Here is a 70,645-nt window from a genome sequence, read left to right as displayed (position 1 = left end):
CATTCCTATGGCCATTCTCAACTGCATGTTATTTTGCATTAAAAGAATGTTGAAATGTGATGAGCTGTTATTTCTGTTTCTGCTTCCGTTGGTTGAGATACCGTTTTAAATCTTCAGATCCTAATAGTTCTCAGATTATGCCGGTTTAATTCTTGTGTGGATAAAATCCTGTAACCCCAAAAGAAATTCCACTCTAAAATTTCATCTTCTATCCAAGCTATGGTTTTCCCAGTAAATATGCTAAATCTGTTCAGTATAAGAATATAGCATGTAAAAGTGGCTTGTATCTAAATCTTCGCCTTTATCTTCTGTCTTTTATAACACTTATAACAGCTGTAAGCAAGTTATTAATAAATGTAAACTAAATTTTGAAAAGGCTAAAAGTAGAAAACTTGTTTTTGTTCATATGGTAATTGAGCTTTTTAGTTCCTTGCCAAAACTATTGACTACAACTTCTCTTCACCTATCTTACTGCTTTTGTAATGCTATCTTAGTTTTGTTGCATCCTCATCTAAAGATAAAGCTCACTTATTAACATCTCACTTTTTCTTTTAACTTTTGCATTGATGATCTTGGCACCAAATGAATGAAATACCAAATGCATTCCATTCATGGAATGCATGGAGTCCACCTGTCAGATGTCTACATCTGACAGGTGGACTTCAGAAGAGTCCTGAACAACCTTGATGCCAAGAAATCTCTATGCTCTGGCATTTTGTGACTTGTTCTCAAAACACAAAACAGAATTATACCCAAAGGCTTACTTCTGTTTTGTGTTGCTTTTTATGTTGTCTTATTCCACTTCTGTTTTTTAGGAAGTAGTAGTAGTGGCATGTGATGCAAGAAAGCAAGTGTATGAGCTTATGCAGCATCAGCCAAAAAAAAAAAAAAAAATCACACCATTCCCTCCAAAGCCTGTCCAGTTCCTCCTTAAATTTATTTAACCTATCAACTTCCACAATGACAGATGGAAGTTTGTACCAGCAATTAACCACCCGCTGGCTAAAGGCAAATTTCGCACATCTATTCTACATCTGTCCTTTCTTAATTTGAATTTATGCCCCCTTAGGTTCGTAATCTGAACAACTGGAAGGATCCCATCAGAATTCAGCGTGCTCAACCCATTCAAGGCCTTAATCACCTCAATCAGATCACCGCGCAGGTGCCTAGTCTCCAGCCACTGCGATTTGCAGAACTTAAGCCTCTCTTGGTAAGCGGATCCCTTCATTCCCCTCACAAATCTTGTTGCCCTTCTCTGTACACGCTCAAGCAAATCTACATCCTTCCTAAAATGAGGCCTCCAGACCTGTACGCAGTACTCAAGGCATGGCCCGACCATTGCCTTATACAGAGGGACAATCACCTCCTTTTCCCTGCTAGCAAAATTCCTATATATCATTGACAAAACCCCATGACCTGCCCTGGCAGCCTGTCTGCATTGCTCAGAAAACTTCTTATCTGACTGCACAATTACTCCAGGTCTTTTTCATTTTCTACCACCTTAAGTGTAGTACCACATAGTTGGTACATTTCTCTGGAGTTACTTCTACCCATATGCAGTACTTTGCATTTGACAAGGTTAAACTTCAGTTGCCACTTCTTAGCCCATCTGCCCAAATTATCTAGATCCTGTTGCAGTAGCACACTGCCATTGCTGTCATTAACAACCCTGCCAACCTTTGTATCATCTGCAAACTTCAACATTAAGCCTGATATACCTTCATCAATATCATTGATAAATATACAAAACAACAGTGGACCCAACACCGAACCCTGTGGCACTCCACTAATAACATTAGTCCACCCATTGATTACCACCCTCTGTCTTCTCCCACTTAACCATCCTTTTATCCATTGTAGCAACTTACCCTTAATACCATTCTGCTCCAATTTTTACAATAGTCTTCCATGCCCAACAGTGTCAAAAGCTTTCCTGAAATCCAAATATATGATAACAAAATTATTTTTTGCATCCAGTTCCTTTGTAACCACATCATAATATCCTATCAAATTTGTCAGACAAGACTTTCCCTTAACAAACCCATGCTGTGTCTGAATTATTCCTGCAGTCTTGTCTAGATGATCCTGCAATGCATCTTTAACCAGTGACTCTATTATTTTACTCGGAACAGAAGTTAAACTAACTGGTCTGTAATTACTCATGTCACCCTTCGATCCCCCTTTGTGAATTGGGGATACATTTGCACATCTCCAGTCCGTGGGAACCTCCCCTGAGTCCAAGGATGCTCTCATAATTATGGCTAAGGGTTTGCTTAGTTGCTTTGCCGCCTCCTTTAATATAACTGGATAGATCCCATCCACCCCAGGTGCTTTTCTTATGTTTAACGTCAACAATTTCTCCTCCACTTTGCTCTCAGTTATTACAAAATCATTAAGTATCCTGCTACGATTTGATAACCTTCTGCCATTTTCAAACCTTAATAATTCCTCATGTGTGAATGTAGATGCAAAATACGAATTCAGTTTGTTTACTATCTGAGCAGGATCATCAACAGTTGAACCATCGATGTCAAGTGGACCAATCAGATTCATCCCATTCCTTTTAGAGTTTAGATAAGTAAAGAAATCCTTGTTGTTTTTCTTAGCATCTTTTGCCAAGGATTTCTCGTAATCTGCCTTCGCCTGCCTAACTTCCTTTGTGACCTGATTACAGACCAGCTTATATCTGCCATAGGCTTCTGAGTCGCTTGATAATTTATATGCATCCCATGCATTTTTCTTCTCTGTTACGAGTCTCATTAATTCATTTGATAATCAATTAGGCCTAAACCCTGAACAGTATTTCTTAATAGGTATGAAACTTCTAGTAGCATCCACAATTAATTCCTTGAATGCTTCCCACTTAGAATTTACTGTTGGTAACATCATCAGTTAATCCCACTGTACAGAATTTAAAAACTTTCTGAGACCACTGTATTCACCTTTACGGAAGCAAAAACCCTTTCCTTTACCCCTGATGGTAATTAAATCTTTAAGTAAATCCCACACCAGTACACTGTGATCACTGCCACCTAGTGGTTCCTTTATCTGCAAATTCTTAATACACGAATGATCACTGCTGATAACCAGATCAAGAGTATTACTCTCTCTGGTTGCCTCTCGAACATGCTGCTGCAGAAAACAATCATCCAATAATCCACAAAAGTCTTACTAATGTGTGAGTGACAACCCACAAGTTCCAGTCAATATCTGGGAAGTTAAAATCCCCCATTATAAGACATTCTTATTTACTAGCCCACTCTATTTCTCTGTACAATTGTTCTTTGTACTCATTGGAGTCATTAGGCCTATAACACACTCATACTCTTATTTTTGCTTTCGCAGTGCTTATGTCACACCAAACTGACTCAACAGTGCACTGTTCATCTATATCAACTGGGTGCACTTCTTTTGATTTTATGTTTTTCTTAATTAACAGCCAAATATCTCCTCCCTTTCTATCCTGTCTATCCTTTCTGTACACATTGTACTCCCCAAATTCCAGTTCTGCATCCCTTATATCTGTGTGACACTACATCTCTGCTATCCCAACAATATCTGCCTTTGATGTCTTGACCAACACTTCAAATTCATCAAATTTATTTATTATACTTCTAGCATTGGTATACATGCAAGCATACATGCTCCTATTCCTATTCCTATTCCTAGTCACCCTAACACATCCCATATACCCACCTATTTCACGATGACTGCCATCCGTCTCTGAAACCCCCAACACTCCTCGCTTCAGGTCACTACTTATTCTAATAGAAGTTGTGCAAGAATCACCTTCACCTCTGCCTGTGACTACTGTTAAACTATTAGTTCTTGTTCCCCCCCCCCCCCAAGCTAGAAGTTTTCCAACCCACCTAACACTGCCTCGATAGCATCAGCAAATATTCTTTCACCCTTCTTATTTATGTGTATCCCATCCCTGTAGAAGCAGTCTCTCCTGTTAACAAGTACAGACCAGGCTGAAAAAAATTCTATCCCTTGAGCCTTGCACGATCTTTCCAGGGCTGAATTGATCGACAAAGCTCTCATCATATACTCCCTTCTATCGTGTCTGGGCAGAATTGCAGACACTTTCAAATTCAACCCTAATTCACGGCTTTTTTTCAACAGTGACCTGTACTTGTTAAGTAATTCTGCCGGTCTCCTACTCTTAATATCATTAGTCCCAACATGTACAACTATATCACCTTTTGTGCCCTTAAAAGATGATATCCACTCTACAATGTCATCAACCTTTGCCACTGGCAGACATACCCTGGTCCTGTTCCACATCTCCTTTTTACAAAGCATGTTCCCCGTTTCCCTGACAATAGAGTCACCAACAACTACTAGTTCCTTTGGGACCAGCGCATTCTGCCTTGGGGGTTGCTGCTGTGTTGCGTGATGACCAAGTGCAAGCTCTGGCGTTGATGTGGGAAGCTGAGAGCTTGATGGGCCCCTCAATTTAGATCCTTCAAGGGCATCCACCCTGTCCTTCAAGCTCTCATATAGGCCCATAACAACGCTGAGTTGTCGCCTGATTTCCTCACACTCCTTACATCGCACACACACAAAGACATCCCCCGTGACAATATCACGTTCCGTTCCAGAGAGTTCGGCAAACATTTCACAAGCTGCACATTTTTTTAGGCTGTGATGCGTTGGAGAATCGACCCCCTCAGTTCTCCCCCCGAGTCACAGCACTCCTGCCACTTTGTGCTCGTTGCTTTGCTGTTCTAGTTTGGGGCATGATATTTTAAATTAATAAGATCAATAAATTAAATTAATTAAATGTCAATACTATGCTAACTAATAGAAACAGTGAAGCATATTACACTATATAAGAATATTAGAACTACCTAGTTACCTCAATTAAAAATTTGAATTCCCTACCACTATATACAAAAACAATGGCTGCAAGATTCGAATGAAATAACGGTTTTACGTATATTAAGTAGTAATCTACAAAAACTCTTTATCTAAATTAAAAATAAAAATAACCAGCGTAACTATAACTATAAGACTACGTATAAAATACAATATAAAATAACAATTATGTAAATAAAAAGGCAAACACTTATTGCTTTTTCGGAGCCTGTAATTCTGTTATAGTTCAGACACAGCATGGGTTTGTTATCATTAGCATTAGCATTAGTAGAGGCATATGATGCAAGAAAGCAAGCTTATGCAGCATCAGCCGAAAAAAAAAAAAAAAAAAAAACTTCCACTTCACCCCTCCGTTCGTTCGAAATACCTGTCCAGCTGAGCCTTAAATTTATTTAGGCTGTCAACCTCCACAACAAGGGATGGAAGTCTGTTCCACCAACCAAGTACCCGCTGGCTAAGTCTTGTCTGATGGTTACTATGATATGGTCACAAAGAACTGGATGCAAAGATCAATTTTGATATCATATACTTGGATCTTAGAAAGGCTTTTTGTACCATTGCACATAGAAAACTGCTGTAAAAATTGGAGCAATGTAGCATTGGGGATAAATTGTTGCTGTGGATAAAGGTTGAGTGGGAGAAGACAGAGAGTGGTAATCAATGTACACTGCTCTTTGTGGACTAATGTTATTAGTGAAGGCCCCCCGCTTCTTGATTAGACCGGGGTTCGAGCCTGTCACCACCAAATACGGAGGATGCAGAAAGGTCAGGGAATGACCACCGCATATTCCCTGAGCAATATGGCCTTAGTTGCTAATGCTCCTAAAAACCAAAACAACAAACAACAGTGAAGGCCCCCAGGGTTCAGTGTTGGGTCCCTTGTTTTCTGTAATTATTAATGATATTGATGAAGGTTTATCAGGCTTAATGTCTTAGTTTTCAGATGATACAAAAGTTGGCAGGGTTGTTAATAACACTAATAACAGTATACTACTGCAACAGGATCTAGAAAAGTTGAGCAGATGTGCTGAGAGGTGGGAACTGAAGTTTAACATTGACAAATGTTAGAGTACTGCACATGTGTACTGCACTTGAGTACTGCACATGTGTAGTAGTAACCCCAGAGTAATGTATCAACTGTGTGGTACTGCACTCAGGGTGGTAAAAAATGAAATGGACCTGGGGGTAATTGTGCTGTCAGATATGAAGTTTCTGAGCAGTGCAGACTGTCTGCAAGAGGAGCTTGTGGTGTCTTGTCAATGATATACAGGAATTTTACTAGTATGGAAAAGGAGGTGATTATCCCTTTGTATAAGGCAATGGTCAGGCCACACCTTGAGTTCTGTACGCAGGTCTTGAGGCCTCATTTTAGAAAGGCTGCGTGTACAGAGAAGGTTGCTGAGTGGAACAAAGGGGTTCTCTTACCAAGAAAGGCTTAAGTTCTGCAAGTTGCAGTATCTGGAGACCAGCCACCAGTGAGGTGATCTGATTGAAGTGTATAAGGCCTTGAATGGTTTTAGAAAGCTCAAAGCTGATGGGATTTCTACTCTTGCCCAGATTAGTTATATGAAGAGGGACATAAATTCAAATTGAGGAAAGACAGTTGTAGAATAGATGTGCGGAAATTTTCCTTTAGCCAGCGGGTGGTTAATTCTTGAACAAACTTCCATCTGTTATTGTAGAAGTGGACAGCTTAAATAAATTCAAGGCAGAACTAGACAAACATTTGGAACGAATGGATAGATAAAATGGGAAAGATTTTTTTTGGCCAATGCTGTATAAGTTTGCTTTCTGGCATCATATGCCTCTGCTAATGCTAAAGTTTATTATAAAATAAAAGATTAAAAAATATTTACAGTTAAAACTCATTCAGTTAAATGGAATATATATTAATTAAAAACAATTAAAATACACTGGGTAAAAACTCTAAAAATACATGTAAGAAAACTAAAAACGTAATAAATAAGTACACACTAGCTTTTATTAATAGGGATTGCAGTATACACATACACCTAATTTTTTAGCCCTTGTTGTTATGTGAGATAAGAAGATTCTTCAGCATCACCCCACCTGTTTTCTCCTCTTTCTTTACCTACCACATAGACCTGCTCTCCATTCTAGTTCATCACATTGCTTCTTCCTTCCTTCCTTCCTTCCTTCCCTTCATGAATTCATGAACACATGATCAACTATAGTCAGTGTGGTATTGAGCCACTACTAACCACTTTTCCTTAAGTGATAAAGACTGCTTTGTAAGAGTTGGGATTAAAAAATCCCAACTCTTACAAAGAAAGCATTTGAATAAACTGTCACCTTTTTTGAGTCTATTTTCAAAACACCAGTTGTCTTATGAGATTGTCATGTGTTTCTGTCTCCCCACCCAACCTTAATAACATTTGCAATTTTATTAAAGCTAAAATATTAAAGCTAATATTTTATCACAGACAAACTCCCATAGGAGTTCTTAAATAAACCAGTTGGAGGTGATTTTATTCACCATTTTTAAGTAAGATGGCCACCATTTGATTTAAGCATCACCTGTTTATAACTCATTTGTTTTGAAATCTAGTTGAAACCATTTTTTTTTTTTTTTTTTTTGGCTGGTGCAGCATAAGCCTGAGGCTTCCTTGCACCATGTAGCTAATAATAATAATATTAATAATAATCACTTTTATCATGTAAGATGCTGTAGAAATTCCCTGCTCTTTACACTGATCCTTCATTCCATTTTCCCACATGATTTTAGCAAATGATGCACCATCTTCATGGCACTTGATAATATCATTTTTTTTAAAATGTAAGTCCTAGTAGCTCCACCGCTTTTATTAATTTTCTTTTTTTTGACTCATCATTTCATATTTAAAGGCGTAAAAAATAAATTGTTAATGGAAAAGTTTGAAAAGCTATCACGTCTTCTTGTCAGGATGGAATTAAGAATACTGAACACTGTTGCACATTGCTTCTGATTGCCTAAGGGGAGTTATTGGCACATGTGCATGTGAGACAATAGAGTTCAATATGGCCTTAGACACCACCGCATATACATAAAGTATGTGTCTAAGCTATTGAATGAGTTTTAATATGTACAGTAAATTTTCAACTTTTAATTGAAAACCGTGTTATAGTGAAACCCGTGCTGTTTGAAGCCATGCTAAGCAAGGTATAGTTGTACTTCCATTTGATTTGTCATCTTAAAACAAGATGGCCATCACTCCAAATAGGTCCAATATGTTTGAAACTATTCTGTTTGTAGACTGTTCTGCAAATCCAGTTCTGGATTTGCAGAACAAAATTGCCTAGTTGCAGTAAAGTAAAATCATCCTCATCATCTTTGAAGACAAAGATAATACTAGTGAAACAGTATTATTTAATAAATTGGAAATATCTGCTGACCTAGAACCTGATTCATTAGAGAAATTTAAATTTCTAAGTTTGCTCTTATCTGCCAGTTTTCATTATTAAAATCACTATTGAATGGGTCAGTGCCTTTGCACCATGTTTTGTTTGTAGTGAACTGTCCAAGTCGATAATTGGCATTTTAATTGTATCGTATTGGCATTTTAATTGTATCTCATATTGTGAATACCTTCACAATGAGTTACCAAGGTATTGCACTGCTTTGAGTAAGTACCGCTTTGCCAGTGGAAAAGACTAATGTTACTTATTCTCGGCAGATACCAACTCCCAGACAGCACTGTTCTGAAGCTGATTGGCTTCTCATCAGTGGGTGGGCAGGTACCCTGGTCTTTAAATAGTAACAACCCAGTTATGAAGAGTGAGTTCACAATATGAGAGATGCTTGATGATGTGTAATAGTAGAAACTAAGCATAATGAGATACAATTAAAACAATGCCAATTATCAACTTGGGCAGTTCACTACAAACAAAACATGGTGCAAAAGCACTGACCAGTTCAATAGTGAACCTTAAGCGTAGTCCTATGCTTCATGGAAAATAATCTCCTCAGTTTATGCTATTACACACCATCAGGCATCTCTCATATTGTGGACTCATACTTCATAACTGGGTTGTCACTATTGCAACACCAGGGTACCTGCCCACCCACTGAGGAGAAGCCAATCAGCTTCAAAATGGTGCCGTCTGGGTGGTGGTGGTATCCGCTGAGAATAAGTAACATTAGTCTTCTCTACTGGTGAAGTGGTACTTATTCAATGCAGTGAAATATCTTTGCCACTCATTGTGAAGGTATGCATAATATGAGATACAATTAAAACGATGCTAATTATCTACTTGTACAGTTCACTACAAACAAAAAATGTCGCAAAAGCAATGATCCGTTCAATAGTGAATCTTAAGTAGTCCCATGCTTCATGCAAAATAATCGCTTTAGTTTATATTATTAAAATCACTGTAAAATAAAAATAATTATGATATCTACTGTCAGAAGAAAAGCTTAAAAATTATTTTTCTTTATATTTGGCAATCATAAAATGGCAAAAGCAAACATCCCATGCTAGTCAAAAAAATCTTGACCTCTCCACTCACTTGGAAAAGTAATGCACCTATTAATAATAATTAACTTTTGAAAGTACATCCAGCTAGTACAGTAGCCAAATTATGAACATAGAAAAAATGATGTTTTTCAGAAAAATCACATACTGCCTGTTGCCCTAATGGTAGTCTCCAGAGGTAAGTTCCGGTCAACCCTTCCCCATCTCTTCCATCAAGCAGTATGACTGATGACTTTTGAGGTTATGATGAACATCATGGTGAGATCTAATCTTCCTTACATTTCGAAGGAACAGATCTAAAACAGTGTTCGCAGGCCAGCCGCTAGTTAGTACACCGGACCGAACCTATTGGTAACTCTTTAGGAGGCTTCCGGATCAGCTAGTGTATAAACTTGCTACCTCTACTCTGCCATATAGTGACTGGAGGGAGTCTGAGTAGTGTGTATGCAGGAGGCATCGTCGAGGCCACGTTATGTCAAGGATCTGGATATATTCTTACTATGTCTATGCCATATACAAAAATTTCATTATTTCATACAGCATGTGCCCCCACTTTTTCTTACTATTGAATACACCATGAATTGTCAAACTAATAGAGTAAGCTTATCTGCGAAAAGATCTAAAGCTCCCAAACACTTCCTAGTTCATTTCACAAACATACGTGGTCTCAATTCTAATCTCGGCGACATCCATTTCCACTTGCAGTCTGCCAAACCCCGTGTACTTTTTTCTGATAGAATCTCAGTTATCGGTTTATTCAGTCACTGCTCATCTCAGTTGCCCAAATTATTCGCTGTATGATTCCTTTCGCCTCAAAGGTGGTACTTGTGCATATGTCCATTCCGATATTCCCTGTCATAGACTTGGTAATTTGCAATCTCCTCTTTTCGATCTTCTCTGACTTAAAATCTCTCTACCTCATTGGGTCAAATTCATCTGTTGTCTCTACCATTCTGCCAACTCCACTAATCACTTGGTCTCTTTAACTCCCTCTCTTTGCAACTTGACTTTCTCCAGTCCAGCTTTCCTAACAGTGAGGTAATTTTCCTTGGTGAGTGATTTTAATGTTCACAACTACAGCTGGCATCCATTTTCTAGTCATACCGACCCAGATGCCGAGATGTCGAGGCTTTTGCAATTGCTAATGACCTTGCACAGATTGTTCATTTACCTACAAGAATACCAGACTATCCTAACCATACAGCCAACACGCTTGATCTTTTTCTCCCAAACAACCCTTCTAAGTATACAGTCAGAGTGAGTAGTCCTTTAGGCACCTCAGATCACAACTTGGTGATTGTCTCTTCTCCAATGGAGCCTTTATCTCTTGGCTATTCCCAACTTCATATTGTTTGGCATTACAAGAATGCAAAATGGGATGACCTGCGATATTTCTTTTCTTCTTTTCCTTGTTTGTATTACTGTTTCAAAACTTCTGATGTTAACGTTTGCTCAGATCATGTCGGTGAAATTATTCTTGTAGGAATGGAATCCTTTATTCCAAACTCCACTTTAAAATCTCGTTCTTTATCAAAGCCTCGGTTTTCCAATAAATGTGCTAAAGCTATTCAAAAGAAGAACGTTGCATATCATAATTGGCTTGTTTCCAATTCTTCAGTTTCATTTTCTGCCTACACCAAGGCTCGCACCAATTGTAAAGCAGTTATTAATCAGTCCAAACTAGATTTTGAACAGGCTAAGAATAGAAAACTTGCTTCTTGCCCTAATGATAGTCTAGCATTCTGGTCCCTTGCCAAAGCTGTTGGTGCAGCTTTTTCCCATCTTGAACTGAGATGGTTCTGTTGTCACTGTGGCCAAGGATAAAGCTGACCTGCTAGCATCCCATTTTTCTTCCAACTCATGTATTAATGATCTTGGTAAAACACATCCCACCATTCCATCAATGCCTCCTGTGGTCATCTGTCAAAAGGATGTCAGAAGGATTTTGACAAATCTTGATGCTAAGAAAGCTCCAGGTTCTGATAGTATTTCTCCACTTGTTCTCAAAACCTGTGCTCCTGAACTTACTCCTGTTCTTTGCCCCCTTTTTTCACTTTCTTATTCCGAAGGTGTTTTTCCTTCTGCTTGGAAATTTGCTCATATCCAACCAGTTCCTAAAAAGGGTGACAAATCCCTCCCATCCAATTATCGTCCCATTGCAATTACTTCTACTCTTTCTAAAGTAATGGAGAAATCAATTAGCCGCCAACTCTTAAACTACCTAGAAACATTCTTTCTGATCAATGATCGCCAGTATGGATTCTGTCAGTGTCGATCCACTGGTAATAATCTGGCTTATGTTACTCATTTATGGACAAATTCAATGAAAAAGTTTGGTGAAACACAAGCAGTTGTTCTTCACATCTCAGAGTCTTTCGATCGTGTTTGGCATAAAGGTCTTCTAAACAAGCTTCCATCTTATGGTTTGCCAACAGTTTTTTGTAATTGGTTATCCAGTTTTCTGTCTGATTTTCTGTCTCACTGAGGGTGATGGTAGATGGCTTTCTGTCTTCTAATTTCTACACTAATGCTGGTGTCCCCCAAGGTTCAGTTCTTTCTCCCACTCTTTTCCTCTTGTATATTAATCACCTTCTTCCATTGACTGGAAATCCTATCCATACTTTTGCTGATGATGGCACATTGCATTCCACTTTCCATTTTGAGAAACCTTGCCCTGCTCATTCAGCTGCAACTTCTCGAATATCCTCTACCAATTCCTTAAATGCCGATCTCCAGGTAATTCTCCAGTGGGGCAAAGACAACTTAGTTGATTTCAATCCTTCTAAAACTCAGTCTTGTCTTATATCTCGCAAAAAGGATTCTCTGCTCCTATGCTTATCTTTGGTGACATTCCAGTTTCTAGGCAAAATGATATATCTCTTTTGGGGATTACACTGACTTCTAATCTCTCTTGGCACAAGCACATTACAAGTATTGCTTCCTCTGCATCTAAAAAACTTGGTTTTCTCTTTTGCTCTCGACATTACTTTTCTTCCAAACAGCTGTTCACTCTGTATAAATCACAAATCCGCCCTACCATGGAATATTGTTTCCACATCTGGGGCGGTGCACCCAAAACCTCTCTCAGGCTTCTAGATTCCATTCAGAAGAGGCAGTTAGGTTAATTAATGATTCATCTCTAACAGAGTCTCTCCTCTCGCTTTCTCATAGACGTACTGTTTCTGCTGCATGCCTCTTCTACAGATACTTCCATGGGCAATGTTCTCCTGAATTGGCTTCTATAATTCCCATTCTCTCTCTTTCAAAACAGTCCGAATACATGTCGCCAACATCCATTTACTGTCCAACTTCAAACTCACAGGACCAACTTTTCATCTTCCTTCTTTATTCATTCAACTGCCATTTTCTGGAACAACCTTTCTTCATACGTATTTCTTGAAAATTACAGTCTACAGAAGTTCAAGTCTAATGTCAACAAATATCTTCTTTCATCTTCTCAACCTCCAACCCGAGCATGGTACTAAGTATTATAGGTTCTAATACCTCTGGTGTTTGGGGGTTTCATAAAAAAAAAATTCACTAAATGATAATTTAACCAATATGCCCAGTTAGAATTTACATGTTTCAGGTTTATCCAGTAAAGTCACATATCTTTTGCTCATGCCTTGAGATCACTGAGCATATTTATACAAATATGCTCAGTGATCATTCCAAGTCAATCACCATTCATGCAAACTAAGTCTTAATTTGTTAGAGTAAAACTTTACACAAAAGCTATGAGTGATATAAGTTCTGGTTTCACCAATGTTGTTCAGATTGCACCAGTTCAGGTTAAAATACTTTATTTGCACATGTATCTATGTGGGGCTTCATGAAGTAAAAACATGCACAACAACAAATCTGTGAAAAAGCAGGTATGAACTCTGATGTGTCAAATTTATATGCTTGCTGATTATCTCTGAAGGATGAGTAAGTTTAATTACATTACAAGACCTTTGCAAAAACAGAACCATGTCTTTCTCATAAAAGCAGTTAACTTCATGCAAATTGTTTCAAACTTTTTCATGCAAGTTAATATTGATGTGAATGTTAGCTTGCATTACAGTGCCTAACTTTTCTTTATTATGTGGTGACTTTCTTGGAAATTAACTAATGCCATTAAAACAAAAGCTATCATTTAAACTTTGCCTCTTTCACAGTGAGTGCTTTAAAAAACGTGTTCTCTCAACCAACATATGGAAGAAGTGTGCAAGATAAAAGAGTGGAGAAATTCTGCATTAACCACTTGCATAAGTTGCTTGTATATAATGCATTGATCAAAAATTGATTTGCTATTACGTTTTTTTTTTTTTTTTATGAAATCCCCAAACATGAGAGGTATTAGAACCTATAGTACTTAGTACTGTACTTGGGTTGGAGGTTGAGAAGACGAGAGAAGATATTTGTTGACATTAGACTTGAACTTCTATAGACTGTAATTTTCAGGAAATACGTATGAAGGAAGGTTGTTCCAGGAAACAACAGTAGAATGAATAAACGAGGAAGATGAAAAGTTGGTTCTGTGAGTTTGAAGTTGGACAGTAAATGGACGTTGGCTGGTGGCGGCACGTTTTCAGAAGAACCAATTTTTCAGAAGAAGCCAATTCAGAAGAACAGTTCCCATGGAAGTATCTGTAGAACAGGCATGCAGCAGAAACAGTATGTCTATGAGACAGCGAGTGGAGAGACTCTGTTAGAGAAGAGTCATTAATTAACCTAACTGCCCTCTTCTAAATGGAATCTAGAAGCTTGAGAGAGGTTTTGGGGGGCACCACCCCAGATGTAGAAACAATATTCCATGGTAGGGCAGATTTGCGATTTGTACAGAGTGAACAGCTGTTTGGACGAAAAGTAACACAGAGAGTGAAAGCGAAAACCAAGTTTTTTAGATGCAGAGGAAGCAATATTTGTAATGTGCTTGTGTCAAGAGAGAGATTAGAAGTCAGTGTAATTCCCAAAAGAGATATATCAACTTGCCTAGAAATCGGAGTGTCACCAAAGATAAGCATAGGAGCAGAAGAATCCTTTTTGCAAGATATAAGACAAGACTGAGTTTTAGAAGAATTAAATCATCCCATTTTGCATTCTTGTAATGCCAAACAACACAAGGTTGGGAATAGCATGAGTTGTTGTTGCCCCACTGGAGAATTACCTGGAGATCAGCATTTAAGGAATTGGTAGCGGTTATTCAAGAAGTTGAAGCTGATTGAGCAGGGCAAGGTTTCTAAAAATAGAAATTGGAATGCAATGTGTTATCATCAGCAAAACTATGGATAGGATTTCCAGTCGATGGAAGAAGGTCATTAATATACAAGAGGAAAAGAGTGGGAGAAAAAACAACCTTGGGGGACACCAGCATTAGTGGAGAAGTTAGAAGACAGAAAGCCATCTACCATCACCCTCAGTGAGCGATCAGAGAAAAAACTGGATAACCAATTACAAAAAACTGTTGGCAAACCATAAGATGGAAGCTCATTTAGAAGACCTTTATGCCAAACCTGATCGAATGCCTTTGAGATGTTAAGAGCAACTGCTTGTGTTTCACTGAACTTTTCCATTGAATTTGTCCATAAGTGGGTAACATAAGCAAGAATATCATCACAGGTTTGAAACTGACGGAATCCATACTGGCGATCGTTGATCAGACGGGAAATTTCTAGGTAGTTTAAGAGTTGGCATTTAATTGATTTTGCCATTACTTTAGAAAGAGTAGAATTAATTGCAATGGGACGATAATTGGATGGGAGAGATTTGTCACCCTTTTAAGGAACTGCCCGGATATGAGCAAGTTTCCAAGCAGAAGGAAAAACACCTTTGGAATAAGTATGTGAAAAAAGGCAGCAAAGAACATGAGTATGTTCAGGAGCACAGGTTTTGAGAACAAGTGGAGAAATACCTGGAGCTTTCTCAGGACATCAGGACCTGGAGCTTCCTTAGCATCAAGATTCATCAAAATCCTTCTGACATCGTTTTGACAGATGACTACAGGAGGCATTGAATGGTGCATGTTGGGAATGGTAGGAGGTGTTTTACCAAGATCGTTAATACATGAGTTGGAAGAAAAATGGGATGCTAGCAGTTCAACTTTATCCTTGGCTGAAATGACAACAGAACCATCTGGTTTTGACAGAGGTGGGAGCAGAGAGGCAAAAGTTGCAGCTAATAGCTTTGGCAAGAGACCAGAATGCTAGGCTACCATTAGGGCAAGAAGCAAGTTTTCTACTCTTAGCCTGTTCAAAATCTAGTTTGGACTGATTAATAACTGCTTTACAATTGTTGCAAGCTTTGGTATAGGCAGAAAATTAAACTGAAGAATTGGAAACAAGCCAATTATGATATGCAACAGTCTTCTTTCGAACAGCCTTAACACATTTATTGGAAAACCAAGGTTTAGATAAAGGACGAGATTTTAAATTGGATTGTGGGATAAAGGATTCCATTCCTGCAAGAATAATTTCACTGACACGATGTGAGCAAACGTTTACATCATAAGTTATGATACAGTAATCTGACCAAGGAAAAGAAGAAAAGAAATCTCGTAGGTCATCCCATTTTGCATTCTTGTAATGCCAAACAACACAAGGTTGGGAATAGCCATGAGATAAAGGCTCCATTGGAGAAGAGACAATCACCAAGTTGTGATCTGAGGTGGCTAAAGGACCTCTCACTTCGACTATGTACTTAGAAGGGTTGTTTGGGAGAAAAAGATCAAGCATGTTGGCTGTATGGTTAGAATTGTTGAACACCGTTTTAGAGCTGTACCCTCAAAATGTAAGGAAGATTAGATCTCGCCATGATGTCCATCATAATCTCAAAAGTCAACAGTCATACTGCATGATGGAAGAGATGGGGAAGGGTTGACAGGAACTTAGCTCTGGAGACTAAACATGGGTTTCACCACTTCAAGCCTCCAATAAGCAAAGTGGTGGTATTGCACCCATTGATAAGTCTCCCACCTAGTATTGCCTGGTAACACAAAGGGTCGGCATTTTTCCATGTGGTGTGGTTGCCACATCTCGATCCCTATTTGCATTGGTTCACACCTGGGTGGTCACCCACAGTGTACTTGTGCATGGGGGTTATACCCAGGATTACTAACAGTCCCACCATTGTGAAGGTGCAAGCATAGGATTTGACTGTCACAGACCATCCGAACTTCGCCGAAATTGGGTCCACTTGACTTGACTTGAGTGTCACCCAAATGTCAGTTCCATCAATGTTTTAGATTCCCAGGTAGCAAGTACAGCTTGTCTGGCATATCTGAGAGAATGTCTCTGACAACCTCAGGTGTTTGAATGTTCCAGCAATCAATTACTCCCTGAATGAAAACAAATTTTTCACATCTCTCCTGCAGTCATCATAATTCATTTTAAATTTATGTCTTTTGGTGTATGTCATCCAAGAAACAGTTGGGATGTCACTGATATTTAGTTAACTCATTCCATTTAAGCTTTAACACGTTAATCGGGTTCCTTGCAGGTACTAATTTCCAAATGCTGCAATTTGCAGAACAAGTCTTTCTTCAGTGGTATACTTTTTTTGTGTCCCTAACTAACCTTATTGCTCTTCCCTGTATCTGTTCCAACAGATCCACATCCATCTAAAATGAGACTTCCAGACCTGTATGCAGTGCTCAAGGTGTGGCCTAATCATTGGCTTATATAATAGGACAATTACCTTCATGGTCCTGCATATCATTGACAGAGTCCTTATGAGCTGTCTTAGCTGCCTGTCTGCACTTTGTATCAGACTCTACAATTATGCCAGGTCTTTTTCTTTCTCCATTATCTTGAGGTGATACCACCCCCAATGTTTTTCTGGGATTACTGCTTTCTGTGTGCACTACCTTGCATTTTTCAGTGTTAAACTTTAGTTGCCATTTCTCAGCCTAATTTTTGTAGTTCTTGTTTTGTCATACACTAATTTCTGTCAATAACTATCCTGCCAACCTTTGTATTATGTAAGCTCATTTAGAAGACCTTTATGCCAAACACGATCGAATGCCTTTGAGATGTTAAGAGCAACTGCTTGTGTTTCACAGAACTTTTCCATTGATGATGATACATATTCATGTATCATCATCAGTATCATAATAAATATTGAAAACAATAGTGCCCAGCACTGAACCCTAAGGGACTCCACTAATAATGTGTCTAAGAAACAGTGCCTATTAATAAACACTCTCTGCCTTCTGCCACTCAATCATCCCTTTATTCATAGCAGTAACTTGCCCCTAATTTACTTTTTTATTGTTTCTTTACCTTCTGAAAGTATTGGAAAATTTGAGAAATGCCCAAATCCTATGAAAGAAAATCCCAGTTGCACCTCTCTGGAAGCTCTGCAAGGTGACTAATTCCTGTTCCATTGCATTTTTATTTCTAGCAATAAACTATAATTCTTTTGATATAGTTCTTTAGGTAAGTTATTTTGATTTTTACTATTAATAAATCAAAATTCCATAAACATTTAATTTTTAGCATGATCAAAGAAAAAAAAATGAATCTCCATAGGAAGAACACACTAACACCAAGATTGAACCTGCTGCCATTATGTATAAACCAAATGCAGCATCACTTTTGGAATTTATGCCTTTCCATTATTATATCTAACTGAAGTGAACAAAAGTGTAATTGGTTCAACCGTTCTTTATAACCCATTCCGGATCTTTCTTTTATAGACGGCAACCTAGGAAAAAGTGGTGCACTTCTTCCTCAGGATATGGTTTTTATATAGTTTAAATTCTTTTCACATTTCACTTCCTATGAATTTCAAATTTTAATCACAGATTTTGAGGTGAGTGCTGAAATAATAAGCCATTGCTGAACTAACTAACAAAAGTGTAATATTAAATGTGGTGTGTTGATATTTATGTGTGTCAGATATACATAACCACATAGTATTTATCTAGATTCCTTTTTTTTTTTTTTTTTTTTAATTTATGTTTTGTAGCTAGTTAGGATTTTTTATCTCTCTGAATCAGATTTTTGTCTTTTCTCCCCAGAAGCCTCATATTTTCCAAATTTTTTGACTCTGCTGAAAATATTGCTTTTTCATATTCTAATTGCCAGTCTTCTTTCAAACTAGTCCTGTATAGAAAACAACTATTACCTTTTTCTTTAAAGATACATGTGACCTATCTGTTTAAGATCCCTGGCATAACTATTCTAAGACATTATGTAGGCACCATCTATGCATTGTATTTCTGTTATAATTGTGTATATATATATATATATATCTAACAATAATTTTTCTTTATCTTATTATTATTATGATTATATACAACATCAATAAGTGTTGTTTGTTGTATTTGTATTATTATTAGTAGTAGTAGTAGTGCTGAAAACAAATTTGTTTCTAACTTCATTTCAGTTTTGCCGTCGAGAGGAACAGAACTTTATTTCTCAACATGAGATTGATAACATGGCTCTGATAATGCCAGCAGCTGGTCGTGGAAGAAGCAGTGTTTCTAATGTCCAGCAAACTACTTCACATTCTAAAAAAGCAAGTTGTTTATTTTTCAGAATGTTGATACATTTTATAATAAAACTTGAAACAATTTTTGATAGAATTAAAATGAAATCTTTTACTCCTTGATCTGAGGGCTCTGAAATAATACAAATCTTGATATCATATACATATTGTCATTTACAAGATTTATAAGATATAAATTCAAAAGAATAAAATAAATAAACTCAAGATAATTAAATAGATATAGTTACAGGTTTTCTGGTTCTCATTTTGATTAATATCAACGAAATTTATTTTATTCTAATCAAGAATAAGCTATGTCAAATAAATTCACTGACATATAATGTGTAGCTGAACTAGAGACCTACTGTTATCATAGTTAATAATGAAATTTGTTAGGCATTGTTTCTAATTAATTAATTAGCATTAGCATTAGTAGAGGCATTTGATGCAAGAAAGCAAGCTTATGCAGCATCAGCCAAAAAAAAATAAAGTAAAAAAAATAAATAAAAAATAACCACTTCCACTTCACCCCTCTGTTCGTTCGAAATACCTGTACAGCTGAGCCTTAAACTTATTTAGGCTATCAACTTCCACAACAAGGAATGGAAGTCTGTTCCACCTACCAACCACCCGCTGGCTAAAGGCAAATTTCCGCACATCTATCCTACATCTGTCTTTCCTCAATTTGAACTTATGCCCTCTCAGGTTATTATTCTGAGCAAGAGGAAGAATCCCATCAGCATTGAGCATGCTCAAACCATTCAAGGCTTTGTACACCTCTATCAGATCACCTCACCAGTGCCTAGTCTCCAGACACTGTAATTTGCAAAACTTAAGCCTTTCTTCGTAAGAGCACCCCTTTGTTCCAATCACTAACCTTCTTGCCCTTCTCTGTACTCGTTCCAGCAGCTCTACATCCTTCTTGAAATGAGGCCTCCAGGCCTGTATACAGTACTCTAGGTGTGGCCTGACCATTGCCTTATACAAGGGAATAATCACCTCCTTATCCCTGCAAGAAAAATTCCTATATATCATTGACAATACACCATGAGCTACTCTTGCAGCCCGTCTGCACTGCTCAGAGAACTTCATATCTGCCTGCACAATTACCCCCAGGTCCTTCTCATTCTCTACCACTGCCAGTGTAGTACCACAGAGTTGATACGTTGCTCTGGGGTTGCTGTTTCCCATATGTAGTACTTTACATTTGTCAATGTTAAACTTCATTTGCCACCTCTCAGCCCATCTGCTCAACCTTTCCAGATCCTGTTGCAGCAGCATAGTGTCAGTAGTGTCCTTGACAACCCTGCCAACCTTTGTATCGTCTGCAAACTTGGACATTAAGCTTGATATACCATCATCAATATCATTTATAAATACAGAGAACAATAAAGGACCCAATACTGAACCCTGAGGGACTCCACTAATAACATTAGTCCACGATGAGCAGTGTCCATTGATTACCACTCTCTGTCTTCTCCCCCTCAACCACTCCTTTATCCACAGCAGCAATTTGCCTCCAATGCCACACTGCTCCAGTTTGTGCAGCAGTCTTCCATGTGCAACAGTATCAAAAGCCTTTCTAAGATCCAAGTATATAATATCAAAGTTATTCCCTGCATCCAGTTCCTTTGTGACTGCATCATAGAATCCAATCAAATTGGTCAGGCAAGACTTCCCCTTAACAAAACCATGCTGTGTCCGAGCTATAGCTGAAGTCTTGTCTAAATGATCCTGCAGTGCTTCTTTAACTAGTGCCTCCATTAATTTTCCTGGAACAGAAGTTAAACTCACAGGTCTATAATTACTTGTGTCAGCCTTTGATCCTCCTTTGTGAATTGGGGTGACATTTGTACATCTCCAGTCTGTGGGTACCTCCCCTGAGTCCAAGGAAGCTCTCATAATTATGGCTAAGGGTTTGCTTACTTCCTTTGCTGCCTCCTTTAATATAACTGGATCGATCCCATCCACCCCAGGTGCCTTTCTTGTGTTTATCTTCAACAATTTCTCCTCCACTTTACTCTCAGTTATTACAACATTCTCTAGCTTACTGCTAGAGTTGAATACACCTCTGGCATTCCCCTCGCTAAATAACTCCTCATGTATGAATGTCGATGCAAAATATTCATTTAGTTTGTTAGCTACCTGAGCAGGGTCATCAACAGTTGACCCATCGATATCAAGTGGACCAATCTGATTCATCCCCTTCCTTCTAGAGTTTGCATAAGTAAAGAACTCTTTGCTGTTTTTCTTTGCATCCCTTGCCAAAGATTTCTCGTAATCTGCCTTCGCCTGCCTAACCTCCTTTGTAACTTGGTTACAGATCAACTTATATCTATCATAGGCTTCTGTGTCACGTGTTAATTTATATGTATCCCATGCATTTTTCTTCTCTGCCATATGCCTCATTAGTTCATCTGACATCCATTTAGGCCTAAACCTTGAACAATATTTCTTAGTTGGTATGTAAAGCCTAGTAGCTTGCAAGATAAGTTCTTTGAATGCTTCCCATTTTGAATTTGCTGTTGGTAACATCATCAGTTGATCCCACTGTAATTAAACATTTAGAATCAGTAAAAAGTTTTGATTGTAAACCTACCGTACAATTTCATAAATCTGGCAGTCTTGTGATCTACAGATTTCAAAAATTTGGTTCCCTGCCAAATTTTTTAAAATTTCAGATTTTTTAACTAATACTATAGAGAATTGTTGGTAGTAAAGTGCACAGTTGTCAAAAAAAAATTTTTTTTTTTGACAAAGCAGTAAAGCATCTTTACCACTATAACACTTATAGTATTTCATTTTTTAATGGCATGCCATTGATATCTGTTTCACAATAGCAATCCAGGATCTTGAACCCTTATGAATGCTATAGAGTATGCTACTGGTTTACTGATAATGGCTATAAAGATCCTCTATCACTGTATATTTACTGTGTATATCAACCATAAAGCTCTGCTATCAGTATGCATTTAGTACATATGGTAGCCATGAGGCACCAGTATGTATATACACTGTTGTCTGTTGTGGCCATTGTAAATTATATTACAACCACAGGAAACTGCTGTAGCTTTCCAAAGCCACTGTTTTCACAATATCAAACTCATTTTATGATGTCATTGGACAGTTAGTTAATAATCAAGCTCAATCATGTATATCTCTTGTTGATTATTCCTATTTATATCTGACAAATGCAGTCATCCAGACTGTATATTATATAAATTTTAAAGTGAGTGAGATATGGCTTGGAATGTAATCACATGTAATTTACAATAACCAATACAACACAACACTTGATGAAGCTTTTTTTTTTCTTTTTATGATATAAAATTTTAAGAAAATTACAGATTTATGAAATCTTACTATATTTTAATAAATATAGTTGAATGAACTTAATAAAAATGAATGAAGAATATTTATTCTGTTTACAGGTCAAAAAGAAAAGAGATGGCAAAAGAGATAAGGATAAAGAATTAGCAGCTAGTCTAATGGTAGCATGCTTAAAACGTCTCCTTCCTATTGGGCTAAATCTTTTTGCTGGCAGGGAACAAGAATTAGTACAACATGCAAAGGAAAAATATCTAAAAGTTAGTACTTTATTACAATTAGCGGTGAAACAATTTATTCATATTGAAACGCACATGGGAATTTTTCCACACATTGTACCACATTGAGGAATCAAAGGCAAAAAAAAACTTATTTTGTATGTTAAATCTGATGTAATGTAGTTTGTAACATTTTTATCAATTAATGATTTTTTAACAAAATTGGATGCTATTATACCACATTAGAGAAATTGTTGCAAACTGTGACAGCTAATGCTGAAGAGGTACCAACCTCCACCTTCAAGTAAAAATTTAAAAAAAGTCAAACTATCAAATAAAATGAATGAATTAATTGCAAATTCTGTATTTTTAATTAATTCATAAGCAGTGGCCCACACTATCCAGTTATAGTCTCCTGCTTAAAATAATGGTGCAACTATTGCTGGAAACAAGCAAGGAAATTCCTCCCCAATGGGTGAATACAGACATCCACTTAAGAAGAAAAACACAGGAAAGTTTAAGGGGGGGGGGGAAGCCAAAGTGAGTACTTCTAGGATGCATCAGCCCTGTGGAAATTCCTGAAACATTAGCATTTCTCATCTGTTAGTAGCAAAAGAACCATAAATGGTTCATCAGTATTTAAATGGTGTTTGAAATGATCAGCTCCACATATTTTTGATACCCAAAAATATGTGGAGCTGATCATTTCAAACACCACAGTTTACTGCCTCAAGACCTTGTTCTGAACCCTCAGCTAAAAGTCAAAGACAATTCAGTACTATGAGGTTAATTCAGTCAACCACAGAACTCAGATAATATGAACTGGAAAATGACTCCTTACCATGATACTGATAAAAATAAATGTGGTATTGCTCCAGCCATCTCACAACAAATCAACTGCACAGAAAATGTTTGGGACCTTATCAGTTGTCAAGAGGGGGATGCATGATCAAGTCTGATCACGGGACTACCGTGGGCGTAACTCAGGCATTTTTTTTTTTTTTTTGGCTGGTGTAGCAAAAGCCTCAGGCTTCCTTGCACCATGTAGCTAATGATAATAAATAATAATAACTCTAACCAGGACAACTGTAGAGCCACAACTCCCCTGTTTTGAATGAATTCTCTACAATAAACTTTAGAACAAAAAACGATGTTTGTCCAAGTCACTCCAGGTAATTCATCCTGAACCTTCTGACCATCATAGCAAAAAAGGCAAGATACCCTCCATCTTACATAGAAAGGCTCATATGGGAAAAAATGGCTGCTAGATCACCTGTAAAGTTCTTCAAGCTAGATTTATCTGGAGACAAAAATGAAAGTATTGATGAAACCACCAGCATCAAAACAAAAATACTGTTAAATAACAGGAACCTCAACCACCTCAAAGCTACAAGCTGTAGAAAAAGCTCACATTAGGGATTTCAGTATTTTTGTATATAAGCTTGAATCCCATACAATGCTTGGTGTATGGGGTTCACACTTAGATTATTGGGTGAAATTTGTAATCTATGATGAAGTAGCTCTCTAAATTACATGCGATTGCATACATACTATTCAATCATCTGTCAGAAGCAAAGAATATGCATTATTTAAGATAACTTGCATACCATACGATTATCAACAAATCAGCTAATTTTGATTATGTTCCATTGGTACCATAATTAGACCCTTTTATGAATTGCCACTGCTTATAAAAAGGAAATTAAACCCATCACTAACTAGAAACCCGCATGACAGTTGATGTACATCAATTAGTATCTTTCTTTTTATTCATTTTTTTAAAATTTATTATTATTATTTTTTTTTCTCATAAATTATCCTCTATACCAAAATACAATTATTCTATTGCTGATTAATTTTGTTTACTGGCAAGGTGTAATTGTTGTAAGGTGTAATCATATAATTGTTGGGACATTTTAGTTTATCATATTTAGATCCATTGTTTGAATTGAATTCAGTTAAAATGTGCATGAGTGTGATGTTAAATCACACTCATGCACATCATCACACTTTTATCTAATTTAAAGATATTCTCTCCTTTGTAATTGTTATTATTATCCATATAAGCAAAAGCAAAGCAAAAGGCTCAAGCTAATGGGAGTGCTTGGCTCAGAGAAGAACTGAGGGGGGCAGTTTCCCTCTGAATCACAGCCTTTTAAAATGCACTGCTTGCATGATGTTTGTGAAGCAATCGGGTACGGAACATGATATTTTTATGGGGGATGCCTTTGTGTGTGTGTGCGCGATGCAAGGAGTGTAATGAAATCAGGCGACAACTCAGCATTGTTATGGGCCTATATGAGAGCTTGAAGGACAGGGTGGATGCCCACGAAGGATTTAAAGTGAGGAGCCCATCAAGCTCTCAGCTGCCCACATCAATGCCAGAGCTTGGTCATTACGCAACACAGTGGCAACCCCCAAGGCAGAATGCACTGGTCCCACAGGAACTAGTAGTTGTTGGTGACTCTATTGTCAGGGAAACGGGGAACATGCTTTGTAAAAAGGATAGGTGGAACAGGACCAGGGTATGTCTGCCAGGGGCCAAGATTGATGACATTGTAGAGTGGATATCATCTTTTAAGGGCACAAAAGGTGATATAGTTGTACACGTTGGCACTAATGATTTAAGAGTAGGAGACCGGCAGAATTACTTAACAAGTACAGGTCACTGTTGAAAAAAAGCCGTGAATTAGTAGTAGTAGTAGTAGTAGTAGTAGTAGTGGCACTTGATGCAAGAAAGCAAGTGTAGGAGCTTATGCAGCATCAGCCAAAAAAAAAAAAAAAAAAAATCACACCATACCCTCCAAATGCCTGTCCAGTTCCTCCTTAAATTTATTTAACCTATCAACTTCCACAACGACAGATGGAAGTTTGTTCCAGCAATTAACCACCCGCTGGCTAAAGGAAAATTTCCGCACATCTATTCTACATCTATCCTTTCTTAATTTGAACTTATGTCCCTGTAGGTTCGTATTCTGAACAAGTGGGAGGATCCCATCAGAATTCAGCGTGCTCAACCCATTCAAGGCCTTATAGACCTCAATCAGATCACCGCGCAGGTGCCTAGTCTCCAGCCACTGCAATTTGCAGAACTTAAGCCTCTCTTGGTAAGAGGATCCCTTCATTCCCCTCACCAATCGTGTTGCTCTTCTCTGTACACGCTCAAGCAAATCTACATCCTTCCTAAAATGAGGCCTCCAGACCTGTACGCAGTACTCAAGGCATGGCCTGACCATTGCCTTATACAGAGGGACAATCACCTCCTTTTCCCTGCTAGCAAAATTCCTATATATCATTGACAAAACCCCATGACCTGCCCTAGCAGCCTGTCTACATTGCTCAGAAAACTTCATATCTGACTGCACTATTACTCCCAGGTCTTTTTCATTTTCTACCACCTTAAGTGTAGTACCACACAGTTGGTACGTTTCTCTGGGGTTACTTCTACCCATATGCAGTACTTTGCATTTGTCAAGGTTAAACTTCAGTTGCCACTTCTTAGCCCATCTGCCCAAATTATCTAGATCCTGTTGCAGTAGCACACTGCCATTACTGTCATTAACAACCCTGCCAACCTTCGTGTCATCTGCAAACTTCGACATTAAGCCTGATATACCTTCATCAATATCATTGATAAATATACAAAACAACAGTGGACCCAACACCGAACCCTGTGGGACTCCACTAATAACATTAGTCCACGAAGAGCAGCACCCATTGATTACCACCCTCTGTCTTCTCCCACTTAACCATCCTTTTATCCATTGTAGCAACTTACCCTTAATACCATTCTGCTCCAATTTGTACAGTAGTCTTCCATGCGCAACAGTGTCAAAAGCTTTCCTGAAATCCAAGTATATGATAACAAAATTATTTTTTGCATCCATTTCCTTTGTGACCACATCATAATAACCAATCAAATTTGTCAGACAAGACTTTCCCTTAACAAACCCATGCTGTGTCTGAATTATTCCTGCAGTCTTGTCTAGATGATCCTGCAATGCATCTTTAACCAGTGACTCCATTATTTTACCCGGAACAGAAGTTAAACTAACTGGTCTGTAATTACTCGTGTCACCCTTCGAACCTCCTTTGTGAATTGGGGATACATTTGCACATCTCCAGTCCGTGGGAACCTCCCCTGAATCCAAGGATGCTCTCATAATTATGGCTAAGGGTTTGCTTAGTTGCTTTGCCGCCTCCTTTAATATAACTGGATAGATCCCATCCACCCCAGGTGGCTTTCTTATGTTTAACTTCAACAATTTCTCCTCCACTTTGCTCTCAGTTATTACAAAATCATTAAGCACACTGCTACAATTTGATAACCTTCTGCCATTTTCAAACCTTAATAATTCCTCACTTGTGAATGTAGATGCAAAATACTCATTCAGTTTGTTTGCTATCTGAGCAGGATCATCAACAGTCGAACCATCGATGTCAAGTGGACCAATCATATTCATCCCCTTCCTTTTAGAGTTTATATAAGTAAAGAAATCCTTGCTGTTTTTCTTAGCATCTTTTGCCAAAGATTTCTCGTAATCCGCCTTTGCCTGCCGAACCTCCTTTGTGACCTGATTACAGACTAGCTTATATCTGCTACAGGCTTCTGCGTCGCCTGATAATTTATATGCATCCCATGCATTTTTCTTCTCTGTCACGAGTCTCATTAGTTCATTTGATAACCATTTAGGCCTAAACCTTGAACAATATTTCTTCATTGGTATGAAAAGTCTAGTAGCTTCCACGATTAATTCCTTGAATGCTTCCCACTTAGAATTTACTGTTTGTAACATCGTCAGTTGATCCCACTGTACAGAATTTAAAAACTGTCTGAGACCACTGTACTCACCTTTACGGAAGCAAAAACCCTTTCCTTTACCCCTGACGGTAGTTACCTCTTTGAGTAAATCCCACTTCAGCACACTGTGATCACTGCCACCTAGTGGTTCCTTTATCTGCAAATTCTTAATACACGAATGATCACTGCTGATAACCAGATCAAGAGTATTACTTTCTCTGGTTGCCTCTCGAACATGCTGCTGCAGAAAACAATCATCCAATAAATCCACAAAAGTCTGACTAGTGTGTGAGTGACCAACCCACAAGTTCCAGTCAATATCTGGGAAGTTAAAATCCCCCATTATAAGACATTCTGATTTACTGGCCCACTCTATTTCTCTGTACAATTGTTCATTGTACTCATTCGAGTCATTAGGCCTATAACACACTCCTACTCTTATTTTTGCTTTCGCAGTGCTTATGTCACACCAAACTGACTCAACAGTGCACTGTCCATCTATATCAACTGGATGCACTTCTTTTGATTTTATGTTTTTCTTAATTAACAGCATAACACCTCCTCCCTTTCTGTCCTGTCTATCCTTTCTGTACACATTGTACTCCCCAAATTCCAATTCTGCATTCCTTATATCTTTGTGACACCACGTCTCTGCTATCCCAATAATATCCGCCTTTGATGTCTTGACCAACACTTCAAATTCATCAAATTTATTTACTATACTTCTAGCATTGGTATACATGCAAGCATACATGCTCCTATGCCTATTCCTTGTTACCCTAACACATCCCATATACCCAACTATTCCAGGATGACTGCCATCCGTCCCTGAAACCCCCAACACCCCTCGCTCCAGGTCGCTTCTTATTCTAATAGAAGTTGTGCAAGAATCACCTTCACCTCTGCCTGCGGTTACTGTTAAACTATTAGTCTTTGTATCCCCCCAAGCTAGCAGTTTTCCGACCCCCCTAACACTGCCTCGATAGCATCAGCAAATATTCTTGCACCCTTTCTATTTAAGTGTATCCCATCCCTGTAGAAGCAATCTCTCCTGTTAACAAGTACAGTCCAGGCTGAAAAAAATTCTACCCCTTGAGCCTTGCACAATCTTTCCAGGGCCGAATTGATCGACAAGGCTCTCATCATATACTCCCTCCTATCGTGTCTGGGCAGAATTGCAGACACTTTCAAATTCAACCCTAATTCTCGGCTTTTTTTCAACAGTGACCTGTACTTGTTGAGTAATTCTGCCGGTCTCCTACTCTTAATATCATTAGTGCCAACGTGTACAACTATATCACCTTTTGTGCCCTTGAGCATTAGGGTTGAATTTGAAAGTGTCTGCAATTCTGCCCAGACACGATAGGAGGGAGTATATGATGAGAGCCCTGTCGATCAATTCGGCCCTGGAAAGATTGTGCAAGGCTCAAGGGGTAGAATTTTTTTCAGCCTGGTCTGTACTTGTTAACAGAAGGGACTGCTTCTACAGGGATGGGATACACTTAAATAGAAAGGGTGCAAGGATATTTGCTGATGCTATCGAGGCAGTGTTAGGTGGGTCAGAAAACTGCTAGCTTGGGGGGATACAAGGACTAATAGATTAACAGTAGCCACTGGCAGAGGTGAAAGTGATTCTTGCACTACTTCTATTGGAATGAGCAGAAGCCTGGAAAACAAGATGCAGGATATTTCAGAGACTGCTGGGAGTCATTGCAGTACAAGTAAACACATGGGTTGTTAGAGTAGCTAAGAAAAGAACAGGTGCATGTATACTTGCGTGTACACCAGTGCTAGGAGTTTGGTAAATAAATTTGATGAATTTGAGGTATTGCTCAAAGCATCAAAGGCGGATATTGTTGGGATATCAGAGACTTGGGGTCACACAGATATAAGGAATGCAGAACTGGAATTTAGGGAGTACAACGTCTACAGAAAGGATAGACAGGATAGGAAGGGAGGAGGGGTTATGCTATTAGTTAAGAAACACATAAAATCCAATGAAGTGAAGCCAGTTGACATCGCTGGACAGTGCAGTGTCGAGTCAGTTTGGTGTGACATAAGCACTGGGAGATCAAAATTCAGAGTAGGAGTGTGCTATAGGCCTAACAACTCTGATGAGTATAATAAGAAAGTGTACAGGGAAATAGAGTGGGCCAGTAAATCAGACCCTCTTATAATGGGGATTTTAATTTCCCAGATATTGACTGGAATTTGTGGGTTGGTCACTCACACACTAGCAAGGCTTTTGTGGATTTATTGGATGATTGTTTTCTACATCAGCATGTTCGGGAGGCAACTAGAGGGAGTAATACTCTTTATTTGATTATCAGTAGTGATTCTTCATGCATTAAGAATCTGCAGATAGAGGAACCACTAGGTGGTAGTGATCACAGTGTGCTGAAGTGGGATTTACTCAAAGAGGTAACTACCATCAGGGGTAAAGGGAAGGGTTATTGCTTTCGTAAAGGCGACTACGATGGTCTGAGACAGTATTTAAATTCTATACAGTGGGACCAACTGATAATGTTACCAACAGCAAATTCAAAAAGGGAAGCATTAAAAGAACTTATCTTGGAAGCTACCAGGCTTTACATACCAACTAAGAAATATTATTCAAAGTTTAGACCGAAATGGATGTCAGATAAACTAATGAGACATATGGAAGAGAAGAAAAACACTTGGATACATATAAATTAACACGTGACACAGAAGCCTATGATAGATATAAGTTGATCTGTAACCAAGTTACAAAGGAGGTTAGGCAGGCGAAGGCAGATTACGAGAAATCTTTGGCAAGGGATGCAAAGAAAAACAGCAAAGAGTTCTTTACTTATGTAAACTCTAGAAGGAACGGGATGAATCAGATTTAATCCACATGATATCGATGGTTCAACTGTTGATGATCCTGCTCAGGTAGCTAACAAACTAAATGAATATTTTGCATCGACATTCAAACATGAGGAGTTATTCAGGGAGGGGAATGCCAGAGGTGTATTCAACTCTGGCAGTAAGCTAGATAATCTTGTAATAACTGAGAGTAAAGTGGAGGAGAAATTGTTGAAGATAAACACAAGAAAGCACCTGGGGTGGATGGGATCTATCCAGTTATATTAAAGGAGACAGCAAAGGAAGTAAGCAAACTCTTAGCCATAATTATGAGAGCTTCCTTGGACTCAGGGGAGGTACCCATAGACTGGAGATGTGCAAATATGACCCCAATTCACAAAGGAGGATCAAAGGCTGACACAAGTAATTATAGACCTGTGAGTTTAACTTCTGTTCCAGGAAAATTAATGGAGGCACTGGTTAAAGAAACACTGCAGGATCATCTAGACCAGACTTCAGATATAGCTAGGACACAGCATGGTTTTGTTAAGGGGAAGTCTTGCCTGACCAATTTGATTGGATACTATGATGCAGTCACAATAGAACTGGATGCAGGGAATAACTTTGATATTATATACTTGGATCTTAGAAAGGCTTTTGATACTGTTGTACATGGAAGACTGCTGCACAAATTGGAGCAGTGTGGCATTGTAGGCAAATTGCTGCTATGGATAAAGGGGTGGTTGAGGGGGAGAAGACAGAGAGTGGTAATCAATGGACACTGCTCATCGTGGACTAATGTTATCAGTGGAGTCCCTCAGGGTTCAGTGTTGGGTCCATTATTGTTTCCTGTATTTATAAATAATATTGATGATGGTATATCAAGCTTAATGTCCAAGTTTGCAGACAGTACAAAAGTTGGCAGGGTTGTTAAGGACACTACTGATGCTATGCTGCTGCAACAGGATCTGGAAAGGTTGAGCAGATGGGCTGAGAGGTGGCAAATGAAGTTTAACATTGACAAATGTAAAGTACAGTAATACCCCAACTTACGCTACCCCGACTTACGCGAACTCGGAGTTACGCGGTTCTTGATTTTTTCGTTTGGCAACGCTGCCGCCCACTATCTTCAAGGTCGTTTTTCATATGTTATCGATATACGGTGCGACGGCGGAGAATGAGAGCGAAAGATGAACAAAATTCAACTTTGCTGCTTTTATGTTTTTTTATATCAGTGAAGGGGAAACACATTTCACCATAATAACGTAAAAACCAACACAATTCTAGCTATCGGTATAATCGCAAATGCAATTAGATCGAGTTTACTACCAGTTTATAACAGATTTCACTAGCAGAAACGCAACTGGATTTTTATTGTTTTATGGTAGTAACCCCTAGAAATGTGAGGTGTTAATAGTGTATCTCTGCCTTTATGGTGTTGTTTATTCAGTTGCTACATGTGCGCAGCTTTGTTTATGCGTATCAAGCGTGCCTCCTCGTTTTGTAATTGTGCTTTATTCCCTAAAAATGAGTAAAATACTTAATTAAAAAGGTGTGAAAAGGAAGCGTCCTGGTGAAGACACTGCAGATTCAGAGAGAAAAATAAAAGCAATTATCGATAAACAGAGGCGGACTGTTCAAAAATTCTTACCCGGGAAAATTTATAGTGGCCTCATACTATGGTTTATAGCCAAAATCACACTGGCCCACCGGGGTTTCCCCGGTAAGGCTTATGGCCAGTCCGCCTCTGTCGATAGAGAAAAAATATGAAATTGTGAAACGCTTTGAGCGAAATGAAAGACCATGTGATATTGCACGTGCTACAGGCCTAAATGAAGCAACGGCGAAAAGCACATGACAATTGCAAACTTGACAGGTTGAAAATTGAAAAGGGCTCAATTTTGTAAAGGGCTTAAAAATTTTAGAAAACATAGACTCCAACGAAGAACGCGTTATAGCTACAAAGCAAGGAATAAAAAAATTATTAGCTTGCTACGAAGAAATTCTGCGTGAAAAAAAGAACGCGCTGTGTCGTCAGACGAATTTGTTAGATTTTATGAAGCCATCGACATCGAAATAACTTTTTTATGTAAGTCATTTGTTTTTTTAATACATATTTTGTATTAATATGTATAAAGAACTGCAATTTTATTAATATTTTTCTTCTAAACTAGTGTTTTTGTTAGTCCTTGGTCCCAATTAAGCAAAATTTATATGTATTTATATGCAAAGTTGTACCCCGACTTACGCGAATTCGACTTACGCGATTTTCGTCGGACCCACCTATCGCGTAACTTCGGGGTATTACTGTACTACATATGGGAAACAGCAACCCCAGAGCAACGTATCAACTCTGTGGTACTGCACTGACAGTAGTAGAGAATGAAAAGGACCTGGGGGTGATTGTGCAGGCAGATATGAAGTTCTCTGAGCTGTGCAAACGGGCTGCAAGAGTAGCTCATGGTGTCTTATCAATGATATACAGCAATTTTTCTAGCAGGGATAAGGAGGTGATTATTCCTTGTACTCAAGGTGTGGCAATGGTCAGGCGACACCTTGAGTACTGTATACTGGTCTGGAGGCCTCATTTCAAGAAGGATGTAGAGCTGCTGGAACGAGTACAGAGAAGGGCAAGAAGGTTAGTGAATGGAACAAAGGGTTGCTCTTACGAAGAAAGGCTTAAGTTTTGCAAATTACAGTGTCTGGAGACTAGGCACCGGCGAAGTGATCTGATAGAGGTGTATAAAGCCTTGAATGGTTTGAGCATGCTCAATGTTAATGGGATTCTGCCTCTTGCTCAGGATAATCACCTGAGAGGGCATAAATTGAAATTGAGGAAAGACAGATGTAGGATAGATGTCCGGAAATTTGCCTTTATCCAGAAAGTAGTTGGTTGGTGGAACAGACTTGCATCCCTTGTTGTGGAAGTTGATAGCCTAAATAAATTTAAGGCTCAGCTGGACAGGTATTTCGAATGAACGGAGGGGTGAAGTGGAAGTTTTTTTTTTTTTTTTCTGGCTGATGCTACATAAGCGTGCTTTCTTGCATCATATGCCGCTAATAATGCTAATACTAATGCTAATATGATGGAAGGAAGCTTGAGGCTTATGTTGCACCAGCCAAAAAAATTTCCTGAGTTACCCTGAGAGAGAGAGAGAGAGAGAGAGAGAGAGAGAGTGCAAGCAAGAGTCAGAAGTAGAAAGGAATCACCAAGAAAGAGTAGGATGATGATATCCAGCTCAAGACCCTGGGTTTGCATTGCTTAAATAATACTGAATTGAATGAACAGATGACTAATTGTTTATCCCACACACACACACAAAATAAATCATTATTTTATCATATAATTGTTGGGGCATTTTAGTTTATCATATTTAGCTTTATTGTTTGAATTGAATTCAGTTAAAAATTAAATGTTAAAATTCATGCCAGCTTCCTGGAATACTCATAATTGCTTTTTTGTGGATGTATTCTCAAATGATATTCTCCAACTTTTGTTGGATTTTCAAGTTGAATTTTAAGAGGAAGCATTCAAAATATGACTCACAAGTCCATTCTAGCACTTCATTATAATTCATTTGGCTTACAAAGATCCTGCATCCCATAATGAATTTACCTACTATGACACATTTTTATGAAATTCAGAAGCAAAACGCTTGCAGTATTTCTTACTGTAATTTTCTATATCATGATGGTGCCAACCAACTGTTCCCTGGATGCTGTGTATAAAATATATATACGTAAAACCTGTATTCGCACCTGAATCAACTTATAGAAAAGAAAAGCAGCAACAGGTAGTTCAGGTCTTTATCATAATTTAAAACTTTTGTCATTAGCCAGACTTACTTCTAATTCATTTTATGCAGTAATTTTGAATAAATCTGTGTTCTAATATTTACTATGAAAGTTTTGCTCATCAGACGTCACACATTAAATATTTGTGTTTATTAATGAATTTTTTTGATTTTTATTTACAGAAAACACCAGAATCCGATATTTTTGAATATATCAAGCTTCAGCTCACCCTGCCAGATAAAGTAGGCCAAACTTAATTTTTTTTATTACTTTTTGATATATTGTAGAAATATTATACAATTAATATAACAATTTTCAGTGCTTGTTCTATTTTATGTATAATGCTAGATAGGATGCAAATATGTAAATATCTGATAATATTCATGATCATCAGTTACTTGCATGTATACCAATTCTAGAAGTATAGTAAATAAATTTGATGAATTTGAAGTGTTGGTCAAGACATCAAAGGCGGATATTGTTGGGATATCAGAGACGTGGTGTCACACAGCTATAAGGAATGCCGAACTGGAATTTGGGGAGTACAATGTGTACAGAAAGGATAGACAGGATAGGAAGGGAGGAGGTGTTATGCTGTTAATAAAGAAAAACATAAAATCAAAAGAAGTGCATCCAGTTGATATAGATGAACAGTGCACTGTTGAGTCAGTTTGGTGTGACATAAGCACTGCGAAAGCAAAATAGAGTAGGAGTGTGTTATAGGCCTAATGACTCGAATGAGTACAATGAACAATTCTACAGAGAAATAGAGTGGGCTAGTAAATCGGAATGTCTTATAATGGGGGATTTTAACTTCCCAGATATTGACTGGAACTTGTGGGTTGGACACTCACACACTAGTCAGATTTTGTGGATTTATTGGATGATTGTTTTCTGCAGCAGCATGTTCGAGAGGCAACCAGAGAAAGTAATACTCTTGATCTGGTTATCAGCAGTGATCATTCATGTATTAGGAATTTGCAGATAAAAGAACCACTAGGTGGCAGTGATCACAGTGTACTGATGTGGAATTTACTTAAAGATTTAATTACCATCAGGGGTAAAGGAAAGGGTTTTTTTCTTCTGTAAAGGCGAGTACAGTGCTCTCCGACAGTTTTTAAATTCTGTACAGTGGGATCAGCTGACGATGTTACCAACAGTAAATTCTAAGTGGGAAGCATTCAAGGAATTAATCGTGGAAGCTACTAAAAGTTTCATACCTATTAAGAAATATTGTTCAAGGTTTAGGCCTAAATGGTTGTCAAATGAACTAATGAGACTCGTAACAGAGAAGAAAAATGCATGGGATGCATATAAATTATCAAGTGACTCAGAAGCCTATGGCAGATATAAGTTAATCTGTAATCAGGTCACAAAGGAGGTTCGGCAGGCGAAGGCAGATTACGAGAAATCCTTGGCAAAAGATGCTAAGAAAAACAGCAAGGATTTCTTTACTTATATAAACTCTAAAAGGAAGGGGATGAATCTGATTGGTCCACTTGACATCGATGTTTCGACTGTTGATGATCCTGCTCAGATAGCAAACAAACTGAATGTGTATTTTGCATCTACATTCACACGTGAGGAATTATTAAGGTTTGAAAATGGCAGAAGGTTATCAAATTGTAACAAGGTGCTTAATGATCTTGTAATAACTGAGAGCAAAGTGGAAGAGAAATTGTTGAAGTTAAACGTAAGAAAAGCACCTGGGGTGGATGGGATCTATCCAGTTATATTAAAGGAGGCGGCAAAGCAACTAAGCAAACCCTTAGCCATAATTATGAGAGCATCCTTGGACTCAGGGGAGGTTCCCACGGACTGGAGATGTGCAAATGTATCCCCAATTCACAAAGGGGGATCGAAGGGTGATACGAGTAATTACAGACCAGTTAGTTTAACTTCTGTTCCGGGTAAAATAATGGAGTCGCTGGTTAAAGATGCATTGCAGGATCATCTAGACTAGACTGCAGCAATAATTCAGACACAGCATGGGTTTGTTAAGGGAAAGTCTTGTCTGACAAATTTGATAGGATATTATGATGTGGTTACAAAGGAACTGGATGCAAAAAATAATTTTGATATCATATATTTGGATTTCAGGAAACCTTTTGACACTGTTGCGCATGGAAGACTATTGTTCAAATTGGAGCAGAATGGTATTAAGGGTAAGTTGCTACAATGGATAAAAGAATGGTTAAGTGCGAGAAGACAGAGGGTGGTAATCAATGGGTGCTGCTCTTCTTGGACTAATGTTATTAGTGGAGTCCCACAGGGTTCGGTGTTAGGTCCACTGTTGTTTTGTATATTTATCAATGATATTGATGAAGGTATATCAGGCTTAATGTCGAAGTTTGCAGATGATACAAAGGTTGGCAGGGTTGTTAATGACAGTAATGGCAGTGTGCTACTGCAACAGGATCTAGATAATTTGGGCAGATGGGCTAAGAAGTGGCAACTGAAGGTTACCTTGACAAATGCAAAGTACTGCATAAGGGTAGAAGTAACCCCAGAGAAACGTACCAACTGTGTGGTACTACACTTAAGGTGGTAGAAAATGAAGAAGACCTGGGAGTAATTGTGCAGTCAGATATGAAGTTTCCTGAGCAATGCAGACAGGCAGCCAGGGCAGGTCATGGGGTTTTGTCAATGATATATAGGAATTTTGCTAGCAGGGAAAAGGAGGTGATTATCCCTCTGTATAAGGCAATGGTCAGGCCACGCCTTGAGTACTGCGTACAGGTCTGGAGGCCTCATTTTAGGAAGGATGTAGATTTGCTTGAGCATGTACAGAGAAGGGCAACAAGATTGGTGAGGGGAATGAAGAGATCCTCTTACCAAGAGAGGCTTAAGTTCTGCAAATTGCAGTGGCTGGAGACTAGGCACCTGCGCGGTGATCTGATTGAGGTATATAAGGCCTTGAATGGGTTGAGCACGCTGAATTCTGATGGGATCCTTCCACTTGTTCAGATTACAAACCTAAGGGGGCATAAATTCAAATTAAGAAAGGACAGACGTAGAATAGATGTGCGGAAATTTGCCTTTAGCCAGCGGGTGGTTAATTGCTGGAACAAACTTCCATCTGTCGATGTGGAAGTTGATAGGTTGAATAAATTTAAGGAGGAACTGGACAGGCATTTGGAGGGAATGGTGTGATTTTTTTTTTTTTTTTTTTTGGCTGATGCTGCATAAGCTCATACATTTGCTTTCTTGCATCACATGCCACTACTACTACTACTACTACTACCCTAGTTGTGTGTGTCTTTTATTGTATACAGTCACAAAATGATTGAATACTACAAAAAAAAAAAAATAGTAAAAAAATTGTAGCATCAAACAGAAGCTATTTGAACCTTTAGTGTATTGCTACTATCTGGTACCTGTGATAGAAAATGGAATGAGTTTGCTGGACACAGACCATTAACCAACCTAACTGCTCATTTGATATTTCTGCAAATTTAGCAGCTGCTTAGAAGAAAAATAAAGCCGGACCAAAAGAGAAAGCTAGTGTTATTGATATAGAGGAACCAATATTGTTGATGTGTTTATTCCAGAAATGGTTAGAAATCCAGATTATCAGTTAATAAATTTTCTTGTCTAAAAATCTGTGTTTGCTGAAGGAGGGCATGGATGAGGCACCTCTGTAGCCAGGTGGGCAGGAGCAGCAGTACGTAGCACACGCTTCTTGATTAGACCGGAGTTCAAGCCTGTGACCACCAAATATGGAGGATGCCGAAAGGTCACCACCGCATATCCCCAGAGCAATATGGCCTCAGTTGCTAATGCTCCTAAAAACCAAATAACAACAACAGCATGGATGAGCAGATTTCTTTTATACTGTAGCACAGCCCCAAGGTGTCTAGGGAAGCTTACATGTAGCTGTTTTTAACAGTCAGCATGCTGGTTCAATCAATGAGCTGTGCATTTTCTGTGGAGGCATACGTGCTCAATCTCACAAGGTGCATAATAGCATTAGTAGAGGCATATGATGCAAGCAAGAAAGCTTATATAGCATCAATTTGCAGCCTGCAAATTGATCTGCAACCCAATTCAGCCAAATTGATTTGCAACCTGTCAAGATCTAGCATAAGTGAAAGTAAGCATGGGCAGAAGTTGCAACCAGTAGTTTGGCAAGAGACCAAAATGCTCAAATAGCATTTGGACAAGATTCAAGCTTCCTACTTTTGAATTTTTGAAATTGAGTTTTTGAATATATTAATAACTTGCTTACCAACTGTTTTTTGTAATTGGGTATCTAGTTTTCCCTCTGAATGCTCACTGCGGGTGATGGTAGATGGCTCTCTGTCATCTAACTTCTCCACTAATGCTGGTGTTCCCCAAAGTTCAGTTCTTTCTTCCACTCTTTTCCTCTGGTATATTAATGACCTTCTTCCATTGACCAGAAATCCTATCCATAGTTTTCCTGATGATAGCACATTGCATTCCATCTTCCACTTTGAGAAACCTTGCCCTGCTCAAACAGCTTCAACTTCTCGAATATCCACTAGCAGTTCCTTAAATTCTGATCTCCAGTGGGGCAATAATAACTTAGTTGATTTCAATCCTTCTAAAACTCAATCCTATCTTATATCTTGCAAAAAGGATTCTTCTGCTCTTATGCTTATCTTTGATGACATTCTGATTTCTAGGCAAGATCATATATCTCTATCGGGAATTACCCCGACTTCTAATCTCTCTTGGCTTATGCACATTACAAATATTGCTTCCTCTGCATCTAAAATACTGGGTTTTCTCTTTCACTCTTGGTGTTCTTTTCTTCCAAACAGCTATTCACTCTGTACAAATCTCAAATCCGTCCTACAATGGAATACTGTTCCCACATCTTGGGCAGTGACCCAAAAACTCTCTGAGGCTTCTAGATTCCATTCAAAAGAGAGCAGTTAGATTAATTAATGCCTCATCTCTAAAGAGTCTCGCCACTCTCTGTCTCATAGACATTCTGTTTCTGCTTCATACCTTTTCTATAGATACTTCCATGGGCACTGTTCTTCTGAATTGACTTTCCATAATTCCTGCTCTCTCTCTCTCTCTCTCTCTCTCTCTCTCTCTCTCTCTCTCTCTCTCTCTCTCTCTCTCTCTCTTCCTTCCTTCCAAAGCAGTCCAAACACGTCCTGCAACCAGTCAATATCCTTTCACTGTCCAACTTGAAACTCACAGAACCAACTTCTCTTCTTCCTCGTTTATTCCATTTTCTGGATCAACCTTCCTTCATATGTATTTCCTAAAAATTACAATTTACAGTAGTTCAAGTCTAATGTCAACAAGCATCCTCTCACCCTCCAACCTATGCACAGTACTAAGTACAATAGGTTTTAATACCTCTCATGATTGGGATCTTCATAAAAAAAAAAAAAAACAATAAGTTATTAACTGCTGAGAGCTTTAGTATAGGAAGAAAATGACACCAGAGATTTAGCTGCAACTGATGTATCTTATTCGTATTCTGAACAGTCTCAGCACATTTTTTTTAAAGAGCAGTTGTTTCAATAAGGATATTATTTTAGGGCGGAATGTGGACGAAGCATTTCATCCATAAAAGAATAGTATCAATGGCATCACCTGAGCAAATATTAGAATCAGGTGGTTTAAAACAACAGTAAATGAAGAAAAGAGGATTAGAAATCACTATAATGATTGTGGGGTGGTGGTCTTCATTGGAGAAGAGACCATCACCAAGTTATGATCTAAGATACCTATAGTATAAGACAGCTAACATTAACTGTGCACTTTGAAAAGTTGTTGACATTGAAAGGGATTAAAAAGAAATTTAGATGCATGTTTAGGATTTTCTGATTCCAGTAAGTAAATGAACAAGTTGTGTAAGGTCTTTAATAACAGAAAATCCTTTAGTATCTCTTCCAGCTGTGGGTGTACAATTAGAAAATTGAAGGCAATTTTCCTTGTTAAAGAAAAATTACTTTACTATTAGGAAACTTATATTGTTAAATATTAATTGTAAAAAGACACTCGAGTCATGTGAATTAGAGTAAATAAATTTTATTGAAGTTTAATTATAAGGATAAAATACATTAAGAGTAACATAATGATATAAGTTTTTGGAAAGACATTCAACTGCTCAGCTTCCTGTCCCACTTATGAAACATTTTGATTCCCCTTTGGGAATCATTAAGTCTAGTGTGTGTGTGTGTGTGTGTGTGTGTGTGTGTGTGTGTGTGTGTGTGTGTGTGTGTGTGTGTGTGTGTGTGTGTGACAGATAGAGACCAAATATAATGCTGCAGTTATTAGTATTTGTAGTGGCAAATAATGCAAAAAAGCAAGGTTATACAGCATGTGCTAGAAAAAAAAAAAATTTCACCTGTCCATCCTCTCCAACAATTTATCTAATTCTGCTTTGAATTTATTCCATGAATATAAAAAAAAATGCCAAATGAATCAGACTAAATAAGTTAGAGGAATTACCTGAGAAAAATGAAACAAGAAAAAACTCTACAGAAAGGAAGTTTGGAGGATATGACCAAGAGGAATAACCTATCAAGACCGTTAGCTATAAATAGCTTGGTAAAGTTTTTAAAGAAATCTGAAGGTAGGTAAATGTTTGGATCAAGATAATGCCAACAGACAGCATAGCTAATTAGTAACAGAGCTAATAATAATGATATTTACTGCTACAGGGAAAAGAAGAAACAATACTGTAGTTTGTCATTGGCTAATTTTTTGAAATATTACACATACAAATGGTATTGGATGGGTTGAGCACGCTGAATTCTGATGGGATTCTTCCACTTGTTTAGATTACGAACCTAAGGGGGCATAAATTGAAATTGAGGAAGGACAGATGTAGATGTGCGGAAATTTGCCTTTAGCCAGCGGGTGGTTAATTGCTGGAACAAACTTCCATCTGTCATTGTGGAAGTTGATAGGTTAAATAAATTTAAGGAGGAACTGGACAAATATTTAGAGGGGATTGTTTTGTAAATTTTTTTTTTTTTGGCTGATGCTGCATAAGCTTGCTTTCTTGCATCTACTACTACTACTACCATTGATCCTTCAGAATTATAAAGGACTTGCAGTCCTACTGCACAAAAATACACCCTTGGTAAAGAGCACAGTTATAAGCAGGAAATACTTATGAGGGTAAAAGACTACACTGTATTTGAAATGAAGTAGTTTCAATTTATGAAAGAGTAACTACTTTATATACAATATGGAAATTTGATGGCTCTGTATAGTTAAATGTAGAAACAAATTTGGAAGTACAAACTATACTTTACAAGCTTGCTTTAAGCACTTCCTCAGTGGCAAACTAATTATAAATCAAAAAAGTTATGACTCTCAATCCAGACTCTCAGGATTCTCTATTTTTTGCAGTTTATTTTACAATGGTTACTAGATTTCCAAGTCATAAATTGTGTTTTAGATAACACATTAATGCTATAATATGTTATTCAAAACCTACCTGGATAGTTTATGACTTAGTAGTATCATAATAACTTTTTTTCAATTCATTTTAAATAATTTTTTTTAGCTAATTTTATATATTTCCTCTAGATTGATCCCAGTGATGTAATGAGTTGGCAGCATTATCTGTACAGCAAATTAGGCACCAAGAAGGAACCTGTGCATAGCACTCCTGCAGTGTCATTTGATCAATTAGTTGAACGGATTATTGATATGGCAAAAGTTCTGTATGGATTGCACATGGTAAGCTATTTTCGCTTTATGTTGCTCGCTCTCTGTTTTTCTTATGCATTCTTATTTTCTATAATAGTTTTTTTTTTTTTTTGTATTAATTTTTAAAAAGACTATGTATGCTTTTTTGCATCATCTGCCACATTAGTTTTAAAATAAATTAGTTTTAACAGTGTACAGCAGATTCGTCTCTTTTATCTCTGTTTAGTTATCTAATAACCTTTTTTTAAATAATATTAGTATTCTTTTTTACCCCTGTATTATTAATATTTTTATATCTTCCAATAATTAACAAATATAAATGGTTATTAGAGATTCATTATAAATAACCATAAAGAAAAGAAAATTTTTATGGCTTGGTATTTTCTTTACAGATCATTAAAATTGCATTGCGTAAATAATAGAAATATAGAATGGAATTTATGAGGCTGTAGTATACCATGTCATAAATTTCAAATATAAATGGATTGATAATGAGCCAATCCAATCATATTTGAAATTATATTTTACTCACAAAGCAAATTTTGCTTAACTTGAAGTGACCTCACTACCCTGATATGTTTTCACTCTTTTTGGAGCCTCGATAGGGAGTGAATATTATCAAGGTTACAAAGGATGTGGTTACAAAAGAACTGGATGCAAAAAATAATTTTGATATCATATACTTGGATTTCAGGAAACCTTTTGACACTGTTGCGCATGGAAGACTATTATACAAATTGGAGCAGAATGGTGTTAAGGGTAAGTTGCTACAATGGATAAAAGGATGGTTGAGTGGGAGAAGACAGAGAGTGGTAATCAATGGGTGCTGCTCTTTGTGGACTAATGTTATTAGTGGAGTCCCACAGGGTTCGGTTTTGGGTCCACTGTTGTTTTGTATATTTATCAATGATATTGATGAAGGTATATCAGGCTTAATGTCGAAGTTTGCAGATGATACAAAGGTTGGCAGGGTTGTTAATGACAGTAATGGCAGTGTGCTACTGCAACAGGATCTAGATAATTTGGGCAGATGGGCTAAGAAGTGGCAACTGAAGTTTAACCTTGACAAATGCAAAGTACTGCATATGGGTAGAAGTAACTCCAGAGAAACGTACCAACTGTGTGGTACTACACTTAATGTGGTAGAAAATGAAAAAGACCTTGGAGTAATTGTGCAGTCAGATATGAAGTTTTCTGAGCAATGCAGACAGGCTGCCAGAGCAGGTCATGGGGTTTTGTCAATGATATATAGGAATTTTGCTAGCAGGGAAAAGGAGGTGATCGTCCCTCTGTATAAGGCAATGGTCAGGCCACGCCTTGAGTACTGCGTACAGGTCTGGAGGCCTCATTTTAGGAAGGATGTAGATTTGCTTGAGTGTGTACAGAGAAGGACAACAAGATTGGTGAGGGGGAAATGAAGGGATCCCCTTACCAAGAGAGGCTTAAGTTCTGCAAATTGCAGTGGCTGGAGACTAGGCATCTACGCAGTGATCTGATTGAGGTGTATAAGGCCTTGAATGGGTTGAGCACGCTGAATTCTGATGGGATCCTTCCACTTGTTCAGATTATGAACCTAAGGGGGCATAAATTCAAATTAAGAAAAGACAGATGTAAAATAGATGTGCGGAAATTTGCCTTTAGCCAGCGGGTGGTTAATTGCTGGAACAAACTTCCATCTGTTGTTGTGGAAGTTTATAGGTTAAATAAATTTAAGGAGGAACTGGACAGGCATTTTGGAGGGAATGGTTATTTTTTTATTTTTTTATTTTTTTGGCTGATGCTGCATAAGCTCACACACTTGCTTTCTTGCTTTTTTTTTTTTTTCCCCTTGTTAGTTGTTGGTGCATCAGCTTCTATGGCCATAATGCACCTCCCAAAGTTTTTTTGCATTTTACTGTGATCCAAGCCCAAGGCGGGAATCAAACCCACGCCCTTTGGGTTGCCAGGCAGGCACTTTACCTACCTGGCTAGCCCGGTCGGCTTGCTTTCTTGCATCACATGCCACTACTACTACTACTACTAATAGGGAGAGCACTTTCACGTCACAAATATCTACAAGTGTGCCAGTTGTTATACCAATGGAAAGAAAGCACTGCTTGATGTAATAAATATAATGAAATCTTATACTTTACTAAAAAATAGATGATTACTACAAACAAACTATGTTGAATTAAGCCTGTGATCCATCCTTGGTGGTCCAGCTTACGCAGGGATCGCAAAGAGGAAGTTGTTCTTGCTCGGCTCTGCATAGGACACTGTCATGTGACACACTCCTTTTTGCTGAGGGCTGATGACCCTCCTATGTGCGAGCAATGCGACACCATTTTATCCATTCAACATATTTTATGCGATTGTACCAGTTTTAGAAATGCTCATTTTACTGCTTTTACCCATCTGACTGAGCCATATACACTCGGTCAGATTTTAAATGACAATGACAATGTGTCAGCAGTTTTTAAATTTTTAAAATTGATTAATATATATACACTTATATGAAATGTATCTCATATTGCTTTTATCATTGTTCTGATTTTATTTATTGATATGTCTATATATATATATATATATATATATATATATGCACTTTTCGACGGAGTAACCTTTTTACAAGTTACCAGTCTTATCTTTTTATATGTTAACCTTTTCCTGGCACACTATAACCTTGCCGTTTTTGCGCCACAAAAAATCAAAATCAATCAATCACTAAAAACTTAGCTGTTTGCTGCTTTATGTTATACCAAAAGTGGGAAACTTTTTAACCAGTTAATTTGTTTAAGAAATTAATGTCATTGATTTAAAATTAACATTTTTAAATAATTAATTTTAAGCAAATTTTAAACATCAAAAGGTATCAAAATGGCCATCAATCAGGCCATAAGATCATCATGTAGTACTAAAAGTTTTGAAAAATTACCAAACTTCCCTTTTCAGAACAGGAAATTTTTGTCTAACCTCGGATCAACTTATCATCCCATGTTCGTTTGCTTTTCTTCAAATTATCTCTGATGATGATGTCATCTTGTATTTCTTTGATGAACATTAGAATATTATGTTATTTGTATTTATGTTAAGTATTAACTTGCATTAAAAGCTTGAAGGTGTTCAAAGATGGGCTACATGCTTGGTGAAATTGGTAAAAATGTTAATTGGTAAACTGCCATGTGAGGAAATACAAGGTTGTTAAAATTAAAGTATCCCTATGTAGAGGGCTCTGGAGTGAGTTCTAAGGCTCACACTGAAAATAAATTTGGACAACAGGTACAATAAAGAATACGCTCGCCATTTATTGGAAAAAAAAAATTTGTTACAAAATTTGTCACTATATGGTGCTGTGGCAATAAAAATCACTTGAACTGTGCTACAATTGTTCAATGTGTCCTCCATTTTGGTCAACAACATTCGAAGAACAGCATTTTCTACAGCAGAACTTAACATGTCAACTGGAATAGCCAGCACATGACATCTAATGCTGTCCTTCAGATCTGCTAGAGTTTGACATCCTTCCCGATACACCTGATTCTTCAAAAAACCCCACAACCAGAAGTCGCATGCAGTGATCGGAGTGGTCAAAATGTCTGGAAACAACGGCTGAGGACCCTTTCATCTGTAAAGTGTTGCCTTTGCAATCTTTGGACACAACAGTGGATGTGGGGTGGCACACCATCTTGCGTGAATATGGTATCCTGAAGGCACCCACATTGTTGCAGCTCTGGTATTACGAAATTTGCCAACATTTCATAATATCGCTGTCCAGTGACGGAACAGGTGCCGCCGTTACCTGTTCAAAAAATATGGCCTAATCATGAATGTGGCTGTAAATTCACACCACACTGTCACTTTTGGAGAATGCAACGGGACCTCTTGGATAATTTGAGGGTTTTCTGTTGCCCAAATGCAGTTGTGCTTATTCACTTGTCCATTTAAGCAGAAGTGGGCTTCATCACTCCAAAGGATGTTCCATGGCCAAGTGATATCCACTGTCATTCACACCAGAAACTGAAGTGCATATGTGAAATGAATATCTGCATCACCATGCTTTAGCTGCTGTAGCATGTGCATCTTGTAAGGATTGTACTGCACAACATCTGATGCATTACTAGCCTTACAGCGGAATATGGCATGTCCACTTCATGAGAAACAGCTGGCACACTTGCACTACCACATGGAGATTGACTCGATAAATGCACGACAGCCATAGCCACATCTTCAACACGAGAGGAGTCCACTTGTTTTCGACCTCTACCTGGTTGAACACCGTGGACCTATGACTGTTTGTGCTGCAGACAGCACAAACAGTCATAGGTCCACCCCTTATGCACTTCTGATGCCTGAATTCTCTGATAGCCACAGCTGCATTGTTGCTGTTCTGATAGTACAGCTTCACTAATAGTGCCTTTTCCTGCAATGTTGTTGGCATTGCTGCTGTAGTGCAGGCAAACATCTACTGTATGATTTTGAAGAGACTGCTTTGCTTTTATACAGTACAGTAGAGCTGAGTAGTGATGCTGTGGCAATAACTTACGATTATGCAAACAAATATTATACACCTAATATTTGTTTGCATAATTGTAACTAAGATAGTTATGCACCATACAGTGACACATTTTGTAACTAATTTTTTTTCCAAAAAATGGTGAGCAAATTCTTTATTATACCTGTTGTCCAAATTTCTCTTCAGTACAAGCCTTATAACTCGCCCCAGAGCCCTCTACATAGGGATACTTTAATTTTAACAACCCTGTACTTCTAGTATGTGGGCTATGAAGTTTGGTAGCTACCACAGAAGAGATCTGATTGAGGTCTTTAAGGCTCTGAAAGGGTGGGGGGTTATTAAAATGAATGAAAATGAAATAGTAATAGTTATAAATGATCAGTGGAATAGGGCCAGAAACTCAAATTATGAGGGAAGAGGTATTGGCATTAGTAGAGGCATATGATGCAAGAAAGCAAGCTTATACAGCATTAGCCAAAAAAAAAAAAAACCTTCCCATTTTTCCCATCCATTAACTCCAAATGTTTGTCTAGTTCTGCCTTGAATTTATTTAATCTGTCAACTTCTACGACAGATGGAAGTTTGTTCCAGCAATCAACCACCTGCTGGCCGAAGGCAAATTTCCACACATCTATTCTATAACTGTCTTTCCTTAATTTTAAATTTATTATTATTATTAGCTACATGGTGCAAGGAAGCCTGAGGCTTATGCTGCACCAGCCAAAAAAAAAAATTCCCGAGTTACCCTGAGAGAGAGAGAGAGAGAGAGAGAGAGAGAGAGAGAGAGAGAGAGAGAGAGAGAGAGAGAGAGTCAAAAGTAGAAGGGAATCACCAAGAAAGAGAAGAATGATGATATCCAGCTCAGGACCCTGGGTATGACAAGCCCATACTCACCAGATGTGAACCCCTGGGGTAATTTATGTCCCCCTCAGGCAACTAATCTGGGCAAGAGGAGGAATCCCATCAGCATTGAGCTTGCTCAAACCATTCAAGGCCTTATACTCTTCAATCAGATCACCTTGCTGGTGCCTAGTCACCAGACACTGTAATTTGCAAATCCTTAATCCTTTCATCGTAAGAGCAACCCTTTGTTCCATTTATTAATCTTGTTGCCCTTCTCTGTACTCGTAGGTTGAGTTACAGAAAGTATTCTCTTAGCCTGGAGTTGTGAACTACCGAAATAAGTTACCCCCATGGCAGTTGAGATCAACAGCTTGATGAAATTCAAACTTCAGCGATTGGCATCTACAATAGGAGTGAAATGCATAAGAAGGGATTTTATTTTATGTTTTATTGTCTAATGCTAAATACTAAATAAAATATTCTGTACTTGCTATATAGTACAAAGTATTAAATAAGATATTTTGCAAATTTTTAGAAAGTACAATCTTAAGCATTACACAAGAAACTTAGAAAACAGCAAATGTATTACAGCGTACATATATATTTAGTTATGTTCACTTACAGTGTTTTGGACATCATATTACTGAAATCTCTGAGCAGCTACATATATTTAAATCCTTTGATGTAACCCTGATCAACCAAGCAAGAAAATGCAATAGTAAGTCAAAACTATCTTACCTTTAAAAAAGCAGAAGGTGCTGGCTGATTGAAAAAAAAAAAAAAAAAAAGTACCGGTGCACCCTTGCTGTTGTTGTTGGGAATTTTTGGTGTTTCAGTGCAACTTGTGACTTTTATTCATCTCTTGCATCGTATGGTACTCTAGTTCATATGGTTTGTTCTGTATTATGTCTGTAGAATGTGTATGTGTGTGTGTGTTGAAAGGCAGGTTTGCTTTGTATGAGGGCTGGTAAACCTAGAATAACTCACAGAGGAAACTCTGCTTCCTTAGATTATTAAACTACACAGCACCAGATGAAGAAGCTTTTAAGAATTCCCTCAGTTTTTTTGTGAGATTCAAATCCAGACCTCTCCAAATGAAAATGGAATAACCACTACTCTGTCGCAGAGTAGTGGTTGCATGCTGGCTTATATCAGTATTGATATTTTTAGTACTATTTCCTATGGTTCGTGTAAGGGGACAGTAGACTCTCTCATATAATGCCCCACATGGATAAATATCATTTCTCAGTCTCTCCCCCCACCCACAGTGAATCTTAAGTTTTGCATTCCAGTACATACGGTTTACATGCATACAATGAGTCATCCCCCCACTTTGGGGTTCTCCAGGAATATATACAACATACTCATTTATTGTTCACTTTTATATTTTACTCTATTTTGAAAGGATTTTAGAAAACACCAACAAGAAGTCACTATTTATCTTCTGGGACTACCTTCACTTTCCTTCCATTTTACACACCTTAAGTGATTTATAGATGTTTGAGGTGTGTAAAATAAATTGAAAAGTGCTAGTATATCCAGCACTAGCAAAACTTTTGAGAGACTCTAGTCTCTTTTTTGTTTTCATTTCAGTTATTTAAGAAGCTCACTTATTCACTGAATTTCATGCTTATTTAGGAATAAGTATAAAATTCAGTACTATATGAAAAAAAAAAAAAAAAAACCCTAAAGATATGCTAAACAAATTCTGAAAAACAACTAAAAATATTTTTGCAGTTTTTGAGAATTTGTATGGTGACATATCTGCACTGTGTTCACTGTTAAAAAACAGGCCTTTGCGCGTCGGGTTGCATATCATCCAAGTTTCTTGGGACGACCGACTAACTGGTAAAATAAATTTGTTAAAATAAATAAATGATATATACATAAGATAAAACAGAGATAAAATAAGATACAATAAGATAAAAGTGTTAAAATATAATATAATAAAAGCATTAAAATACATCACTTTAAAATACATAGAAGCTTTTGAGACGAAGAAGTGCCTCTTCATCAGTTAGTCGTGAATGGTGTACTTCAAGTGACAGGCAATTGGAGATTTCTAAAATTAGGGCAGAGCTTTCAAATTGTTGCTATCCATCTCATGTTCTAGATAGATGTGAGCTTCAGGCTCATGAATTTGTTATGCAATCTAATCCTCCTTGCATCAATGAATTTATCTTTACCGCTACATCCCCTATTACCGGGCGCCTCCGTAGCCAGGTGAGCAGGAGCAGCAGTGCGTAGCACATGCTTCTTGATTAGATCGGGGTTCGAGCCTGTGACCACCAAATATGGAGGATCCGCATATCCCCGGAGCAATATGGCCTTAGTTGCTAATGCTCCTAAAAACCAAATAACAAACAAACAAACATCCCCTATTATCCAGACGTATCAGAACGTCTTGTTAGGATTTTGCATCTCCCTCATATACAATGTGTGCAACTTCCGGGGAGGAAATTACAGTCTATTATTCCTAAGGTGAAAACACCTGTTCCTCCTTTCCTATGGAGTGGTTCAGTATACTGCATTACGTGTCCAGATTATGGGAGTGTTAGGTAGGTGAGTCTGGTAGAAGATTGAAAGGCCAGGTTTCTGAGCATGAGGTGGCTCTGCAAATTGCCAATTTTGACGCTCCACAGTCGCCGAGCATTATTGGGTTGAGCAGCACAATCTTGATCTCCGACGGGATATTGAAATTGTCGACTATTCACATGATTACCACTAGCATTCATGGCTTGAAGCACTACACATAGCTACCAATAATAGTACTATGAATCACACAAGGGGAATGCACTTACACCCTATTATAGAATGTACTCTATTGCAGGGCGATGAGCACTGGTGGTCATCACGTGTACGTAATTCTGTTCTACAGACACTAGACTCTTGATACCTGATCATGCCTAGCTGACTTTTGCTATTGTAACCATCATTATATATTGAAGTACTTGGCTATTGTAACCATCAATATATACCATTCACCGATTAGCTGATGAAGAGGACTTCGTCTCGAAAGCTTCTATGTATTTTAACACTTTTATTATATTATATTTTAACACTTTTATCTTATCGTATTTTAATACTTTTATCTTATTTATTCTCTGTTTTCTTATGTATATATCATTTATTTATTTTAATAAATTTATTTTACCAGTTAGTCGGTCATCTCAAAAAACTTGGATGTTGTATTTGAGGTATTGCTCAAAACATCAAAGGCAGATATTGTTGGGATATCAGAGACGTGGTGGCACACAGATATAAGGAATGCAGAACTGGAATTTGGGGAGTACAATGTGTACAGGAAGGATAGACAGGACAGGAAGGGAGGAGGGGTTATGCTATTAGTTAAGAAACACATAAAATCCAAGGAAGTGAAGCCAGTCGACATCACTGGACAGTGCAGTGTCGAGTCAGTTTGGTGTTAAGCATTGGGAGATCAAAATTGAGAGTAGGAGTGTGTTATAGGCCTAATGACTCTGATGAGTATAATAAGAAATTGTACAGGAAAATAGAGTGGGCTAGTAAATCAGCCTTATAATGGGGGATTTTAATTTCCCAGATATTGACTGGAATTTGTGGGTTGGTCACTCACACACTAGCAAGGCTTTTGTGGATTTATTGGATGATTGTTTTCTACATCAGCATGTTCGGGAGGCAACTAGAGGGAGTAATACTCTTGATCTGATTATCAGTACTGATTCTTCATGCATTAAGAATCTGCAGATAAAGGAACCACTAGGTGGCAGTGATCACAGTGTGCTGAAGTGGGATTTACTCAAAGAGGTAACTACCATCAGGGGTAAAGGGAAGGGTTTTTGCTTTCGTAAAGGTGATTATGGTGGTCTGAGACAGTATTTAAATTCTATACTGTGGGACCAACTGATGATGTTACCAACAGCAAATTCAAAATGGGAAGCATTGAAAGAATCTATCTTGGAAGCTACTAGGCTTTACATACCAACTAATAAATATTGTTCAAGGTTTAGGCATAAATGGATATCAGATGAACTAATGAGACATATGGCAGAGAAGAAAAATGCATGGGATACATATAAATTAATGGGTGACATGGAAGCCTATGATAGATATAAGGTGGTCTGTAACCAAGTCACAAAGGAGATTAGGCAGGCAAAGGATGCAAAGAAAAACAGCAAAGAGTTCTTTTCCTATGTAAACTCTAAAAGGAAAGGGATGAATCAGATTGGTCCACTGGATATTGATGGTTCAACTGTTCATGATCCTGCTCAGGTGGCTAACAAACTAAATGAATATTTTGCATCTACATTAACACATGATGAGTTATTCAGGGAGGAGAATGCCAGACGTGAATCAAACTCTGGCAGTGAGCTAGATGATTTTGTAATAACTGAGAGGAAAGTGGAGGAGAAATTGTTGAAGATAAACATAAAAAAGGCACCCAGTGTGGATGGGAACTATCCAGTTATATTAAAGGAGGCAGCAAAGGAAGTAAGCAAACCCTTAGATATAATTATGAGAGCTTCTTTGGACTCAGGGGAGGTACCCATACACTGGAGATGTGCAAATGTGACCCCAATTCACAAAGGAGGATCAAAGAGCGACACAAGTTATTATACACCTGTTAGTTTAACTTCTGTTCCAGGAAAATTAATGGAGGCACTGGTTAAAGAAGCACTACAGGATCATCTAGACAAGACTTCAGTTATAGTTCAGGCACAGCATGGTTTTGTTAAGAGAAAGTCTTGCCTGACCAATTTGATTGGATACGATGATGTGGTCACAAAGGAAATGGATGCAGGGAATAACTTTGATATCATATATTTGGATTTGGATCTTAGAAAGACTTTTGATACTGCTGCACATGGAAGACTGCTGAACAAATTGGAGCAGTGTGACATTGGAGGCAAATTGCTGCTATGGATAAAGGGATGGTTGAGTGGGAGAAGACAAAGAGTGATAATCAATGGACACTGCTCATCGTGGACTAATTTTATTAGTGGAGTCCCTCGGGGTTCAGTGTTGGGTCCATTGTTGTTTTCTGTATTTATAAATGATATTGATGATGGTATATCAAGCTGAATGTCCAAGTTTGCAGACAATACAAAGGTTGGCAGGGTTGTTAAGGACACAAATGACAGTATGCTGCTGCTGCAACAGGATCTAGAAAAGTTGAGCAGATGGGCTCAGTGGTGGCAAATGAAGTCAACATTGACAAATGTAAAGTACACATATGGGAAGCAGTAACCCCAGAGTAATGTATCAACTCTTGGTACTACACTGACAGTGGTAGAGAACAAAAAGAACCTGGGGGTAATTGTGGGCAGATATGAAGTTTTCTGAGCGGTGCAGATGGTCTGCAAGATTAGCTCATGGTGTCTTGTCAATGATATACAGGAATTTTTCTAGCAGGGATAAGGAGGTGATTATCCCCTTGTATACGGCAATGGTCAGGCCACATCTTGAGTACTGTATACAGGTCTGGAGGCCTCATTTTAAGAAGAATGTAGAGCTGTTGGAACGAGTACAGAGAATGGCAACAAAATTAGTGAATGGAACCAGAGGCATAGCTAGGTTTTCAGCGCCCTGGGCAAATTCGTGGCTACGTGCCTTTTTGTGATAATTGGTAAAATCATAATAAATAAGAAGTACAGTCGGGCCTCTGTTTAACAAACTTCTTTATAGCGAATTTTCTATTTAGAGGTAAATGTTTTCTTTTTGCCAAATTTTTTTAGAATTCGCTAAATAAAATTTTATTCTTTGTCGAATTTTTTTAGAATTTTTTTAATTTCTTCATTTTATAGAAACGAAAATTTTCCATATAATGACTGCATTACAAGACTTAACTGGGTACACATCGTTCGCACTCATTGCCTTCAAGCAAGCGATAGTGCTGTTGTTACGCCCGAATTGAATGATAAAGAGATTACCATCTGCAACTCAGTGGGACCCGTAAAACCTATCCGACTCTCTGTCCCACATACCTTGAAGTCGAATTGGTCAACTACTTTCTGTGTATCCATAGCCAGTGGGCAGACCAAGGTGTATTAAACATTCGGACAATAGGCTCTGGTCAACCTTCTATTGTAATCACCCTGTTAGAGATTTAGAAAAGAGTGGTTTCCCTTTATCCCGACAAGCGGTCATCTGTTGTTTCGTGGAAGCGAAACGGCACCATTTCAAAGCTGTTGGCCCTTCATCGAGCACAATATGAGATACAGAGGAAATGATGCCTCCCACACTACTATCATAGCTTTTTCTTAAGAGTTATCTATGGTGTATCCGAACAGATATTATATAGATATAAATCTCTTACTGTTAACATATTATTATGCCTTGTTGCATTTAGTAATTTTAAATTATTTCACTTCGTACTTTTGTTGCTAACAAATTAATAAATCCATTCTGAATTTCTGGAGATAAATAATTAGTGTGGTGTTTAATATGCGATTCCAAAGCATTTTTCATACCAACGTCAAATTAGCTGACAAATTTTATCAAGTTTAAAAATACGTCACAATTTTTTTCTTCGGTATCGATATTACTAGCATGTCCACGAAATGCCAAATTATTTTCAGCACAGAACAATATACATTTCGATATTATTTTTATTATTGTTATTATTATTAGCCATATGGTGCAAGGAAGCCTGAGGCTTATGCTGCACCAGCCAAAAAAAATTCCTGAGTTACCCTGAGAGAGAGAGAGAGAGAGAGAGAGAGAGAGAGAGAGAGAGAGAAATCACCAAGAAGAGAAGAATGATGATATCCAGCTCAGGACTCTGAGTGTGCCAAACCCATACTCACCACATGTGAGCCCCTGGGGTGATTTTCTATATATGACGGCATTTTGAAATTTTGCTTCAGTGTTGATTGTGCAGCGTCATTTTTTAGTCCATCCTTTTTGAAGACCCTTTTCTAATAATTTCCATTTTGTGAAATTGTTTATGTGTTGTAATGAATTCTCATGAAAAAAAATGTCCAGATTTAGATGTTTCCAATCCTTAAATCCATCTGAGCTTCAAAATGGAACATTATTTGTTTCAGATACAAATAAGAGGTACGGAAAACAATATATTGCATCTTTGTTTTTGCAATAAAATAACAATTTCCTCTTTTTTTTTTTCAATACCTTCATTTTTGTATTTCGGCGAATTATTGAAACATCAGCCATTAGTGACAGGATACGTATTTAAGATTATATGTTCTGGACTGTGTTGCACCATAAGAGATCTGTTTTTGTGGGTATTAAAGTTCCATGTGGTCGGATCATTAAAATTCAGACTTACATGTTCCATGTTAATATTATTGCTGCCATCATTTTCTTCTTCCAACTGTTGTTGGTATTGTCCACACTTTCCAATTCTTTTAAAATAACTTCAACTGTTTGAGCTTTTCTTGGATTTCCATTTCAGTGGCATCATCATTTGTTTCATCTTCATTCAAATCATATTCATTTTCTTTGTCACTTTCAGGTTTGGAGTGGCTTATTGTAAGCCAGTTTTGTAAACTAGCAGAATGTTTTTTTCTAATTTCCTCTTTATACAGTCTTTCCATTTTTTGATTTGGTGGTATGTCTAAAATTAATTTGGCCTTTATTGTTTTATTTAAATTATAAATCACAATATTCACGATTACCTGTTTATATAGCAATCACAAAAACACTATAACTTATTCAGTTTGTACACAATGCGTGAATTGCAAACTACTATGCATTCGAGCATGCGTTGATGAAGTGATTGCCCGATTGGTCCCTTCAAAGTTACGTTCTGGACAGCAAATAGATCTATGATGCTATGCAGTATGTACTCAGATGTAAGTATGCATGCAGGCTTGAATCACCGTGTGAAAATTAATTTTCACCCTCCTTGTGCTGTCATCTTGATTCAACGTCATTGAGGGGCGCCATTTCATCAGCTAGCCTCGGGTGTCGAAATAGCTTGACACTGTACTGATGTAGTCTGTCAGTGGTGCCCTTCTCCTGTTGGTGCCTTTGGCATCTGCCCCAATGCCAAGACGTTCATAGGCCACTGAATGGAACAAAGGGTTGCTCTTACGAAGAAAGGCTTAAGTTTTGCAAATTACAGTGTCTGGAGACTAGGCACCTGCGAGTGATCTGATGGTGGTGTATAAAGCCTTGAATGGTTTGGGCATGCTCAGTGCTGATGGGATTCTTCCTCTGGCTCAGAATAATCACCTGAGAGGGCATAAATTCAAATTGAGGAAAGACAGATGTAGGATAGATGTGCGGAAGTTTCCCTTTAGCCAGCGGGTAGTTGGTTGGTGGAACAGACTTCCATCCTTTGTTGTGGAAGTTGATAGCCTAAATAAATTTAAGGCTGAGCTGGACAGATAGATATTTGGAACGAATGGAGAAGTGAAATGGGAGAGTTTTTTTTTTTTTTTTTTTGGCTGATGCTGCATAAGCTTGCTTTCTTGCATCATACATATGCCTCTATTAATGCTAATGCTAATGTGTTCACTGTGATTAAATGAACTGAGTAATAAGTTTTTAGCAGAAACAAAATGATAATTCAACTGTGAAAACAAAATAAAAATTTATGCAATTAGCACATGAAAAGCTAGAAAATGAGGAATTTGATTAACAGCTGAAACAAGAATAGAGATAACTATTCTTGTTTCAGCCGTTGAGAGCCTTGTCGATCAATTCGGCCCTGGAAAGATTGTGCAAGGCTCAAGGGATAGAATTTTTTTCAGCCTGGACTGTACTTGTTAACAGGAGGGATTGCTTCTACAGGGATGGGATACACTTAAATAGAAAGGGTGCAAGAATATTTGCTGATGCTATCGAGGCAGTGTTAGGTGGGTCGGAAAACTGCTAGCTTGGGGGGAGACAAAGACGAATAGATTAACAGTAGCCACTGGCAGAGGTGAAAGAGATTCTTGCACTGCTTCTATTGGAATGAGCAGAAGCCTGAAAAACAAGATGCAGGATATTTCAGAGACTGCCGGGAGTCATTGCGGTACAAGTAAACACATGGGTTGTGTTAGGGTAGCTAAGAAAAAGAACAGGTGCATGTATACTTGCGTGTATACCAATGCTAGGAGTTTAGTAAATAAATTTGATGAATTTGAGGTATTGCTCAAAACATCAAGGCAGATATTGTTGGGATATCAGAGACTTGGTGTCACACAGATATAAGGAATGCAGAACTGGAATTTGGGGAGTACAACGTCTACAGAAAGGATAGACTGGATAGGAAGGGAGGAGGGGTTATGCTATTAGTTAAGAAATACATAAAATCCAGGGAAGTGAAGCCAGTGGATATCGCTGGACGGTGCAGTGTCGAGTCAGTTTGGTGTGACATAAGCACTGGGAGATCAAAATTGAGAGTAGCAGTGTGCTATAGGCCTAATGACTCTGATGAGTATAATAAGGAACTGTACAGGGAAATAGAGTGGGCCAGTAAATCAGAGAGTCTTATAATGGGAGATTTTAATTTCAAAGATATTGACTGGAATTTGGGAGCTGGTCACTCACACACTAGCAAGGCTTTTGTGGATTTATTGGATGATTGTTTTCTACATCAGCATGTTCAGGAGGCAACTAGAGGGAGGAATACTCTTGATTTGATTATCAGCAGTGATTCTTCATGCATTAAGAATCTGTAGATAAATGAACCACTAGGTGGCAGTGATCACAGTGTGCTGAAGTGGGATTTACTCAAAGAGGTAACTACCATTAGGGGTAAAGGGAAGGGTTATTGCTTTCGTAAAGGCGACTACGATGGACTGAGACAGTATTTAAATTCTATACAGTGGGACCAACTGATGATGTTACCAACAGCAAATGCAAAATGGGAAGCATTCAAAGAACTTATCTTGGAAGATACTAGGCTTTACATACCAACTAAGAAATATTGTTCAAGGTTTAGGCCTAAATGGAGGTCAGATGAACTGATGAGGCATATGGCAGAGAAGAAACATGCATGGGATACATACAAATTAACACATGACACAGAAGCCTATGATAGATACAAGTTGATCTGTAACCAAGTTACAAAGGAGGTTAGGCAGGCGAAGGCAGATTACGAGAAATCTTTGGCAAGGGATGCAAAGAAAAACAGCAAAGAGTTCTTTACTTATGTAAACTCTAGAAGGAAGGGGATGAATCAGATTGGTCCACTTGATATCGATGGGTCAACTTTTGATGATCCTGCTCAGGTAGCTAACAAACTAAATGAATATTTTGCATCGACATTCACACATGAGGAGTTATTTAGCGAGGGGAAAGCCAGAGGTGTATTCAACTCTAGCAGTAAGCTAGGGAATCTTGTAATAACTGAGAGTAAAGTGGAGGAGAAATTGTTGAAGATAAACACAAGAAAGGCACCCGGGGTGGATGGGATCTATCCAGTTATATTAAAGGAGGCAGCAAAGGAAGTAAGCAAACCCTTAGGCATAATTATGAGAGCTTCCTTGGACTCAGGGGAGGTACCCACAGAATGGAGATGTACAAATGTCACCCCAATTCACAAAGGAGGATCAAAGGCTGACACAAGTAATTATAGACCTGTGAGTTTAACTTCTGTTCCAGGAAAATTAATGGAGGTACTAGTTAAAGAAGCACTGCAGGATCATTTAGACAAGACTTCAGCTATAGCTCGGACACAGCATGGTTTTGTTAAGGGGAAGTCTTGCCTGACCAATTTGATTGGATTCTATGATGCAGTCACAAAGGAACTGGATGCAGGGAATAACTTTGATATTATATACTTGGATCTTAGAAAGGCTTTTGATACTGTTGCACATGGAAGACTGCTGCACAAACTGGAGCAGTGTGGCATTGGAGGCAAATTGCTGCTGTGGATAAAGGGGTGGCTGAGGGGGAGAAGACAGAGAGTGGTAATCAATGGACACTGCTCGTCGTGGACTAATGTTATTAGTGGAGTCCCTCAGGGTTCAGTGTTGGGTCCATTATTGTTTTCTGTATTCATAAATGATATTGATGAGGGTATATCAAGCTTAATGTCGAAGTTTGCAGACGATACAAAGGTAGGCAGGGTTATCAAGGACACTACTGACACTATGCTGCTGCAACAGGATCTGGAAAGGTTGAGCAGATGGGCTGAGAGGTGGCAAATGAAGTTTAACATTGACAAATGTAAAGTACTACATATGGGAAACAGCAACCCCAGAGCAACGTATCAACTCTGTGGTACTACACTGACAGTGGTAGAGAATGAAAGGGACCTGGGGGTGGTTGTGCAGGCAGATATGAAGTTCTCTGAGCAGTGCAGACGGGCTGCAAGAGTAGCTCATGGTGTGTTGTCAATGATATATAGGAATTTTTCTAGCAGGGATAAGGAGGTGATTATTCCCTTGTATAAGGCAATGGTCAGGCCACACCTAGAGTACTGTATTCAGGTCTGGAGGCCTCATTTCAAGAAGGATGTAGAGCTGCTGGAACGAGTACAGAGAAGGGCAACAAGATTAGTGAATGGAACAAAGGGGTGCTCTTACGAAGAAAGGCTTAAGTTTTGCAAATTACAGTGTCTGGAGACTAGGCACCAGCGAGGTGATCTGATAGAGGTTTATAAAGCCTTGAATGGTTCGAGCATGCTCAATGCTGATGGGATTCTTCCTCTCGCTCAGAATAATCACCTGAGAGGGCATAAATTCAAATTGAGGAAAGACAGATGTAGGATAGACGTGCGGAAATTTGCCTTTAGCCAGCGGGTGGTTGGTTGGTGGAACAGACTTCCATCCCTTGTCGTGGAAGTTGATAGCCTAAATAAGTTTAAGGCTCAGCTGGACAGGTATTTTGAACGAACAGAGAGGTGAAGTGGAAGTGGTTTTTTTTTTTTTTTTTTTTTTTTTTGGCTGATTCTGCATAAGCTTGCTTTCTTGCATCAAATGCCTCTACTAATGCTAATGCTAATAACAGAACTTAAAGTTACTGGAATATTCTGTATGACAATGTTGTGTCAAACAGTTATGACTATGTTGTGACTAAGTGCTAATATTTTACATCATATTGACAGTGAATAATGAATGATGTTATTTTTATTTAACAGGTAGCACAGGTGTTTCCAGTAAACAAAAAAACAAATGACAGAATAGGGAACAATGAACAGCTTGATTATATGTCCAATGTTTCTGTTGTGATTTCCCCATGGTTCTATAGTATTTGAGCTATTGAGTTGGCTGTAAACAGTTTCCTAAAAACAGTCAATGGCCATTGTTTCACCATAACAATTGGCACTGACTGTGACATTAGTAATGGTCCATGTCAATCATAAAAGAAACTTAATCACTTTCCCAATGCTTGTTAATAGAGAGAATCTGAGCACATTTATGCTGCTAACAGCATACAAACTGCAGTCATCTTTTCTGCCTTGAATTGAGTGTGACATATTTATTTACTCACACACTGGTCTTAGAAGGTGCCATTATCCATTCTGTATGTATGGTCATTTGTTCTGTACTTCTCCAATTTGTTTATTACTGTAAGCTTTTTTTTTTTAAATTAATGGTCCTTTTAGTTTCATGGGCTTTCACTTAAACAAAAAATGAAAACATTCCACAAGCACACATGCATGCACACACAAACCCAGAATGACATACCTTTTGGATAGCACCAAACTCAAGGTAGTTGATAGTTTACATCCTTTTTCCTAAAAGGTCTAGGGGTAATTATACAGTCTGACATGAAATTTTCTGAGCAGTGCAAACAGGCAACCACAATGTAGATCTGTTGGAAAGAACACAGAGAAGAGTAACAAGATTATTTGGGGACACAAAAGAATATTCTTACCAAGAAAGACTAATTCAGCAAAGTGCAGTCTCTGGAAACTAAGCATCTATATGGTGTCCTAATTGAAGTGTATAAAGCTTGAAAAGGATTAAGCAAATTAAACGCTGATAGCATCTTTACGCTTTCTCATGTGACACACAAAGGAATCAGAAAATTTAAAAAAGGATGGTTGTAGAATAGATATATATGGAAATTTGCATCCAATCAAAAATAATTGATTTATAGAATAAACTTCCACCTAATGTTATGCATTTGAGTAGTTTGAACAAATTTAAAGAAGGTTTGGACAACTTATTTGCAAGAATGGGCAAATGAAGTGAGTAGTTTTTTATATATATGTTTTAGTATTAGTATTAGTAGAGGCATACGATGCAAGAAAGCAAACTTATGCGGCATCAGCCAAAAAAAAAAAAAAAAAAACCCTCCCATTTCACTGTTTTCTGGCTGGTCCTGCATATTCCTTGCATCATTTTGGAAATACTAATACTAATGATTGTTTGCAGATACAGGTTAAGGCCATTCTGAATTTAATTAGTGCTCTAACTTGAATTAAGACTAAACTTAGAATGCAGAATCATTTCACATTAACATATTAGATTCACATGAACAACACAACAACAGAAGCTTTACTGTATCTACTTAACAAATTAGTATTGTATTGAAGTTGAAACAGAGCATAACTTAGAGCCATATGTCTATAACAGCATTTATCAAATTGTATTCCATTATAATTTTCTTGTGAATTTTATAGTTGATTTTTGTTGTAAAATACTAAGTTGCTTATAAGTATGTACTAAGAATAAATTTTACTGATTAATAATTATTAATAATTATGATTGTTTTATGTTTTTTGGCACTCTTAGCTTTTTGGAATATTGGGAATTCTGCTGTATTTATTTTTAGTGATTGTGGCCTTAATATGTTATGGTAAATATTAATTATTATCATTTATTGAGGCAGGCATAATATATATATATATATATGTGAAAAAAAAATTACATTTTTTGTTATCTTGCTATTAAAACTGTGAAGGTATACTTGTAAAAATGCAAGATTAAACATTTAGGATTATCTCGTTAAATATGGATCTGATGGCAATTCTGATACACACACTTATATACCCACACTTTATATATGTGTATTACATTCTAATTCAACTCTTTTCTATTTAAGTAACCTTTGGATTTCTGTAATTAACTTCTTAATTCTGCGGTCACTTCAGATTGACCATCCTCAAGGCCAGCAAGGTGGAATTAAAAGGGGAATTGTATCCCTGCAGAGAAAACGTGCTGTGATAGCCTGCTTCCGTATGACTTCTCTTCATAGTTTACCGAGGTAACAATTCTGGGATGAGTGATTGTTTTGCGCTGTCCCAATACTAACTGTGCTTATCCCTGGTAATCACAATAATTTCTAAATGAATCTGAAGCTGGATTTGTTTTAAGAAGCATTTTATTCCGTATTTGCATGTGACCTGTACAACCACAGTCCCATTTTATGAATGACATCTCACTGCATGCCTCACGTAATATCTGTAACAAATAGTATTTTGAATGCCACTCTTTGTAATTTTGGGAGCTGCATAGATTCTACTTCCTTTTCATTAAACATGAAAAGAATTTAATTATCATAGATAAAGGAAACATGCTCATCCTGTTTGATGTTAGTTTTTTCCTGAGCCCATCAAAAATTACCATTGATAACTTGCGACGTTTCATTTGAATTTTTTTTTCTTGCATACATCAAACTGAAAATTGACGAAGTTTTTAAGCAAAGAATTTTCAGTTTATTACTGCTGCCAGAATTTGTATTATTACTTAATTTTCATATTATGTACTTTATACATAATTTACACTCTACTACATTTGAATTTGAAATAAATTTTTGAAAAACGCTTATGAAAGTGCAACAAAACTTGGCAAAATCATCTGAGCTTTAGACTTTCATGTCTCCTCTTCATATAGTGCTTTCAAAGTGTGTGAAATTTCTGAAATGAATACATTAAAATTAAAATTAAGTGGGTTAAAAATTAGAATATAAATTGTGTAAGGAATGAGTTTATCTGTCTGGGCCCCATCTCATCAAGAGCTACAAGACTCAGCTGAACAAAAATCAAGTGACTTAGCACTACCAAGTTGAACACTGACCAAGGATCAGTTCTCAACTTGCTGAATTAAATCCTTTTTTTTAATATAATTTATATTCTATTTTTTATTTTGCTATATTTATTTTACTAAATTCAAGCCTTCTGAAAGCACTAGCCTCAGAGGACACAAAATAATCTCAGGAAACTTCGTTGTACTTCTGTGAGTGCTTTTCCAAAGTTTCTTTCAAACTGAACACAGCATCATGCAAAATATGTTTTTAATTACATATTTTATACTGTGTAGTTAATTATTGTCATATTTTTTTTGTGTATATATTTTTGAGGGAGAAAGTGAGGTAGCATATAGAATAATGTCAGTTTACAGAATGCATATTCCAATTTTAATATTCCTTTTCACTGACATTAATTAACATTTCTGCTTTTCTGTTTTCCTTTTTTTTTCTGAGGAAAAAAGTTTAAAACCTTCGGAACCTTCGTTAGTCATTTTGTTCTTTCCTCTTTATTTTCATGATTCAAAGATCATATTAACACAGGATGTTGATAGAGTAGGTAGTGATAACCACATGTGAACCAAAGCAACATCTATTGTGAACTTAACAAGCCTTGATACATCCTAATATAAAAGGCTAGGAGAGCTTGCTAAAGATTAATGATAAATTACATCTAAATTCAGTGAAAACTAAATTTAATATTTAAAAAATAACAGTATGAATGTATAAGAGATGTGATAGAAAAAGCTAAGAAAGTAATGAATTTTAAATTTAATGAGCATAAAGCAATATAAGAAACTCAGTATAAGGCAGAGGCCATTGAAGGATTACATAACTATAAAAAGTATATAACAGTTAAGATTTGCAAGCAATCTCGAAGATAGTAGGGAAGAAAAAGTAAGCAATAAAAAGAAATGTCTGAAAATAATTCTAATTAATTATTTTTGAATATTGTTCATATTTTAACTAGATCACATTGCAAGAGCTAAAATTTAGTACAAAATGTATGGCTTTATTTACATATATCATAATACATAACTGTACCCATAAAACAAAAATACCCTGGAAGTTTGCTGATCAACTGGGAAAAGCTAAGTGGCAAGGTTGCAGTATGGTGTGCATATTCATGCTCCATTACTTGTACATATCATACTCTATTACATTATTTGGAAGCAGAATGGTTCAGTGTTTTTCTTTTATAATGAACTAGATGTTCATTCCAAAAATAAAATACACTTGGTGAATGTTTTAATTTGAAGTATGCACCAAAATAACATATACTGAAACAAATTATAATATTATTTGTTATGAAACAGGTTACAAGTAGCCAGTATTCTTATTCCTGAAAAGAAAAAAAAAAAAAAAAAATTATTTCATAATATGGTATTATTTTCAGTCATTGCAAGAGGAATGTGATGATGGGGTTAAAATGGCAATAACTCCTATTTAATGATCATTTCTAATACCACCTCCTAGCAAGAGATCAATTTTAACCTTCTAGCTAAACTCTCCAGGTTTTTTTCTGTATCCCAAACTGATCATATTGCTATAACAAGATATCCCAATTTGAAAGTAAAAAATCAGAACCATGTAAAGAAAGGTATGCAAAAAATAGTTAAAAAAGAAACCACGCATCTTTATTTATTATACTGAAAACTGCCTTTTAACTGAAATAGAACTAACATACCTGGAGACCATTTGCAGTTGCAAGCAGTCTTAATAGCCACTTAGCAGCAGTTTAGTAGTTTCTTGATCACTTAGCACATTTAAGATCATTTAGAAATTAATTTTTAAGTTTCTTCATCATTAATATCAGACCAACCACCAAGAGCATTACAAAATTTCATTCCAAAATTTCATTAAGGAAGGAAAATCGTTTTGAATATTTTCGTTAGATTCTTTTAATTGCATTAATTTGATTTTTAATTGTTTTAAATTGATTTGAATTGTGTTAAATCAATTATTTAATTATTTATATTTTACTCTAATGTACCGGTAAGTTGTCGATTTTTTTCGTTTTTTTCCGTTTTAATTTCTGGAGGGTATCATACGGAAGTGTTCTATGCACTATATTGAGATAAACTCCTCTTATTATTTTACTAATATTATTATCAACGTAGAACATATTGAGTAGTACAGCTCTGATTTATACTATCTAAAATTTCATTCCATAAATATTGCATTGCACTTCATGTTCATCTTTGTCTATTTCCTTAATAAAACTGAACATTTTCTTTAAATTAGTACTGAATATATCCTGCTTTCCAGAAGCCATAAACAATCAGCCTGTGCCAGCTTCAAGGACCCTTGAGGTTGTTGCAGACATTCTCTCAGGTATGCCAAGCTGTGCTTGCTACCTGGGAGTCTAAAATGCTGATGGAACTGATATTCGGTGACATTCAGTCAAGTGGACCTAATTTTGCCAAATTCCGGTCTGTCTTGACAGCCAAAACCTCTGCTTGCACCATCACAATGGTGGGACTGTTAGTAACCCTTGGATATAACTCCCACATGCAAGTCCTGAAATACGGTACCTATCACACTAGAGGTGAACACCCCAATGCAAACCAACATTAGCAGGGGTCAAGGTGTAGCTCCCAGACCACATGGAGGAATGCCACCCCTCTGTGTTACCATACAATACTAGGTGGTAAATGATTCATCGACCAGTGTAATACCACCACTTTATTCAATGGAGGCTTGAAGTGGTGGAATCCATGTTTAGTCTCCAGAGATAAAAGCTCCAGCAACCCCCCCCCCCCCCCCATCTCTCCCATCATGTAGTATGATTGATGTCTTTTGAGGTTATGATGGACATCATGGCGAGATCCATTTTTCCTTACATTTTGAGGGTACAGCTCTAAAATGGTGTTCACAGACTGGCCACAGAATATACCCAGTCAAGGAGCTGGGTATATTCCAGGTACCATGTCTATGCTACATCCAAAAATTTCATTACTTCATACACCATATCCTCACCACCCTTTCTTACTTCTGAATACACCATGAATTGTCAAACTAATAGAACAAACTTATCTGCAAAAAGATATAAACTGCCCAAACACTTCCTAATTCATTTGACAAATATACATGGTCTCAGTTCTAATGTCAGTGATATCCATTTCCACTTACAGTCCGTAAAACCCCTTGTACTTTTACTGACAGAATCCCACTTATTGGTTGATTCAACCACTGCTCATTTGAATTGTCCGAATTATTTGCTGTACGATTCCTTTCACTTCAAAGGTGGTACAGCACTTGTGCATATGTCCCTCTGATACTTCCTGTCAGAGACTTTTTTTTTTTTTTTTTTGTTAGTTCTTGGCGCATTGGCTTCTGTGGCCATAATGCACCTCCCAAAATCAAAATTTTTGCATTTTACTCTGATCCAAGCCCGAGGCAGGATTCGAACCCGTGACCTTTGGGTTACCAGGCAGGCACTTTACCCACCTGGCTAGCCCGGTCGGCTGTCAGAGACTTAGTAATTTGGAATCTCTTCTTTTCGATTTTCTCTAGCTTAAAATCTCTCTCCCTCATTCTGTCAAATTCATCTGTTGTCTCTATCGTTCTCCCAACTCCACTAATCACTTGGAACTCTGACTTCCTCTCTTTGAAACTTGACTTTCTTCAGTCCAACTTTCCTAAGAGTGAGGTAGTTTTTTTTTTTTTTTTTCCTTGGTGATTTTAATAGTCACAACTTCAGCTGGCTTCCATTTTCTAGTCACACTGACCCAGCTGTTCAAGATGCTGAGGCTTCTGCAATTACTAATGACCTTGAACAGATTGTTCATTTGCCTACCAGAATTCCAGACAATCCTAACCACAGAGCCAACATGCTTGAGCTATTTCTCACAAACAACCCTTCTAAATACACTGTCGTGGTTAGGGGACCTCTGGGCATCTCAGATCACAACTTGGTGTGGTCCTCCTCTCCAGTGGAGCCTCTCTCTCTCTCATGCCGATTCCAACCTCATGTTGTGTGGCATTACAATAACACAAAATGGGATAATTTGCAAGATTTATTTTCTTCTTTTCCTTCCTTGGATTACTGTTTCAAATCTTCTGATGTAAACATTTGCTCAGATTGTGTCAGTGAAATAATTATTGTAGGAATGGAATACTTTATTCTACACTCCACCTTAAAATCTCGTCCTTTATCTATACCTTGGTTTTTTTAATAAATGTGCTATTCAAGAGAAGAATATTGCATATCATAATTGGCTTGTTTCGAAATTTCCAAGTTCATTTTCTGCTTACACCAAAGCTCACAACATTTCTAAAGCAGTTATTAATCAGTCCAAACTAGATTTTGAACAGGCTAAGAGTAGAAAACTTGCTTCTTGAACAAATGGTAGCCAAGCATTCTGGTCTCTTGCCAAAGCTTGTCTGCAACTTTTGCCCATCACTGTCAAAACTAGATGGTTCTATCGCCACTTCGGCCAAAGATAAAGCTGACCTGCTAGCAACTTAATTTTCTTCCAATTCGTGTATTAATGATCTTGATAAACCACCTCCCGTCATTCCCAGTACCCTCTATTCAATGCCTCCCGTGGTCTTCCATCTAAAGGATGTAGGAAGGATTTTGATCAATCTTGATACTAAGAAAGCTCCAGGTCCTAATGGTATTTCTCCATTTGTTCTCAAAAACTGTACTCCTGAATTTACTCCTGTTGTGTGTCATGTTTTTTCACTTTCTTATTCCAAAGGTGTTTTTCCTTCTGCTTGGAAATTTTCTCATATCCAGCCAGTTCCTAAAAAGGGTGACAAATCCCTCCCATCCAATTATCGTCCCATTGCACTCTTTCTACTCTTTCTAAAGTAAATAAGAAATCAGTTACCTGCTAACTCTTAAACTGTTTAGAAACCTTCTGTCTGCCTTATCATCATACAATTGCCAGTATGGATTCCATTAGTGCTGATCCACTGGTGATATTCTGGCTTGTGTATCCATCTACGGACAAATTCGGTGGAAAAGTTTGGGGAAACAACTCAGTTGCTTTTGACATTTCAAATGCTTTTGATCATGTTTGGCATAAAGGTCTTCTAAATAAGCTTCCATCTTATGGTTTGCCAATTCGTTTTTGTAATTGGGCATAGAGTTTTCTCTCTGACCGCTCACTTCAGGTGATGGTAGATGGCTCTCTGTCTTCTAACTTCTCCACTAATGCTGGTGTTACCCAAGGTTCAGTTCTTTTTCACTTGTATATTAATGACCTTCTTCCATTGACTGGAAATCCTATCCATACTTTTGCTAATGCTAACACATTGCATTCCATCTTCCAGTTTGAGAAACCTTGCCTTGCTGAAACAGCTTCAACTTCTCGAATATCTACTAGCAGTTCCTTAAATGCTGATCTCCAGGTAATTGTCCAGTGAGTCGAAAATAACTTGGTTGATTTCAATATTTCTAAAACTCAGTCCTGTCTTATATCTCACGAAAAGAATTCTTCCTCCTATGCTTATAGGCGCCTCCATAGCCAGGTGGGCAGGAGCAGCAGTGCGTAGCATGTGCTTCTTGATTAGACCAGGGTTTGAGCCCATGACCACCAAATATGGAGGATGCAGAAAGGTCAGAGAAGGACCACCGCATATCCCCAGAGCAATATGGCCTTAGTTGCTAATGCTCCTAAAAACCAAATAACAACAACAACCTATGCTTATCTTTGACACTCCAATTTCTAGACAAGGTCATATATCTCTATTGGAAATTACCCTGACTTCTAATATCTCTTGGCATAAGCACATTACAAATATTGTTTTCTCTGCATCTAAAAATCTGGGTTTTCTCTTTAGCTCTTGGTGTTACTTTTCTTTCAAACAGCTGTTCACTCTGTACAAATTGAAAATCCACCCTACCATGGAATATTGTTCCCATATCTGGGGCGGTGCCCCCAAAGCTCCTCTCAGGCTTCTAGATTCCATTCAAAAGAAGGCAGTTAGATTCATCTCTTAACAGTCTCTCCCCACTCTGTCTCATAGACATTCTTTTTCTGCTACATGCCTTTTCTATAGATAATTCCTTGGGCACTCTTCTTCTGAATTGGCTTCTATAATTCCCACTCTTTCTTCCAAAGCAGTCTGAACACATGTTGCAAACAGTCAACATCCTTTTACTGTCCAAGTTCAAACTTACAGAACCAACTTTTCTTCTTCCTTATTTATTCATTCAACTTCCATTTTCTGGAACAACCTTCCTTCATACGTATTTTCTGAAAATTATAATCTACAAAAGTTCAAATCTAATGTCAACAAATATCTTCTTTCGTCTTCTCAACCTCCAACCCATGCACAGTACTAAGTACTATAGATTCTAATACCCACGTGTTTGGGGTTTTCATAAAAAAAAAATCATATTTATGGCTTATAAGTTAAGAAACTTAGGCAATTGACTAGTGGCCTAAGTTCCTTAAAAATGAGTGGTGACTAGTGGCCTAGAGTAACAAAAAAAAACTGAATTTTTAGGTTTAATTTTTTTCTATTTAAAAATTATTCATTCTAAAACTGTAGTAGTAGTAGTAGTGGCATGTGATGCAAGAAAGCAAGTGTATGAGCTTATGCAGCATCAGCCAAAAAAAAAAAAAAATCACACCATTCTCTCCAAATGCCTGTCCAGTTCCTCCTTAAATTTATTCAACCTATCAACTTCCACAACAACAGATGGAAGTTTGTTCCAGCAATTAACCACCCGCTGGCTAAAGGCAAATTTCCTCACATCTGTTCTACATCTGTCTTTTCTTAATTTGAATTTATGCCCCCTTAGGTTCGTAATCTGAACAAGTGGAAGGATCCCATCAGAATTCAGCATGCTCAACCCATTCAAGGCCTTAATTTAATTATATACTTATAAGTAATAAAGATTTTATGAATCACAATAAACTTCATAAAAGTGCAAATACAATATGATCTCTCATATTATTCTGCATAGTCGCCCACTCTACAAACATATTCTCAGCCTTTAACGTATTCACAATACTAAGATTCTAATACATTTCATATTTGTAGTTTACATAAAAAAGCAGTACAATGTAAAGGAAACTTTACATTGCACTACTGTACTAACAGAAAGTTTATTCTGCTGTGTGTATTATGACCATTATGTTTACTTGGCAGCTGAAACACTTTATGCCACAAAGAATAAATACATATAAATATGAACAATATAAACAGCATTTTATATTTATGTTCCCTAGTTTTTGTGTCTCATTTCAAAGCTAAAATTCCACTATCATTCAATGGCAGCCTCACATAATACCATGTGATGTAGACAAAATCATAAAGCATTCAAGTAACAAGTAATTGAACTTACATGTATATATAATTAGCACACAAACACTATATATATCAATACTGGTCTGTGCAGCTATAAAAGCCAACCATTCACTAGCATGGGTATTGACCCTTGTTAATGCATACTTCACACTTGTCACTGTCAAGGTGCCCAAGAACATCTGAGTGGACAAATGCCCATAAGTTCAGTTGCCATTCAAGTAACTTATACAGTGAGAGAGTGAAATGTCTCAAGTAAATTGTTTAATGAGAAAAATTGCTTACTTGGTACCAGTGGGATGACCAGACTACTTCCTCCTGAAATGTATTCCTTTGCAAGCCCTAATACATTGAAGTACCACTGAATGAGAAACAAATGTGAACTGTAGGAACTATACTTTGTCTTTCATTATTACGTCACATATGTAGTAATCTCTTGTCATGCAGAATTACAATTCATAAGAAGCCTATAATACTGGACACAAAGCTGCAATTCCCCAGACACAGTTCACTCACCATACTAAACAACTGTAGTTTGACAGTACACCATTGCTTCTTCCATAGCCTTCTCTGTCACTTCTGTAATGCTGTATAATAAAAACTCTTTTTTTCAACAAAGTTTCAGTTCAGAAGTTGTCATGAGCAACATATGGCATACAACTTGAAACAACTAGATAACCTTGCTATCTGTAATACATTATAACAACTGTTTAAATACAGCTTAACACTTCTCATTGGATTTTATAGCCACAAAAAATAAACATCCTTACATTTAACAGTTATAATTAAAATACAAATAAAAAAAAAAAATTAATATTGAACAGTTTTCTGCCATGCATTTTTCTAGTAAATCACACATTGTTAATAAACAAGAACTAATCGCACAACTGTATAATAAACAAAATTAAATTGAAGTTTAAACAGACTTGCACAACTGTCAAACTGTGACAAGGTGAAACAAATTAAGAATGAATAAATCAAAAAAAAAAAAGAAGATAAGATCAGTGCTTATTCCTAAGGAAGAACAAACATTTTTATCCTTTCCAGTATAAATATGTGCACAAACACTCCTTGATATTGAAACTTGACAGATGCCTGAAGTAGATAGTTGTGTGCACCATACTGGCATACACTTGGTCACATTCTTTTTGTGTGCAGATCCAAATGTTTTTTGTTTTTTTTTTTTAATATTTACATCATTTTCCCAACCTCTTAAGAGCTATTCAATTTACGCACAGAATTATTTGTTAACTTTGTTTTTATAAGTTGTTTAAAAAAATGTCCTAATGGTGGGTCAGTTACAGATTCCTGTTAACTTACAATTCACTGTATAGTTCAAAAAAATATTCCTAACAATTCAATTTTTGTATATTTAAAAATGTGTGTTTTATGTAACTTGAAGGATAAGGATATCTATAGTTTCAATAAGGGAGCTACTTCTGAAAAATACAGGAGCTACGTCTGAAAAGGTTGCTCTTTTCAGAAATTCAAATTTCTGAAAAGAGTAACCTATGTATTATCTCTCTCTCTCTCTGAATGTTTATCAGTCTTCACAGTAAATTTGAATTGTACTGTTCCTAAAGTTATGATCAAATATTGAGTGTATGATTTTCACATTAAGAGGTTTCTTTTTATTTCAAGCTGTTACATTGTTTACTAACAAATATATTCATTTTTTCAGTAGACTTATTTTGGTGCATGCTTTGTGTTACATAAATGATGCACTAGTAACTAATTTTCTGTGTAGTAT

General features: G+C 37.4%; 1 protein-coding gene across 1 annotated transcript; it reads left to right on the top strand.

The window, feature by feature from the left end:
- Window positions 1-18,725: 18,725 nt before the first annotated feature.
- On the top strand, window positions 18,726-60,867 carry LOC150074726 (ryanodine receptor-like; the record flags this gene model as incomplete). The annotated part of the gene is given in 5 exon segments (XM_090389492.1): window positions 18,726-18,854; window positions 22,256-22,411; window positions 33,974-34,033; window positions 41,319-41,471; window positions 60,755-60,867. Coding segments are annotated over 5 exon segments (563 nt in total), but the record flags the coding sequence as incomplete, so codon positions are not given.
- Between the last annotated feature and the right edge of the window lie 9,778 nt (window positions 60,868-70,645).

This window comes from Mastigoproctus giganteus, unplaced genomic scaffold, assembly GCF_048544385.1.
Source record: "Mastigoproctus giganteus isolate SK-2022 unplaced genomic scaffold, ASM4854438v1 scaffold_72, whole genome shotgun sequence".
Lineage (NCBI taxonomy): Eukaryota > Metazoa > Arthropoda > Arachnida > Uropygi > Thelyphonidae > Mastigoproctus > Mastigoproctus giganteus.
This window is presented reverse-complemented; position numbering and strand designations above follow the sequence as displayed.